The 72,089-nt window shown below is 34.5% G+C and overlaps 2 protein-coding genes across 12 annotated transcripts; both read left to right on the top strand.

Annotated features, from left to right (window-relative positions):
• Positions 1-42,911: 42,911 nt before the first annotated feature.
• On the top strand, positions 42,912-43,798 carry LOC139844352 (uncharacterized). The gene is made up of 2 exons (XM_071834576.1): positions 42,912-43,452; positions 43,497-43,798. Exons 1-2 carry the CDS (start codon positions 42,912-42,914, stop codon positions 43,796-43,798), a joined length of 843 nt encoding a protein of 280 aa, XP_071690677.1.
• Positions 43,799-44,911: 1,113 nt separating this feature from the next.
• On the top strand, positions 44,912-49,315 carry LOC139839362 (protein ADP-ribosyltransferase PARP3-like). 11 transcript variants are annotated; one of them, XR_011777655.1, is made up of 6 exons: positions 44,934-45,242; positions 45,588-45,616; positions 46,534-46,673; positions 46,760-47,557; positions 48,610-48,893; positions 48,963-49,311. XR_011777655.1 is itself a non-coding variant. In XM_071853729.1 (4 exons), exons 3-4 carry the CDS (start codon positions 48,789-48,791, stop codon positions 49,113-49,115), a joined length of 258 nt encoding a protein of 85 aa, XP_071709830.1. In that variant the 5' UTR covers positions 44,967-46,673; positions 46,760-47,557; positions 48,786-48,788; the 3' UTR covers positions 49,116-49,302. The 11 variants fall into 11 exon arrangements, 1 of the variants encoding a protein (XP_071709830.1); XR_011757420.1 differs by having other exon boundaries at positions 44,948-46,673; positions 46,760-46,814; positions 47,121-47,159; positions 47,314-47,557; positions 48,963-49,304; XR_011776442.1 differs by having other exon boundaries at positions 44,912-45,242; positions 45,588-46,673; positions 48,963-49,315.
• Positions 49,316-72,089: the final 22,774 nt, after the last annotated feature.

Here is a 72,089-nt window from a genome sequence, read left to right as displayed (position 1 = left end):
ATATAAATTATATATATATATATATCGTATATATGAGAGAAGAGAGAAATAGAATATGAAAAATGATCAGAATTCGGTTTGCTTTATAGCCAGAGTTGAAATTTGGGGCTCCGCGACTCGCGGCAAAATCCTCTTCAAACTCCGCGAGTCGCTGAGAATGTATTTACAGCTCACACCCTTGGAGTTTCTCTGCCGACGGTTTTATAATATATATATATATATAATATATATATAATTAATATAATTAATTATATATTATATTATATTTATATGCATAGTTAACTTGTAATTTTTAGTCCGTTGCGTCGAGCGTTAAGAGTTGACTCTGGTCCCGGTTCCGGATTTTCGAACGTCCTCGCGTACAATTTAATATCTTGTACTTTGCGTTTTGAATCTTGTACTTTTGTAATTTCGAGACGTTTCTTATCAATAATTGGAACCTTTTTGATTGTCTTTTGTACTTTTGAGCTTTTTGGTCGTTTGCGTCTAAAATTCGTCGAATCTGTCTTTTGTCTTCACCTTTTATTATTTAAACGAATATCACTTGTAAATAGAACAATTGCAACTAAAAGCTTGTCTTTCTTGAGGAATAATGCTATGAAATATATGTTCGTTTTTAGCATTATCAGAGGTAGAGGTTGGATATCTTCTCTAGTTCTGTTAATGGTAGCCTCAAGATGAAAATTCTTGCAAAAAGGGTATAAACGGTGTTGCAAACAGGTTCGCTGGTGAGCGGGTCAAGTACTCCAAGGTTAGGTGGTAGATTCGGTTCATGATATGGAGTACCTTCTTCCCTTCTCCATAGGGTGAGTATGTCGCGAACCCACCCCCATTTTCTCCAGTAATCACGGTAGTTGATTGGTTGGTGTGCTCCTGTCACGCTGTCTTCAAAGTCAGAGGAACTTGTTCGATTCGTAGAGGCCATCTTACGCGATCTCAGGAAAGATTTTTGGTATGAAGAGTTTAGTGACAACAATTGATAGTTGGATGGTATTCTCAATGCATAATATGCATAGATATATATATAGTACCAAGATCCCTTAAATTACGAAGAAATTTACGAAAGATATCAGGCAAAATCTACCGTAATAGATACGCTAAGATATGAATTTGTATATACACTATCTATGCAATAAAGGCAGTAGGACGCGTCTAGACTTAGAATGATAAGTAGGTAATTTTCGACACGAAATGATAAGCAAAACTTTTGACATGCAGACACGGTCGAAGTCCAGACCCACTATTGCATCTAAACAACTATCAGTTAGATACACCAATGCAAGACCTGGTTCGCTAAGACAACCGCTCTGATACCACCTATAATGACCCGTCCTAATCCATCTGGACGAATACATTACATTTGGTTACATCACGAGGTACTTGACCTCTATATGATACATTTTACAAACATTGCATTCGTTTTTAAAAGACAAACTTTCATTATATCGAAAGTTGACAGCATGCATACCATTTCATAATATATCCAACTATATTTGTAACGACCCGGCTTTTTCGACTTGCTTTTGTGCTTTGTGCTTTCACGAAACTGCGTATATGTGCGTACTGAGCTAGTTTATGCTCTGGGATCTTATTTAATGATTAATTACTTTCATTAATATCTTACAACGTGCTATTAAGTGTATAATCACTTAACTTGATCCCCGAATGTTTTTACGACCGTTAGTGTCACTTGACGTTTCGAACAAACTGCGTACTGCGTACACGTTTAACTTTTGTCGTAATCGGAATATTATGACTACAAAATATTAATTATTATTTTATAATAATAACTACTTGGGTTTTTGGATGCTTAATATCGTCAGGTAATTTACTTATACTTACTAGTTAGTCTTGTTGGACTTTCTACCTTGTTGACCTTAGCCCACCCTACACTAGTTAGTGGACTATTTAATTAGCCCAATTATTAATAGCTAGTGACCCATTAATAAGTAAGACAAATGCCCATTAATTAGAGGGAACATGCTAGCATTTTTGTCAAGTATTATCCTTAATGTTGCATGGGATCCTAGCATAAGCACCAACTTTAGACAACCATTAACCAAAAAGTGAAAAAGGTGTCCCCCTTGTCCCTCCATACTCGTACGGTTTTGACACCACCACCACCTCCTCACCATCTATAAATACAAGCCTTATTCCATCCATTTTACACTTGCTCTCATTTGCATTTCACACACACTTACTCTCTTATTTTCTCTCTAGTCTTTCTCACTCTAAAACTTGTAAGTTTTTGATTTTCTTCTTCTTCTCCCCTTCTTAATCACATGTTCATCATCATCATTTAAAGGATCAAGCTTTTTAGCTTTGATCTTGATTACTTCTTATAGATTCAAGCATGAATCCTTCAAGAACATGGAAGATTCAAGCTTTCTAGCTTTGAATCTTCACCTACTTTATAGATCTAAATCTTTTTAACTTTAAATCTTGTTATTTTATTATAAAGATTCAAATTTATGTTTGTAATCTTCATGTAACTTAAAGATCCAAGCTTTATGCTTCAAGATCTTCAAGAACAACCAAGATGCAAACTTTCTAGCTTGAATCTTCATATCTTTTGATGGATCTAAGTTTTCTAACTTATGATCTCATTATTTTGTTATAAATATCAAAACTTGTGTTTATAGTCTTCATGCAACTTAAAGATCCAAGCTTTATGCTTCAAGATCTTCAAGAACACTAAAGGTTCAAGCTTTCTAGCTTTATGACCTTAAAACTTGTGTGAAAAGGATCCAAGCTCTCTAGCTTAGGGTTCCATCACCTCATTTGACTTAGATTATGTTCATACTTGTTTGATTGATGTAAAGTTTGTAGCTTTAGTTGTAAATGTAACTTGTAATTGTGTTAAGACTAAGGATATGATGTAACTTTGGTTCATCATCCATCTAAGACTCTTAATTGAGTTGTGTTCTTACTTGGTCTTAACTTATTGTGTGTTGATGGTGGAATCTTGGTCAAGGTGATGCTAACCCATCAACGAGTTGTACACTTGAAGCTACAAGCATCAAGGATGAGAACCGTGATGAGCATCAAGCACCAAGAACCCCGCCGGAGCACTTATTTACTGTTTTTGGGATCTGATCAGTAACATGGGCTACTGTAAAGTTGATTTTTAGTTAGTTCGGTACGAGTAGATGATTTTCCGTTTAGTCCTCATCTTAATCCGAGTTACGGTTTAGGATTTATGGCCCTCTGAAAGTCACTACGCCCTTGTAACGTTGTGCTGAAATTTCTGACCTCGTACTTAAACCATCGCCACGGTCAAACAAAGATGAGTTAAGTTCTGAAAATTGGTCAGCGGTTAGAGGACTCACATACTGAGCCATAGCCACTGACTACGCATCTTTTTGATTTACGTAGAGGTCGTAGCAGCTGATCCAAGTCAGCCTATTGTTTTGACCTCTATACTTGATTAACTTACTTAGCTTTTATGATGATGAATGATGATGATGATGACACTTAAACTTATTTTATGCACTAATAGAACTTATAAAGACAACCTACTGACCTAGTAACCTTTAATTTAGGTTGACGACCTTTCGGACAGACTTACTACTTGCACACTTTCGTATCGACTTGTATTGCTTATTCACTGTGAGTTATAGCTTCCCTTTTTACTTATACTATTTTTGGGACTGAGAATACATGCGCTTTTTATGTTTCACTTACTTGACACGAGTGCTTAAACTTTACATATGTATGGGTTATACAACGGCATAAAGATTCCCCTTAGCATGGTAACGTTTAACTATTGGTTTTTGAACAGGTAGATGCGAATATTAGATATGGATCCATAGGGTTTGACATCCCCACTCGGGCTAGTCGCGCTAGCATTTAACGGGTGTTTAATACTTCGAGGACATACGCACTCGCCATGTGTACTTTTAGGGGGTGATATTTATAGTTACGTTAAGTCTAGTTACCATGTGCCCACGGTTATATATATATGCTTTTCATACTGTTTTGAATACTGATTTAAACTGCTGGTTGAAGCACTAAAATCTCGTGGTTTACATTACTTTACTGTTTACAAACTATAGCTCAACAACATTCGTGTTGACTTTTTAAGCATGTATTTCTCAGGTGCTTAGACGTTGTTGCTTCTGCTGTTTAGACTTGCTGTCTTGGTGTTAAACTTGCTGTTAAGGACCTGCTGTGCTAGAATTTCCGCTGCATTACTTAGAGATGTCTCAATCATGAAACTTTTCCTTTGCATTCGTAGTTTATGTTATTATCAAATAATGACTTTGTAACGACCTTTGTGTCACGTTATCTTTTGTAAACGCTATCTTTTATGAATGCAAAACTGGTTTTCAAACAGCATGTAGTACTTGACCGTGTAAAGATCCTGTTGTTGACGAATCGTACACGATGGTTTTGTACGGGGCGTCACATTTGGTATCAGAGCATTGGTTGTAGGGAATTAGGTTGCATTAGTGAGTCTAGACCAGTCCGAGTAGGATTCACTAATAGGACTAATCTACAACTTGATTGTTTACTTGTTTCTGCGGAACTTACTGCATGCTACTGTTTAGTTTTACTGCTATATGATCTTACTGCATGCTACTATTTACTTTCACTGCTGTATGAACTTGCTGCATGCTACCATTTCCTTTTACTGCTATGTAAACTTACTGTACGCTATTTCTTATCCTCGCTACTGGATACTACTATCTGCTTTCGATTGCATGTTACTTCTATTTAGTACTATTAATATTGCCATGTTATATACTATTGTAGACGATCTAGGTTGCTGTAGTACCTGATTACGTGTTTGCTTCATGCCTGCTATTCGTTGTACCGACTTGGAAAACTTACCTTTCCTAGTTCAGATGTTTTTCTGAACCCTTTTCCCACACGTCTAACCCTAAGGATTGGTATTATAATCCACCTGTTACTACCGTTCCACCGTTCCGGAGATCGAAACGTTACTTCACGCAATCTAGGAAGAGTACCCCTCGGATTACACACCCGCTAAAGTTGATCCTTGGAGGAGGAGACATGTGAGGGCTTGTCGGAGTAACCGCACCCCGAGCTCACTCTAAATAGCCACGTACGACGTGTGAACATTTGAAGGTTGTTCAGTTCCCGCAAGATGGCTCGTATCTCGTACGCTTTTGTGGCCGTCACTTATCTCTTTCGTTCTTCACCACTACTCGACGATCTAACGACACTTCTGGATTTAGGACCCTAACACTCTTAGGCATTGGGGAAGTCGGGAGGACATCTCCTTTCACAAGGTCAGAGTGCCTTCTACTGATGCCCAGCCATACCCAAAGACTTGGGAGTCGCCTCAAGACATATCGTATTACTACTTTCTACATATACAACTCGACACGAGACCCAGATTGAATTTCTAGAAAGGAACCTAACGACGTTACCTTAACCCGAACATTTTGAAGAAATTTCGGGACATTTAGGCATTGGTGCATGACCTGCGGAACCTACTCACGCACACCGAGAAACCGTGAGATTAATTATGTAGAATTTGTTTTGAGATAGCATAGATAAAGCACCGTTAGGTAAAATCGAGTAGAACTTTAAGTGATCACGTTACATTGACCATATGGAGTGATGTTGGAATGAACGTACGATTTAGTACAATATAATGACGCCAGGCCAGCGTGATTATATTGAAGTGAATCATGCAGAAGTCCCAATGTTACAATATAAGGAATATGAAGTGATTCAAGGAAAAATTTTGGTAGGAACCACTTGAGTATACGCATTATGGTCTGTTAGAGGTAGGGAAAGAATAACAACTAAGCCCAAATACTGTACAAGAAGGGCCTTGATTGCAGAATTGATAACCTGAAAATCTGTTATAGATATAGACACCCTGGACACTTAAGGAAAAAGTTCTCAAATAGGAAAAACCTTGGACTTACTTGCGGTAGAGCAGTCGTTATCTCAGTTATGGAGACTCGCATGGATCCTGATTTTAGGGTACGTTTCGTTACAACGTTTTATTGTCTCGTAATTGTTTAATACTAGAGCGATAGAAACCTTACATCTAAGAACCTTAGTGTTATGACTAATAAGCCATTAACAACCATGATAGTTAAGTATTCTATAGGACAAGCTAATGGTAAGCTGGAAGAGATAGGGGAATAATTTAAGGTAGTACCTTAAAATTAACAGGTGGGTCATTGGAGATGACCTCATACCAACAAAACTTGGAAGTTTTAAAGTAGTAGTTGGAAAGGATTAGTTACCTGCGCACAAGAAGATGTTATTTGAGAAGGTTGATAAAATTTTTCACGGCAGTATAATAAGATTTGGTTGGAATGAACTTTAGGGTTAACCTAATACCCATCGAGTTAGGAAGCTTGATGTAAAAGTTGGAATAGACTTTAGGATTAACATAATACTCATCAAGTTAGGAGGCTTCGATGAAATAGTTGGAACGGATTGACTTTCAAGGATGAAAGTGAAATTTATTTATAGTGAGAAAATTATTCATATACCTCGCGAGAATGGTGAGCCAAAAGCCATCTGGGTTACTTCAACAACCCGAGATCCCACAATGGAAATAGGAAGGGATGATGATGGATTTCATCCCGAAGCTACCGAAAACAATAGGCAGTTATGACACTATCTTGATTATCATTGACCGCCTCACCAAATCTGCTCACTTTCTAACCATGAAAGAAACCGATACAATGGACAATGATACATAAAGGAAATTGTATCCCGTCACTTCAGCAATTCAAATTCTATACTACCCAAGAATCTTATTTGATGCTTATTCTTACGCAACTCTGAATCCTAACTTATTCCGAGAGATTTCTTACTTGATGATAATCATACCATCATCCTTCTTACTTCAATATTAGTCATACCAATTCGAAATTTTCCAAAATCAATGGGTAGTTAATTCTCATCCTCATACTCTCCCTCTCATATCTCACTTATAAGCAACAACTTCATACTTAAGCATTTTTTTGGTCAAAGGACTTATGCCCTACTAATAGTCATCAACCACATTTAAATTCAACAGTTTTCATTACCTCGTAATATTTTTGCTCAAATATCACCCGAGATTTTCAAAAGTCTTTTACTCGATTCTCATCAATCTTTTTTTTTCCAACTTGTAACCACCGAAATATGAAAATTTATTTGCCAAAATTTTTCACACACTATTTTACGGTACGATCCTCTCAAAGTTTTATAAGAGTAAATTTATTTTATTTGCCATTCGTGCAAATTTTTGAAATCATATATGTTATATAAAATAAATTAAATGGTTACTTATTTTTGACAAATACATATGAAATTTTACTTTCACTTTTACAAATCAAACCTTCTATTCAAAAGACATCTTACTTTGAATGGTACGTATTGTACATAACCCTATTTTACTAAGAATTTCGTTTCTTTTCTTACGTTATCACCTTAAACGATTTCTATAAGATTTTCGTTGCTTATTATATAAAATTTTTCGTTGCTTATTCGTATCCAAGTCATCATGAAGACTGACAACCGCCGAAATTGAGAAATTCATGTGTGTGTATGTGATGAAGGCACTTACTACCACGTCATGCAGAGCCTTCGGGCATTCACTAACACTTAAACTATTCAAAGCTATTGCGTTACTCCAAGGATCTTATTTGCCACGCCTGTTGGAACGATGCTCTTTTTTACATAAGTCAAAGTCCTGACTTATTCCAAGAGATTCTCATCTAGCGATATTAACACCATCAGTATTCCGACTTTAATATTAGTCATAACCTGTTTGGCATTTTTTAAAGTCAAGAAGCGATTAACTTCTCGTCCTCATGCTCTATCCTTCATACCTCACTTTTTAGCAACGGCTTCACACGAGAACATTTTTGGTCCAAAGACTTGTGTCCTGATAATTATCAAAACTACATTTAATTCATTAGTTTTCATTACTTAGTGACATGTCACCCGAGGATTCAAAGACTTTTCACTCGATCTTTTTTAACTCGTAACCTTTGAAATACGAAAAACTATGTTTATCAAAATTTTTGCACGTTGTTTATTTGTGCGATCCCCACGAGATTTATGGACAAATGAAAATAATAAAAATTTTCCTGTCACTTATGCGATTTATAAAACCATATATGTATGTATATTTTTAAGTAAATAAATTTACCTTTACTTATTTTGGTTAGTACATACTAAGTTATGCCTTCAAATTATTTAAAAATCGCTCCCTTATTGAGTTGTTTAACTTAAGTCAAATAGTTTTGTGCAAAATGGTACACGTTGTACATACTTCTAAATTTACTAGGAACTTCGTTCCGTTTATATTGTCACATCAAACGTTTAAAGGTTTTTCAAAACTTCCTTGGTTGATTTTATTAAAGGTTTTCGTATTAAACTACACCATGTATGGATCACATTTATTCTCGCCCTCCGTTAGGGATGAAGCTTACTATTAAGATCTTTGTTAAAAAAAAAAAAAATCTTGGGCCACTTTGGATGGCAGATTTATAAAATTTGTTAGGAAGTCTTTGCGCTCGAAAAAAAAAATGTTCCTTTAAGGTTAAACATGGCAAAAATGCGGGACGATAAATCCATCTTCTGAGGTACATTTAGTGGTCACCCTATCTTAGGAAAGGCACTAGGTGGGTTTCTACTCTCAATGTTTCACGGCTAAATCGCGACACCCTCGTAAACATCATCTCTATGAATCAGTATGTTGAGGTACCAGAAATCATTTTTGGAGATTCTTTTCACTTGGAGTAAACCATTCTTTATGATCAAGGGTTCACGTATCTTCTCATCCGCGCATCCTCATAAGTATAAGGATAAATTCGGATCAATCCGCTCGAAGAATTCACTCTCGTTCAAAGATCACACCTTTCGTGCGATTTTCTTTCGGAAATGTAATATTAAATATTTTAAGAATCTATGAATCTTGTTATCCTCTTGGAAGGGGACTGCTTAAAACATCTACGACACTGATGTGGTTACTCTACATATTCCTTCCTTCGTTGGTTACAACTATATGTTGTTCTAGTTAATGTTAACCCTAACTTCAACATGTAACTGAAAGGATAAAGTTACATTATGGGACTCTGCTTTCATTCCATCTAAGGATAAGTTCACCTGCAGTATGGTAAACTGAGTGATATCCTTCATTGTTCGTTCAGACCGTCCTGAAAACACTATAAATGATTATGGCTTGCATTGCATGAAAGTCTGATTAGTCACTTTCAGCTAAAATTTCAATTCATTTAGTCAAATGAAACGTTCTTAAATATAGGGTTCTTCATACCTATGGTCTCCTTCCGAAATTAAGGGATTAGTACAAAATCCGTGGCTAACACTATCCAGACATCAAATCGCATGGTTATGATCACCATGTTTTAAATTCCACATGTCAGCTTTGTATTGCGATATAAGCACTCAATGGTTTAGATGAGTTTGGTAACATTCATGATGCATTCCATGCATCCAGCTTACTGAAGATGCCTGTAAGGCTAAAAACATCATCTTTCCTTTTGTGGATATATTCGGATGACATATTCATGATAGCAAGAAACGAAATCAATTTGTTGATCTCTTAGGACAAGAGACTTAATTAATAGCATATACCTATTCTTACTTTTATACACCCGAGTACCTTTCAAGGTAAATAGCTCACTTTTGAGCCCACGAATCTTTCGGAACTTTGATACACTACTTCTTATTTAAATACGGTACCATTTTAGTTACTCCTCAAATTTCGGGACGAAATTTCCATTAACAGGTGGGTAATGTAACGACCCGGCTTTTTCGACTTGCTTTTGTGCTTTGTGCTTTCACAAAACTGCGTATATGTGCGTACTGAGCTAGTTTATGCTCTGGGATCTTATTTAATGATTAATTACTTTCATTAATATCTTACAACGTGTTATTAAGTGTGTAATCACTTAACTTGATCCCCGAATGTTTTTATGACCGTTAGTGTCACTTGACATTTCGAACAAACTGCGTACTGCGTACACGTTTAACTTTTGTCGTAATCGGAATATTATGACTATGAAATATTAATTATTATTTTATAATAATAATTACTTGGGTTTTTTGATGCTTAATTACGCTTAGTAATTTACTTATGCTTACTAGTTAGTCTTGTTGGACTTTCTACCTTGTTGGACCTTAGCCCACCCTACACTAGTTAGTGAACTATTTAATTAGCCTAATTATTAATAGCTAGTGACCCATTAATAAGTAAGACAAATGCCCATTAATTAGAGGGAACATGCTAGCATTTTTGTCAAGTATTATCCTTAATGTTGCATGGGATCCTAGCATAAGCACCAACTTTAGACAACCATTAACCAAAAAGTGAAAAAGATGTCCCCCTTGTCCCTCCATACCCCTACAGTTTTGACACCACCACCATCTCCTCACCATCTATAAATACAAGCCTTATTTCATCCATTTTACACTTGCTCTCATTTGCATTTCACACACACTTACTCTCTTATTTTCTCTCTAGTCTTTCTCACTCTAAAACTTGTAAGTTTTTGATTTTCTTCTTCTTCTTCCCTTCTTAATCACGTGTTCATCATCATCATTTAAAGGATCAAGCTTTTTAGCTTTGATCTTGATTACTTCTTGTAGATTCAAGCATGAATCCTTCAAGAACATGGAAGATTCAAGCTTTCTAGCTTTGAATCTTCACCTACTTTGTAGATCTAAATCTTTTTAACTTTAAATCTTGTTATTTTATTATAAAGATTCAAATTTGTGTTTGTAATCTTCATGTAACTTAAAGATCCAAGCTTTATGCTTCAAGATCTTCAAGAACAACCAAGATGCAAACTTTCTAGCTTGAATCTTCATATCTTTTGATGGATCTAAGTTTTCTAACTTATAATCTCATTATTTTGTTATAAATATCAAAACTTGTGTTTATGGTCTTCATGTAACTTAAAGATCCAAGCTTTATGCTTCAAGATCTTCAAGAACACTAAAGGTTCAAGCTTTCTAGCTTTGTGATCTTAAAACTTGTGTGAAAGGGATCCAAGCTCTCTAGCTTAGGGTTCCATCACCTCATTTGACTTAGATTATGTTCATACTTGTTTGATTGATGTAAAATTTGTAGCTTTAGTTGTAAATGTAACTTGTAATTGTGTTAAGACTAAGGATATGATGTAACTTTGGTTCATCATCCATCTAAGACTCTTAATTGAGTTGTGTTCTTACTTGGTCTTAACTTATTGTGTGTTGATGGTGGAATCTTGGTCAAGGTGATGCTAACCCATCAACGAGTTGTACACTTGAAGCTACAAGCATCAAGGATGAGAACCGTGATGATCATCAAGCACCAAGAACCCCACCGGAGCACTTGTTTACTGTTTTTCGGGATCTGATCAGTAACCTGGGCTACTTTAAAGTTGATTTTCAGTTAGTTCGGTATGAGTAGATGATTTTCCATTTAGGCCTCATCTTAATCCGAGTTACGGTTTAGGATTTATGGCCCTCCGAAAGTCACTACGCCCTTGTAACGTTGTGCTGAAATTTCTGACCTACTCGCACTTAAACCGTCGCCACTGTCAAACAAAGACGAGTTAGGTTCTGAAAATTGGTCAGCGGTTAGAGGACTCACATACGGAGCCATAGCCACTGACTACGTGTCTTTTCGATTTAAGAAGAGGTCGTAGCAGCTGATCCAAGTCAGCCTATTGTTTTAACCTCTATACTTGATTAACTTACTTAGCTTTTATGATGATGAATGATGATGATGATGACACTTAAACTTATTTTATGAACTAATAGAACTTATAAAGACAACCTACTGACCTAGTAACCTTTGATTTAGGTTGATGACCTTTCGGACCGACTTACTACTTGCACACTTTCGTATCGACTTGTATTGCTTATTCACTGTGAGTTATAGCTTCCCTTTTTACTTATACTATTTTTGGGACTGAGAATACATGCACTTTTTATGTTTCACTTACTTGACACGAGTGCTTAAACTTTACATATGTGTGGGTTATACAACGGCATAAAGATTCCCCTTAGCACTGTAACGTTTAACTATTGGTTTTTGAACCGGTAGACGCGAATATTAGATATGGATCCATAGGGTTTGACAACCCCACTCGGGCTAGTCGCGCTAGCATTTAACGGGTGTTTAATACTTCGAGGACATACGCACTCGCCAGGTGTACTTTTAGGGGGTGATATTTATAGTTACGTTAAGTCTAGTTACCATGTGCCCACGGTTATATATATGCTTTTCATACTGTTTTGAATACTGATTTAAACTGCTGGTTGAAGCACTGAAATCTCGTGGTCTACATTACTTTACTGTTTACAAACTATAGCTCACCAACATTCGTGTTGACTTTTTAAGCATGTATTTCTTAGGTGCTTAGACGTTGTTGCTTCCGCTGTTTAGACTTGCTGTCTTGGTGTTAAACTTGTTGTTAAGGACCTGCTGTGCTAGAATTTCCGCTGCATTACTTAGAGATGTCTCAATCATGAAACTTTTCCTTTGCATTTGTAGTTTATGTTATTATCAAATAATGACTTTGTAACGACCTTTGTGTCACGTTATCTTTTGTAAACGCTATCTTTTATGAATGCAAAACTGGTTTTCAAACAGCATGTAGTACTTGACCGTGTAAAGATCCTGTTGTTGACGAATCGTACACGATGGTTTTGTACGGGGCGTCACAATATTTGACTTAATAATAATCTTGATGAACTCAACGACTCGAATGCAACGACTTTTGAAATATATCATGAATGACTCCAAGTAATATCTCTAAAATGAGCAAATGCACAGCGGAAGATTTCTTTCGTACCTGAGAATAAACATGCTTTAAAGTGTCAACCAAAAGGTTGGTGAGTTCATTAGTTTATCATAATCAATTATTTTCATCATTTTAATAGACCACAAGATTTTCATTTCCATTTCTCATAAATATACGTCCCATGCATAGAGACAAAAATAATCATTCATATGGTGAACACCTGGTAACCGACATTAACAAGATGCATATAAGAATATCCCCTATCATTCCGGGAAATCCTTCAGACATGATAAAAACAACATCGAAGTACTAAAGCATCCGGTACTTTGAATGGGGTTCGTTAGGCCCAATAGATCTATCTTTAGAATTCGCGTCAATTAGTAGATCGGTTTACTAATTCTTAGACTACAAAGCAAAAGGGGCATATTCGGCTTCGATCATTCACCCATATAATGTAGTTTCAATTACTTGTGTCTATTTCGTAAAACATTTATAAAAATTGCGCATGTATTCTCAGCCCAAAAATATAAAGGGTAAAAAGGCAAATGAAACTCACCATACTGTATTTTGTAGTAAAAATACATATGACGTCATTTAACAAGTGTAGGGTTGACCTTTGATTCACGAACCTATATTCAATTATATATCTATTAAAACATATAGTAGAATCACATAATTTCATTTATTAATTATATAATATTTATGTGTTCGTAGTTATATAGGGTTTTATACTAAATTCTATTTAGAACATGTACTTTAGTTATATATATATATATATTATACCTTAAATTATATGTTATGTATATTTATTTTGTATATATATTTAAAATAATTAATTTCATTTTAGTTATATTAATATATCTACATATATTATATGATTAGTATTAGATAAATAGTTTGTTATATGTATGCATTTATATAAAAATGTTAATATGTTTGATATATAGTTATATGAAATATTAATAAAATTATAGTATATGTAATAAGTATATTTTATGTACAAAATCTTTACTTGTTATAATAATATAATAATAATAATAATAATAATAATGATAGTAATAATAGTAATAATAAAAATATTAATTTTTAAAATGATAATCTTAATGATAATTTTACTAAAAATGATTCATTTACTAATAATATAGTTGTAATAATAATAATTTTTAATAATAACAATACTAATAATGATAATAATAATGTTTATTAATAATAATAATACTAATAATAATTATAATTATAACCATACCCACGATAATAATAATAAATGATACTTAGTACATGAATTACTATTAATAATAATAATAATAATAATAATAGTTATATTACTAATAACAATAACAATAACAATAACAATAACAATAATAACAATAATAACAATAATAATAATAATAATAATAATAATAATAATAATAATAATAATAATAATAATAATAATAATAATAATAATAATAATAATAATAATAATAATAATAATAAAAAAAACAACCTTTAAAGCTTTCCTAAAAATATAAAATACCTCAGACAGGACTCGAACCCTTCTCGACCACATCCCTAATCATCTAATCTGTTTTGTGTTTCTGAATTTAATCCCAGGTTAATTCCTTTTAACCTTTAAATCTATCTATCATCTTTTGTAATTGGAAGCCTAGTGCACCAGCCCACAAATCATAATCCAATACTTAACAGGCCCAAAAGAAAATTATGTTTCAGCCTAACAGTAAATTTCGGTCCAAACAAGGCTCGATCCAACTTATATCTAGTTCATCAATTCGATAATTCTGTTTTACGTACCCCGCATCCCACTTCCAATTAAATAATAAATATGTTTATTTTAGTTTTCAATTTCTAAAAGCTCACAACATAATTCATCATCTTTCTTGTATCATAACAGCATCGTGGTACCTTTATTCCCAAACAGAAAATAACAGCTTGGCATCAACTGAAACTATCACTTCTCGTTTCACTTTCCTAACCAAAATAGCGAGTAGAACAGAAACTGAAAGACGAAGAAGTAGCAGCAGGTCTTGATCTTCTAGCAGCCTCTCTATTTGATATCATTCTTCTACGTTTTCGCTCGGTTATGATGTCAGTTTGTAGCTCATCAGCTTCATCGGAAGTTGAGTTGTTGCTAAGAGATGAAGGGTTTGAAGAAAAGTAGCTAGGGCTATTGGTTAAGAAATTGGTCATATGGAGCACAGAAATGGGATCATGGATGCTAAAGTTGGCAGGAGCCAAGTATTTGAATTGTGATACTTGTGGTGTCATTATTGGTTATCAATTCGTTCTTTTCTCTTTTACTAGGTAGATGATGATTAAGGTGAGAAGGTTTGAGAGAAAGGAGTTAGTCTTATAGGGAACTAATGGCTATTAAAGTCATGAGCTAATGACTACATGGTTTTGAGCGTGTAATGGTATGATTGTTATGGGTTGCACTAGTGACCGAAATGGGGTTTCTTTGTGGGTTGGGTTTACTCGCAGCAAAAGGGTAGTAACGATGATGATGGTTGTTCATGTGGTTGTGGTGATGATGCTTCGGTTGATCAAACCAGGATCATAACAAGATAGAGAGGTGGTTGATAGTGATCGGGTTTTGGTGGTAGTTCTTGGAGGTGAATCACGATGATGTTGAAAGGTGAAGGAGGAGAAATGATGGTGAGCCAAGGTGGTGAAGGTTGGTGATCATGGTTAGTGTTGTGGTTGCATTGTGTTTCGACAGAAAAAGATAGAAGATGGTTAGATATATAGATCAATTTAATTCTAATAATTAATAATAATCATTGTAAAGTAATTACATTATTACTAATCATAAAGTGGGCGATTGAAACTTATAACAGAAAGTGGAGAGAATAGTGAAAAGTGGAAAGAAAAATTCGTATTAGTTGTTGGAGTTGGTGGAATTGTGATTTGTGAATGTATTGATTTATTTATATAATTTGAAGATGTCACTATATAATTTGAGTGTGAAAGTGTGGGTGTCTTGTAGTCTAATGAATATCAATATCAATATATATATATATATATATATATATATATATATATATATATATATATATATATATATATATATATAGGTAAAGTAGTAGGAACTATCAAAAGTGGATCAAGTGGTGTTTGCAATTTAATTTAATTGTAGCATGTTTGTTGTGGATTCAGATTTGTGATACAATATTCATACGCAAAATGGTAGTTTCATTATTCAAGTGTTGAAGTAAACAAACATGTGGGTTATACTCTACAATATTTAAATGTTGAATAGGTGAAAAGGCGAGTAATGCCAATTCAATCCATTTCACAGTGAAAGCAAACAATGATCTCAAATCTCTATTAGGCACAATAAACACTTTAATAATTTTCACGGATCAAGTTTACCTGAATGAGAATATAAATATATATAATATAAATATATGAACGTGTGATAATATTAGCCGTCGTCTTTCACGGACTAAATTTCGTACTCCGTTGTTAATTAGTGGCGGATAAAAGTATTCAGAAAAAATACCATATTTTTAAATTAGCTTTATTTATTTATTTTGGTCATTATGGTATAAAATTCGATCCTTAATTTGTTAAATAAAAATTACATCAACTGTCCCTCTCATTTATGGGTAAAATATAAAAAGTGTTCAAACTTAACAAATAGTTCCTAAATACATTTTTAATAAGCCTAAAATTTATAGAACTCATTTTCGTATCACCGTTTATTTTAAAATTACATAAGTCTGAATTAAACTTCTCTAAATGATAATCGAAACGTCTAACGAGTATTACAATCATTTAATATTTATTTTTAATATACTTTATTTATATATAGTTATGCGTTAAATAATAATTATTACAATATCTTATTTTTATTTTATTTTATATAATTAATTTTTAAATACAACAACATATAATGTTTCAAATTATTTTTTAAATTTCCATTTATATATATATATATATATATATATATATATATATATACATATATACATATACACACATAACTATTTACAATTAATTGTTCGTGAATCTTCGAGAATGGTCGAAAGTCAATTGAATATATGAACACTGTTCCAAAATTTTCTAGTCTCAACATTACATACTTTGCTTATCGTATCAAAATCATATAAAGATTAAGTTTAAATTTGGTCGGAAATTTCCGGGTCGTCACAAGTTTTTGCTCGGAGTATTTTGGGAATGATCAGGCGTTGATGGGGGATTTCTATCGAACTCTGAATGATGACTTGCAGAATAGAATTAGTCGGGGTCAAGCGAAGTCATTTGCGGAGTTATTCGCGATGGCTAGGGGTTTCGAATCATATTCGCGATCGAAGAATGGTGAACCTTCAAGTAAGAGAAGGGTTGATTCGTACAGCGCCCCAAGTAAGAAAAATAAGGGTGCAAGTGCGAGTACAGGTAATGTGGGTAAAGGCACGATGGATTCTCGTGCACCTAGATGTGATGACCCTGGAATTTCCGACCAAATTCAAACTTGAATCTTATTTGATTTCCATATGATAAGCAAAGTCTACTTAATCGAATCTCAAAATGTCTTGAACTATTTTCATGATAACATTTGACCTTTGACTACTCCCGTCGATTTACGAAAAATGATTGTAAATAAATATGTATATATATATAATGTATGAATAATAAATATACAATAAAATTATTACATAATATATTATATGATTATTAAATATTGCGAAAGTATAATACATATATATGATACAGGTATAAATATAGTTGTTAATATTATTATTTTTGATATTAATACCAATACTGGTATTATTAATATAATCTATTGATGTGAATTTGACATATATAAATTTTAATAGTATTTTTATTAATAATATTATTATTATCATTAATAAAATAGCCTTATTATAATTAGTATTATTATATTATTAATAATATTATTTTTATAAATTTTATAGATATTATTATCATTATAATTAATAGAAATTAATATTATTATAGTTATGTCATTATAAACTTTTAGTATTAGTATTTACAATATTAAGTGTATTATTAAGAGAATTAATAATTATATACTAATTAATTAAAATTTAAGAACTAGAAATATATATACAGATTAAGACTTATGAAAGAAACAAATTGTTGCAGTACATATAAATAAGAACAGATAGTTAATTACGCAGTAGGATCCAAAAACTCGTTTGATATCTCTATCGATTCTGTCTCTAAATTGTTATATGTCCCAATCCAATCCAGTACAATATGATTCTAGTTAAACAGACGCAAAAAAAATTAGTTTTTGTCACTTTCAAATTATATTTGATTTTCTTTTGATTGATATCTTCGTACATAATTTGTTACACGTCTTAATCGAGGTACAACGCAAACATATCATATTTATTAGCTTAAAATATTAGATTACTATCATAAAATATCACTATCTCTCCTGCAAATTCAAGAATGAAAATAGCAAAACATATAACACAGCTCGATGTCTCTGTTCTTGAACCATTGAATACCTTACTCGACTGTCTTCCTGTTTTCTCTTTTTTCTCTAATCGAACACCATCATCCTAAACTTAAATCGTGAGCCACCGATCATCCATCACAAACCCTACAAGAACACAAAACACACCATCCTCATAAATCTAGTCGATATTTCTATTTGTCGAAGAGACCCACGACTACCACACCCTACAATCACCACCAACGATCAAAACACAACACATCTCTCCTTGCTTTCTCTCCTTGATCATCACTTTACGGCTACAACTTCTTTTTGTTTCTGATATAAAACCATCGCCACCTTAGTGTTCTTTCTACAACCATCAATAATCATCCATCTCTCTCTCTCTTCTAACCGTGTTCAAGGAACCCATCGCTATCATCACCCTATCGTCACCCTACAACCACTACAATCGCCACGCATCACCACCATCACCACAACCGCCACTGTGATAACCCGGAAATTTCCAACCAAATTTAAACTTTAATATTTATATGTTTCCGACACGATAAGCAATATTTGTTAAGTTAAATTTCAAGAATTTTAAACTATGTTCATACATTCATTCAACCTCGACCAAGTTCCAACGATTCACGAACCATTAAACGAATATGATTATATATGTATATGTGTATATATGTTATAACTTGAAACGTAAACAAAATATTAGATTAAATACTTTATATGATTGTATCTGTTTCAAAATGTTTATCAATGGAATTAGAAGATAAGATCAAATGATTGAATTATCAGATATATTGAATTATGATTACAAGTCTCTGTTGAAAGGCCCACGTTGATTTGAGAAATCTTTCTATTTTAACAATATTCGGAAAATGGTAAAGTGATTTATAAATAAGAACAAATTGTCAATCATTGAGAACTAAACAAAGGATAGTGGAAGATTGAATCTCATAAAGACTCGATTGATCTATTTAGTTTCAAACGTACAAAAACATTTTCAGTTTAAAAAGAACTTTATTATTAAAACGTATATAACTTTTATAAATATCTAGAACCACTTTTGACAACTCATTACTTAACTAGTATGATAAAGATAACGATATTTATATTTTATTTTATTAAATATATATAATGATTTAAATTAATATTATATATATTTATACGCGTATTATACGTACGTAGTTTTATACTTTTACTATACTTAAACTTTACCTTTACTTTATTTTTACTTTACTTTAACTTTAATAATTCACTTTAATAATTCATACTTTAATAATTCACTTTAATAATTCATACTTTAATAATTCACTTTAATAATTCATACTTTAATAATTCACTTTAATAATTCATACTTTAATAATTCACTTTAATAATTCATACTTTAATAATTCAAAAATCTATTATAAATAGAATTCAATAGGTTTCATTATTTCATAGAAACTTGAAAATATTTTTCTCTAAACTCTCTCAATCGATTTACATATATATATTTACTCCGTATTATTTCAAGATATTATTAGTATACATAAAATATTACGACGGAGTGCTGTCCGAGTGATTTCGAAATTGTTTTTCGAGTAGGATAGGATTAAGGAAATTATGGGTTATAGCTATGGAGGTGATTGAGTATGGTTCATGGGTATGCTCGTGAGGTCAATATAGTGTTTATCATTTCCGTTGTGTCTACGTACCTTTCCTGCAATATTGAATCTCAATATTGATACGTTCGTGAATCCGAGGCCAACCTTGCACTTGTTCAATGACGTTATATGTATTTTTACTACGAAATATAGTATGGTGAGTTTCATTATTCCCTTTTTACATATATTTTTGGGCTGAGAATACATGCAAATGCTTTATTAACTATTTTACAATATTTATATGTGTGAGTTTCATTTGCCTTTTTACCCTTTATATTTTTGGGCTGAGAACACATGCGTAATTTTTATAAATGATTTACAAAATAGACACAAGTACGTGAAACTACATTCTATGGTTGAATTATCGAAATCGAATATGCCCCTTTTTATTTAGTCTGGTAATCTAAGAATTAGGGAACAGACACCCTAATTGACGCGAATCCTAAAGATAGATCTATTGGGCCTAACAAACCCCATCCAAAGTACCGGATGCTTTAGTACTTCGAAATTTATATCATGTCCGAAGGAGGATCCCGGAATGATAGGGGATATTCTTATATGTATCTAGTTAATGTCGGTTACCAGGTGTTCACCATATGAATGATTATTTTTGTCTCTATGCATGGGACGTATATTTATGAGAACTGGAAATGAAATTCTTGTGGTCTATTAAAATGATGGAAATAAATGATTATGATAAACTAATGAACTCACCAACCTTTTGGTTGACACTTTAAAGCATGTTTATTCTCAGGTGTTAAAGAAATCTTCCGCTGTGCATTTGCTCATTTTAAAGATATTACTTGGAGTCTTTCATAGCATATTTCGAAGAACATTGCATTCGAGTCATTGAGTTCATCAAAGATTATTATTAAATCAATTTATAGTTGGATAGTGGATATTATGAAATGTTATGCATGCCTGTCAATTTTCGATGTAAAGAAAGATTGTCTTTTAAAAACGAATGCAATGTTTGTAAAATGTATCATATAGAGGTCAAATACCTCGCAATGTAATCAACTATTGTGAATCGTTTATAATGTATATGAACGGGTCCTTTCAGTTGGTATCAGAGCGGTGGTCTTAGCGAACCAGGTCTGCATTAGTGTGTCTAACTGATAAGTCGTTAGGATGCATTAGTGAGTCTGGACTTCGACCGTGTCTACATGTCAAAAGTTTTGCTTATCATTTCTAGTCAGAAATCATCTGCTTATCATCCTTAGGAAATTACTTGCTTATCATTATTATTCTAAACACGTCTTGCTACATTAATTGCATGAGTAGTGTATAGACAAAATTCATATCTTAGCGTATCTGTTAAATAATATCTTATCGTATCTGTTACTTTAAACTTTGTCTGACATATTCCGTAAATTCCTCCGTAATCTACGAAATCTTTTTCTCTATATATATAGATATTCTATGTAATTAGAATACCATTCGATAGCCGAAAAATCATTTCATATCGAAAAATCCTTTATTCAATCGTACGAAATGGAATTCGTCATTAGTTCAAGTTCCTCAGATTATGAAATGGAATCCCACTCAAGCTCCGAAAGCAGTGTGACCGGAATGGATCAACCAATCAGTCATCACCTATTCTGGATGAATTGGGGATGGGTTCGTAGCCTCCTAAATCATTGGAGACAAGAAGAAGGTGATCCATTCCATCCACCACATTGTCCTTTTGACGAAGAACCTGAAGCACTTACCGGCGAACCTATCCAAAACACTATTTTCTCTCTCATTTCCAGAGTATCTCGTCACGATTATATACTACATCAAATTCTAGATTTTATTTATCCGCTTGTCCGAACCGACAATCATCCCGGTGTAATAGAAGAAGTCAACGAGCTTCGCGTTCGGGTAGTGGCTTTGGAGAATATGGTGCAAAGGTTACAAACACCAGCAGCAGCACCAGCAGCATAATCAGTATCACCAACATCAACGTCAACAGTACCATTACCACCCCCAACCACAACCACGTCGTAAACCTCAACTCCACAATCTATCCCACGAGTATCAAGGTCATACGTCCTATAAATAACATGGAAGACCAACAACAACAAACGATGAAGTATTAATTCATGACTTTATCGGAGAAATATTTTACGGTGATTATGTAATCTCTAAAATTTTAGAGATTACTTATTCTAGATCTAACCATAAATCAGATGAGTGGACCGAAATACTAAAAGAAATCCTGACCAGAATGGTGCACGATTTACAAGCTAAACTTGCTTTACCAACAGCATCAACAGTACCGTCAGTGTTACCAGCATCGTCAGTACAGTCAACATCCGAATCAACAACACCGATAACATCACAAACTCCGTCAGTTCAAGAATCACTGTGGACGTCATTACGAATCAATAACGTGTATATTGTATCAACGAGTTATGAAGAATTAACTCATTCCATCTGAAGAAATTATATGTATATTATATATATATATATATATATATATATATATATATATATATATATATATATAAATCTTTCCGTGCTAAGCTATTGTGTGTGAATCTTAACTACTCGGTTAATTCATATTACAAATATGCAATAATGTACGTCCTTCGGCCGCAACTTAACCAGCGTTAACTACAATCTTTGTCGCAATTCAACAAATTCCAATTCATAATAAATCAAGTATATATTTGATTTTACACTTTCATCATCGATGTACCCGAAATTTTTCAGATAACATCATTCGTACTTTGCGAAATTCACAAGAATTCCACGAACCGAACATCAAACGAAGTATTGATTCATAATTTCAATGTCATTAAAGAAATACTGCGTAAGAGTTATGTACTTTTTAAAGCCTTTAGGGATTATTCAATTCTAGTTTCAACCGTAAATCAAATGAGTTTAATTTAACATTAACTCATTAAATCTATGTTACATCTGAAGAAAATATACATATATATATATTTTCATAAAGACTGTAATAAAATTCTTTTGTACAAAATATTAATTGTGAATTTTTTTTTAACGGGTAGATAATACCCGAGAGATATATAAATTCACAATTAATATGTTACATTCTTCGAATCTGATTCAGCAAATCATCCATTATACTCCCTACTTTCACAACAATATACATTCTTTTATAGAAATCAAAACAACCATACTCATTCAAAATTTAATTGCATATTCTGATTTTGAAATCTCAAAATTCAACTTGAGATATGACCAAAATCATCACTCTTAGATCCTTACATCTTTCACAAGCTATATTTTGACTTTAAAACTGTGTTAGAACATCAAATGTATGTTAACGATTACAATCTGTGTTCAAACCCTTTGAAAATTTCTGACGACACTTCGAATGATGAGCAATCGAGATGATGATCCAACCACATGTTACCCACAGTTATGTACCCAAAAAACTCTTGAAACCAAAGTAAAAGTTTAAACAACGTATCCGCGTCAGATTCTTTGGCATTTATTAGCAAAAATAACTTTGCGACTCCTATTCAAAGTAGCCAGTTTTGTCACAGCTCCAGCAAGTCAACTTTGACTTTTCAGTCAGACTAACCTTATTATAACCTTGAGATATACACCATCGTTACCAGGGAACCTTTTACATTCCACCACATTATTAGCAGATGTACCAACAACTTCATTACCCTTTGACTTTAGCCTCTCCAAAAAGTCATTATAATTATTCATTGAAACCCCATCATTTACTCATTCACATCTTGTAATGAGAATTGCCATACGAATCATTGGGAATTAGCAATCAGTATTTTGAAATCTCGCAGCATGTCTACGCCAACAGTTATATGTGTATATATAACGTCTATCTTCTGGACTTAATTTGAATGTGAAGTTTCTGAAAAACACTCCGAACTACGAATTGGTTCTCCGAAAATGGAAAAAATGCTGATGAAGCAGCAAAAACTATAAACGACTTTAAACGGTAAAAGCTGGATGATAATGATGAAGTGTGTTGGAAAAGCTTAGAAAAAGAGAAGGTTTGGAACTGGAAAACGGATTAAACAAACCATGAAGGAGGCTATGGACAAATCACAAAGACTAAACCTGCCTTCAAAGAGTCCAAATGATTCAGTGTCTGCTGAAATTATTATCAAATACCTTACTCCTGACTCTAAACCCTTGTGAATAATATTCTTCATCATCCTCTGATCTTAGATATTCTAAAATATCATCATATCTTTCATTATAAATATCCTCCATATTTCTGAAGATATTTTCTTAATTTTTCTTAATTGAAATCATTTACCTCTTCGCGCTATCTGTATTACATCATAAAAGAAACTATTTTAGTTTCTAAATTCTGAAACATTCAAGATTAAAATAGGAATATTTTGAAGTAGTGTTGAGAACTGAAGCATGAATTAGTATAATATAATGACACTTGATCAACGTGATTATATTACAGTAAGTCATGCTGAGTTTCTAAATGGAACATGATGATTCACAGATCATAACATCATCATGTGCCATGTTATACGACTCTTGTATTCTATTTAACCTCTAAAATATCAAGAAAATATTTCTTGATGATTCGGCCTTTTCCAAGGTATCCTAGTAATTTGACAAGTCAAGATCGTGCCATCACAATTTCCTTCCTAGAACATTAACAATGTTCATTCCGAAATTCATATCTATGAATTCTGGACCATTACAAGCGGTGCTTAATCGCAAGAAGAAGAAACGAAAGGACAAAACTCCGAAATAGAAATTGGGGTATAAATTGCAGCAAATAAAAGAGAGCATTAACTGTGAATGATAATGATTATAGAAGACAGAAGCAAAGACTTTGAAATATAAGGGAACATATAAAGCCCAACGATAAACCAGAAATTATAAACCATATATATCGATGCATATAGCAATAAAAAGACACGGGAGAACTAGAAACACTATAAACCCAAGAGTATAGTAGAAGTAAATAGATTCTTCCGGCGGTAGATGAAAAAGAAGAATGACCGATATGAAAGTTAGAAGTATATCGAGAATCAGAACTGGATGGAGCATATTGATGAATACTTTAAAATATGAGTTGAGGGGGAAAGAATAGAAGGTGATGAAACATGACTAGGAACTTAGAAATTAACAGATTTAACTCACACAATGGCGGAATAAGTGAATCAAACCCTCTAGTGAATAGGTTAAGTTTTTTTTGATTAATTTAGTCAAACCACAACTAAATCAAGTGTGATTAGATCACCACCTAGAGCTATTATTCATCACCTGGGTGATTTGGACTGAGAGAGAATCGGAGGAGCTCACTAGATCTGAGTGTGTGTAACAAATGAGAGGCTTAACCTAAAATAAAGAACATAAGACTTTATATACCCCTGCTGTTGACTCACCTATACGATTCATTCATCACACGTACGAGTTGGATTCATCAGCCGTACGGGTGATCACTCACTCGTGTTTTCTCATTTAGGTTGTAATTGTGACTTAGCTCAGCATCAACCGTGTGTATGAGCCTGTCAGCCGTACTAGTGAGGCTTCACTCGTACGTCTGACTAAGTCTAACATAGTCAAACATCTAAATCTCGTTCCTGTAACCACATACAAACACGGATAGTATAATAACGAGCAATCATGGTGGCCTGTAAACTGTTGTACCTGCAATGGACGTGGGTAGATGTCTAGGAACTTGCATAAAATGCATCAACAGAAGGTGTGAGTTGTAAGAAAACGAAGGAGATGAATTTATAAGAAAATCTCCGACAGAACAATTAAAATGGACGATCACATTTAAAGCGGATCCTAATTCCCTTGATTACCGGAGAGTCAAATCTTATTAAGAAGATTTTCTTCAAATCCCTTGAAATCTGGGAATCAATCATATCTATGTCAAATGATAAGATGAATCTACACTTACTCATTTCACTCTTCTATGTTAGCTTCATTCGTACTCTTCATATAAATGGATTGTTTATCCAAATTATTCGCTGATAATAAAACTCTAATTTTCAGCCCGTATGCATCATGAAAACATACTTATTATCATTCACGACCTTTCCACTCAAATTTCGGGACGAAATTTCTTTAACGGGTAGGTACTGTGACAACCCGGAAATTTCCAACCAAATTTAAACTTTAATCTTTATATGTTTCCGACACGATAAGCAATATTTGTTAAGTTAAATTTCAAGAATTTTAAACTATGTTCATACATTCATTCAACCTCGACCAAGTTCCAACGATTCACGAACCATTAAACGAATATGATTATATATGTATATATGTATATATGTTATAACTTGAAACGTAAACAAAATATTAGATTAAATACTTTATATGATTGTATCTGTTTAAAAATGTTTATCAATGGAATTAGAAGATAAGATCAAATGATTGAATTATCAGATATATTGAATTATGATTACAAGTCTCTGTTGAAAGGCCCACGTTGATTTGAGAAATCTTTCTATTTTAACAATATTCGGAAAATGGTAAAGTGATTTATAAATAAGAACAAATTGTCAATCATTGAGAACTAAACAAAGGATAGTGGAAGATTGAATCTCATAAAGACTCGATTGATCTATTTAGTTTCAAACGTACAAAAACATTTTCAGTTTAAAAAGAACTTTATTATTAAAATGTATATAACTTTTATAAATATCTAGAACCACTTTTGACAACTCATTACTTAACTAGTATGATAAAGATAACGATATTTATATTTTATTTTATTAAATATATATAATGATTTAAATTAATATTATATATATTTATACGCGTATTATACGTACGTAGTTTTATACTTTTACTATACTTAAACTTTACCTTTACTTTATTTTTACTTTACTTTAACTTTAATAATTCACTTTAATAATTCATACTTTAATAATTCACTTTAATAATTCATACTTTAATAATTCACTTTAATAATTCATACTTTAATAATTCACTTTAATAATTCATACTTTAATAATTCACTTTAATAATTCAAAAATCTATTATAAATAGAATTCAATAGGTTTCATTATTTCATAGAAACTTGAAAATATTTTTCTCTAAACTCTCTCAATCGATTTACATATATATATTTACTCCGTATTATTTCAAGATATTATTAGTATACATAAAATATTACGACGGAGTGCTGTCCGAGTGATTTCGAAATTGTTTTTCGAGTAGGATAGGATTAAGGAAATTATGGGTTATAGCTATGGAGGTGATTGAGTATGGTTCATGGGTATGCTCGTGAGGTCAATATAGTGTTTATCATTTCCGTTGCGTCTACGTACCTTTCCTGCAATATTGATACGTTCGTGAATCCGAGGCCAACCTTGCACTTGTTCAATGACGTTATATGTATTTTTACTACGAAATATAGTATGGTGAGTTTCATTATTCCCTTTTTACATATATTTTTAGGCTGAGAATACATGCAAATGCTTTATTAACTATTTTACAATATTTATATGTGTGAGTTTCATTTGCCTTTTTACCCTTTATATTTTTGGGCTGAGAACACATGCGCAATTTTTATAAATGATTTACAAAATAGACACAAGTACGTGAAACTACATTCTATGGTTGAATTATCGAAATCGAATATGCCCCTTTTTATTTAGTCTGGTAATCTAAGAATTAGGGAACAGACACCCTAATTGACGCGAATCCTAAAGATAGATCTATTGGGCCTAACAAACCCCACCCAAAGTACTGGATGCTTTAGTACTTCGAAATTTATATCATGTCCGAAGGAGGATCCCGGAATGATAGGGGATATTCTTATATGTATCTAGTTAATGTCGGTTACCAGGTGCTCACCATATGAATGATTATTTTTGTCTTTATGCATGGGACGTATATTTATGAGAACTGGAAATGAAATTCTTGTGGTCTATTAAAATGATGGAAATAAATGATTATGATAAACTAATGAACTCACCAACATTTTGGTTGACACTTTAAAGCATGTTTATTCTCAGGTGTTAAAGAAATCTTCCGCTGTGCATTTGCTCATTTTAAAGATATTACTTGGAGTCTTTCATAGCATATTTCGAAGAACGTTGCATTCGAGTCATTGAGTTCATCAAAGATTATTATTAAATCAATTTATAGTTGGATAGTGGATATTATGAAATGTTATGCATGCCTGTCAATTTTCGATGTAAAGAAAGATTGTCTTTTAAAAACGAATGCAATGTTTGTAAAATGTATCATATAGAGGTCAAATACCTCGCAATGTTTGTAAAGAAAGATATTATTATCATTATAATTAATAGAAATTAATATTATTATAGTTATGTCATTATAAACTTTTAGTATTAGTATTTACAATATTAAGTGTATTATTAAGAGAATTAATAATTATATACTAATTAATTAAAATTTAAGAACTAGAAATATATATACAGATTAAGACTTATGAAAGAAACAAATTGTTGCAGTACATATAAATAAGAACAGATAGTTAATTACGCAGTAGGATCCAAAAACTCATTTGATATCTCTATCGATTCTGTCTCTAAATTGTTATCTGTCCCAATCCAATCCAGTACAATATGATTCTAGTTAAACAGACGCAAACAAAATTAGTTTTGGTCACTTTCAAATTATATTTGATTTTCTTTTGATTGATATCTTCGTACATAATTTGTTACACGTCTTAATCGAGGTACAACGCAAACATATCATATTTATTAGCTTAAAATATTAGATTACTATCATAAAATATCACTATCTCTCCTGCAAATTCAAGAATGAAAATAGAAAAACATATAACACAGCTCGATGTCTCTGTTCTTGAACCATTGAATACCTTACTCGACTGTCTTCCTGTTTTCTCTTCTTTCTCTAATCGAACACCATCATCCTAAACTTAAATCGTGAGCCACCGATCATCCATCACAAACCCTACAAGAACACAAAACACACCATCCTCATAAATCTAGTCGATATTTCTATTTGTCGAAGAGACCCACGACTACCACACCCTACAATCACCACCAACGATCAAAACACAACACATCTCTCCTTGCTTTCTCTCCTTGATCATCACTTTACGGCTACAACTTCTTTTTGTTTCTGATATAAAACCATCGCCACCTTAGTGTTCTTTCTACAACCATCAATAATCATCCATCTCTCTCTCTCTTCTAACCGTGTTCAAGGAACCCATCGCTATCATCACCCTATCGTCACCCTACAACCACTACAATCGCCACGCATCACCAACATCACCACAACCGCCACCACCGTGAGCTTTAACCACCAAACCCACCACCTTTTTAAACGCCACCTCCATCCTACAATCATCACCTTTCTTGTTCTTTTTGGTCTCGGTTTCAAACACCAACTTACAACCCATTCATGTTGCTGCTATTGAACCGTTTCCATTTTTTTTTTTTTTTGATTTCTAACAAGGATATATGAATAAGAAGATAGTTTATTGTTTTAAACTACTAGAGTGCTCTCTTTTCCTAATATGGCCGACACTCACCAACTCTAGCCCCACTCGTTTAAAAAAAGAAGAAAAAGAAGTAACGAATCAGCGAGTTCCCTTTTTGAGCCACATTTTATTTATAGGTCGAGAAGTTCCTATGGGTAGTAATAGGCTAGAAACAGAAAAAAAAAAAAAAAAAGGTGAGGATGAATAATTATGATAATGATATACGCTATATGATGATGATGATAAAGTAATCGAATGATGAAAACAATTGATGATTATGTGGTGCATTTACAGAATGAATCCCACTCACACAAATTATTAGATCGATTCAAATCAAAATAGGAAGTTGGGCTTAGTTTAAATATTATCTCAAAACGGGCTGGAGTATATATTTTTTTTATCGGGCTTGTATGTTTATGTTGGGCCGAGATTGAGTAGTTGGGCTGTGAAAAGACGAGAGGTAATACGAGTTATATATACAATCCGGGAGTTATAAAACAGAAAATGAACTAGCAGTTGGATGGTTTAGGGGTGTTGTGTTATTCGATAGGTCGCGGGTTCGAGACTCCTCCCGGGCACTTTAAGTCTTTTTAATGCTACAAAGGTATAACTTATTGTTATTATTATTTCTATTATTATTATTTTACTAGTTATTATCTACAATTAAGATTACTAGCATTAACACTATTATTATTATTTGAATTATTATTATTGTAACATTATTGTTATTACTAGTATCACCCTTAGTATTATTATTATTATTTTTATTAACATTAATATTATAGTTATTAATAATATTAGTATTAATATAAATATTATAATAAAATTCTCATTTTTTTTTATGATTATAAATGTAAGCACAAAAATTATTATTATTATCACTAATAGTTATAATATTGTTATTAGTATGATTATGATTAGGATTATTATTATTATTATTATGAAAATAATACAAGATAACATTACTCTCATTAATATTTGTAAAAGTACCACTTTTATAACTATCAGTATTATTATTATTATTAAGCAAAAGTATCATTATTAACAATGTCATTATTATTATTAATACTATCATTTTAATAAGGATATTATTATTACTATTAATGGATCATTAATAACATAACTATCGTAAACAGTAAAAAATAATATCTTTACAAGTATTATTATAAATATCATTGTTATTAGCACTAATAGAGTTATTATTAACATAAAAATGATATATATATTTATGTGTTTAATTACAACTATGTATATTAATAAATATACAAATGTTATAGGTTCGTGAATCCGAGGTCAACCCTGAAATTGTTCAATGTCGTTATATGTATTTTTACTACAAAATACAATAAGTGAGTTCCATTACTCCCTTTTTATATATATTTTTAGGACTGAGAATACATGCGCTGCTTTTATAAATGTTTTACGATATAGACACAAGTAATCGAAACTAAATTCTATGGTTGAATGATCGAAACTGAATATGCCCCTTTTTAGTCTGGTAATCTAAGAATTCGGGAACAGACACCCTAATTGACGCGAACTCTAAAGATAGATCTATCGGGCCCAACAAGCCCCATCCAAAGTACCGGATGCTTTAGTACTTCAAAATTTATATCATGTCCGAAGGAGGATCCTGGAATGATGGGGATATTCTTATATGCATATTGTGAATGTCGGTTACCAGGTGTTCAATCCATATGAATGATATTTTTGTCTCTATGTATGGGACGTATGTTTATGAGAAATGAAAATCTTGTGGTCTATTAAAATGATGGAAATGATTATTTATGTTAAACTAATGAACTCACCAACCTTTTGGTTGACACTTTAAAGCATGTTTATTCTCAGGTATGAAAGAAATCTTCCGCTGTGCATTTGCTCACTTTAAAGATATTACTTGGAGTCATTCATGACATATTTCAAAAGACGTTGCATTCGAGTCGTCGAGTTCATCAAGATTATTATTAAGATAATTATAATTAGATATATTATGAAATGGTATGCATATCATCAATTTTCGATGTAGGGAAGTTTGTCTTTTCAAAACGAATGCAATGTTTGTAAAATGTATCATATAGAGGTCAAGTACCTCGCTATGTAACCAACTATTGTGAATCGTTTGTAATCGATGTGGACTTTGTCCGGATGGATTAGGACGGGTCCTTTCAGTTGGTATCAGAGCGGTGGTCTTAGCGAACTAGGTCTTGCATTAGTGTGTTTAACTGATAAGTCGTTAGGATGCATTAGTGAGTCTGGACTTAGACCGTGTCTGCATGTCAAAAGTTTTGCTTATCATTTCGTGTCGAAAATTAATTGCTTATCATCCTTAAAGTCTAGACACATCTTACTGCCTCTATTGCATAGACAGTGTATAGATAAATTCATATCTTAGCGGATCTGTTAGTGTTACCTTTGCCTGACAGTTTCCGTAGATTCCTCCGTAACTTATGGGATATTTAGTATTATATATGCATATGTAAATTATGTATTGCAGGGTACTAATCTACATCCTATAATCTATATCTTATCGAAAATCCTTCATCTGATTGTACGAGATTAATCCTTCAACCAGTTCGAGTCCCTCAGATTTCGATAGCTATTCCAATAGTTATTCCAACATCTATTCCGACATGGATATTTACCTAAGCTCCGAAAGCAGTGTCACCAGAATGAATCAACCCATCATCCATCCCCAATTCATCTGATGGGTTCGTAGCTGAATTAAATAATGGAGACGCGAAGAAGGCGATCCCTTCCACCAACCGAATTCACCTCTCGACAATGAACCTGAAGCATTTACTGGCAAACCTGTTCGAGACATCATTTTCTCTCATTTCCAGAGTATCTCGTCACGATCATATACTATCTCAGATTCTAAACCTTATTCATCTGCTCGTTCCGACCGACAATCATCCTGGAGTAATAAGTCAACGAACTTCGCGCTCGAATAATCAATTCGGAGAATATGGTGCAAAATGTACCAGCTTCAGCAACATCACCGGCACCAACAGTACAATCAATAACAGCACCAGTACCATCAACAATCCATGCTGCAATATCATCATCTGTACTTTGAGTATGATCTTCGTTCTACGTATAGTTCTACCTCATTTATCTTCGTTCGACATGGCAAATATGTAATCTCTAAAGTTTTAGAGATTATTTGTTCTAGTTCCAACCGAAAATCAAATGAGTTTAATATCATATTAACTCATTAAATCCATGAATATATCTGAAGAAAATATATATGTATATATGTTTTCATAAAGATTGTAATTAAAAATTCTCTTGTACAAACTGTTAATGATGAAAATATTTTAACGGGTAGGTAATACCCGAAGAATATTTAAATTTCACATTAATAAGTTACATTGTACGTTCTTCGAAACTGTTTCAACAATCATATACTATCCTACTTACATCCACCGATATACAAATCCGTTCACCACAAAATAACCATATTCATCTAATTATATATTTGGATTTTGACCTATCAGAATCCAACAAGTGGCATAATGAAGAAATAATAGACACAATAAAAATTGATTAGAAACAGATTAATTAACAATATGAAATTCTATTAAGAATCCATGCTAACAAAATCCTAGCTAACTGTTCCTAGCTAACTGTTAATTCCGTATTACCATTTAATTATCGCAATTTATTTATCGCAGTTTATTTATCGCAATTTATATTCTCGCAATTTTATTTATCGTCATTTAATTTCTGTTATTTATTTTTACGCACTTTAAATATCGGGACATGTATACAAGGTTTTGACATATCATATCGACGCACCTATATATATTATTTAGAATAACCATGGACACTCTATATGCAGTAATGATCGAGTTCTCTATACAGGGTTGAGGTTGATTCTACAATAATATATATAGTTTGAGTTGTGATCAAGTCTGAGACATGTACACGGGTCACGATACGTATTAATTAATTCGAATATTATATATTAAACTATATATAAATTATTGGACTGTCAACTGTGGACTATCGATTAAGGACTAATAACATTGGGCAAGTTAAAAAGAATTAAAATATTGATTATAACATATGAAACTAAACAATTCTTCAAGTTTGCCACTTGATTTTCTTAAACCTCATTTGTATCTTGACAATTACGATCTGCGTTCAAACCTTTCATGATTCTTGAAAACACCTCAAATGAGAGTATGAACCAACCGCGCTTCATCTACGAAAGAAAAGATTGATGCATATAGTTATGCACCTGAGAACACTCGGAAACTGAGTAAACGTTTAACGTGTAATTGTGCTAATTCCTTTAGCGCTTTTATTACCGAAAATAACTTTGCAATCCATTTCCAAAATTAGTAAATTTTGTCACAGCTCCAGCAAGTCAACTTCGATTTTCATTCGGATTAATCTTATTATAATCTTGATATATGTGCGTACTCTTTTGTTGTTACCGGGGAACCTTTTATATCCCACCATATTATCAGTAGACGTACCAACAACCTCGTCGTTCCTTGGCTTAAATCTCTCTGACAAATATTTATATTTATTCATTGAAACCCTATCAAATACTCATTCGCATCTTGTAACGAGAACTGCCATAATAATTACCGGGAATCAGCAATCAGTACTTTGAAAACTCACAGCATATCTACATCAACAGTTATATGTATAACATTTATCTTTTAGAATTATGGTCTTTCATTCTGAAATTCTGAACAGCACTCAGTCTACAAATCAATATTCTGAATGTTGAAAAATCTGAATGAAGCAGCAGAAACTGTAGACAACCGTAAACGACCTTAATCGTCGGAAGTTTAATGATAAAGAATAGTATGTTGGAAAAGCCCAGAAAAATTGGAACTGCAAAACGGATTGAGCTAACCACGAAGGAGACCAAGGACAAATACAAGGACCATACCCTATATTCAAAGGATCCAGATGATTCTGTATTCGATGAAATCTTTAGAGAATATCCTACTCCGAAGTCATGTTAAAATCTTGCGAAAAATCTTTCTTCGTCAACCATCGAACTTAGAAATTCCAAAAATATCATCATCAATATCTTCGATATTTCTGAGGATATTTTCATAAATATTCTCGTCCAAAATTATATACCTCTTCTTGCTTTCTGTGTATCATTATATTGGAAACATTCAATAGAAAATTTAGCACCGAAAAGCGGATTATGCGAAACTATGAAGGAAACCGTGGACAAATCACAAATAATAAGTTTGACTTCAAAGAATCCAAATGATTCAATGCCTGCTGAAGCCTTTAGCAAATGTCTTGCTCCTTACTCTAAACCCTTGTGGACGATATTCTTCATCATCCTTCGATCATAGATATTCCAAGATATCATCGTATCTTTCATTATAAATATCCTCCATATTTCTGAAGATATTTTTATAACTATTCTTATTTGAAATCATTAATCTCTTCGTGCTATCAGTGATACATCATATAGAAACTGTTAGTTTCTATATTCTGTAAACTTTCGAGATTAAAATATGAATATTATTGAAGTAATGTTGGGAACTGATGCATGAGTTAGTATAATATAATGACACTTGATCAACGTGATTATATTACAGTAAGTCATGCTGAGTTTCTAAATGGAATATGATGATTCACAGATTATAACATCATCATGTGTCATGTTACATAACTCTTTCATTCTGTTTAACTTTTGAACATATCAAGAAAATATGTTCTTGATATTTCTATTCTCAGTGATTCTGGTAATTTGACAAATCAAATCGTGCGATCACGTTCTTTCTTGCTTAGAACATGGAGTTCATTCGAAACTCCATATTTATGAATTCTGGACCATTACTCGCTTTAATAGAGATCGAAAAGAGAATAAAAAGGCAAAGAGCTCCAAAATATAAGAGAAAATATAAAGCCCAATAACAATACGGAGATTACAAACCGTGGATATTAATACGGATAGCAATATAAAGACACGATATAATTAAGAATAGTATCACCCCAAGGTAATAGTAGAAGTAAACAGATTATTCTGATTGAAGATTGAAAAGAAGGATGACAGAAATGATAATTAGAAAAATATCAAGGATTAAAACTGGATTAAGCATTTTCAGAATCTTTTGGAAGTAGGAATTGAGGAAGAAGGTATAGGAATGGTGAAAATAATGGAACGGAAGAGTTTAATTTATCATAGAAAAATCAGACGTAACAATCGAGACACATCACCGTATTTAATAATATAGATCTCAATTTCCTTATTCGCCGGAGAATCAAATCTTTTAGATTTCGAAAAATTTCTTAAAATCCCTTGAATTCCGGAATTCAACCAAGACAACGTCAAAAGTTAAAACGAAACTTCATTTATTCATTTCACTCTTTTGTGATAGCTTCATTCGTGCTCTTCGAATAATTAAATTATTTTATTTGTATTATTTAATAATGATAAAACTCTAGTTATCAGCTCATATTCATCACGAAAACATATTTATTGTTAGCCATGACGACCTCACTCAAATTTCGGGACGAAATTTCTTTAACGGGTAGGTACTGTGATGACCCGGGAATTTCCGACCAAATTCAAACTTGAATCTTATTTGATTTTGATATGATAAGCAAAGTCTACTTAATCGAATCTCAAAATGTCTTGAACTATTTTCATGATAACATTTGACCTTTGACTACTCCCGTCGATTTACGAAAAATGATTGTAAATAAATATGTATATATATATAATGTATGAATAATAAATATACAATAAAATTATTACATAATATATTATATGATTATTAACTATTGCGAAAGTATAATACATATATATGATACAGGTATAAATATAGTTGTTAATATTATTATTTTTGATATTAATACCAATACTGGTATTATTAATATAATCTATTGATGTGAATTTGACATATATAAATTTTAATAGTATTTTTATTAATAATATTATTATTATCATTAATAAAATAGCCTTATTATAATTAGTATTATTATATTATTAATAATATTATTTTTATAAATTTTATAGATATTATTATCATTATAATTAATAGAAATTAATATTATTATAGTTATGTCATTATAAACTTTTAGTATTAGTATTTACAATATTAAGTGTATTATTAAGAGAATTAATAATTATATACTAATTAATTAAAATTTAAGAACTAGAAATATATATACAGATTAAGACTTATGAAAGAAACAAATTGTTGCAGTACATATAAATAAGAACAGATAGTTAATTACGCAGTAGGATCCAAAAACTCATTTGATATCTCTATCGATTCTGTCTCTAAATTGTTATCTGTCCCAATCCAATCCAGTACAATATGATTCTAGTTAAACAGACGCAAACAAAATTAGTTTTGGTCACTTTCAAATTATATTTGATTTTCTTTTGATTGATATCTTCGTACATAATTTGTTACACGTCTTAATCGAGGTACAACGCAAACATATCATATTTATTAGCTTAAAATATTAGATTACTATCATAAAATATCACTATCTCTCCTGCAAATTCAAGAATGAAAATAGAAAAACATATAACACAGCTCGATGTCTCTGTTCTTGAACCATTGAATACCTTACTCGACTGTCTTCCTGTTTTCTCTTCTTTCTCTAATCGAACACCATCATCCTAAACTTAAATCGTGAGCCACCGATCATCCATCACAAACCCTACAAGAACACGAAACACACCATCCTCATATATCTAGTCGATATTTCTATTTGTCGAAGAGACCCACGACTACCACACCCTACAATCACCACCAACGATCAAAACACAACACATTTCTCCTTGCTTTCTCTCCTTGATCATCACTTTACGGCTACAACTTCTTTTTGTTTCTGATATAAAACCATCGCCACCTTAGTGTTCTTTCTACAACCATCAATAATCATCCATCTCTCTCTCTCTTCTAACCGTGTTCAAGGAACCCATCGCTATCATCACCCTATCGTCACCCTACAACCACTACAATCGCCACGCATCACCACCATCACCACAACAGCCACCACCGTGAGCTTTAACCACCAAACCCACCACCTTTTTAAACGCCACCTCCATCCTACAATCATCACCTTTCTTGTTCTTTTTGGTCTCGGTTTCAAACACCAACTTACAACCCATTCATGTTGCTGCTATTGAACCGTTTCCATTTTTTTTTTTTTTGATGTCTAACAAGGATATATGAATAAGAAGATAGTTTATTGTTTTAAACTACTAGAGTGCTCTCTTTTCCTAATATGGCCGACACTCACCAACTCTAGCCCCACTCGTTTAAAAAAAAGAAGAAAAAGAAGTAACGAATCAGCGAGTTCCCTTTTTGAGCCACGTTTTATTTATAGGTCGAGAAGTTCCTATGGGTAGTAATAGGCTAGAAACAGAAGAGAAAAAAAAAGGTGAGGATGAATAATTATGATAATGATATACGCTATATGATGATGATGATAAAGTAATCGAATGATGAAAACAATTGATGATTATGTGGTGCATTTACAGAATGAATCCCACTCACACAAATTATTAGATCGATTTAAATCAAAACAGGAAGTTGGGCTTAGTTTAAATATTATCTCAAAACGGGCTGGAGTATATATTTTTTTTATCGGGCTTGTATGTTTATGTTGGGCCGAGATTGAGTAGTTGGGCTGTGAAAAGACGAGAGGTAATACGAGTTATATATACAATCCGGGAGTTATAAAACAGAAAATGAACTAGCAGTTGGATGGTTTAGGGGTGTTGTGTTATTCGATAGGTCGCGGGTTCGAGACTCCTCCCGGGCACTTTAAGTCTTTTTAATGCTACAAAGGTATAACTTATTGTTATTATTATTTCTATTATTATTATTTTACTAGTTATTATCTACAATTAAGATTACTAGCATTAACACTATTATTATTATTTGAATTATTATTATTGTAACATTATTGTTATTACTAGTATCACCCTTAGTATTATTATTATTATTATTATTGTTATTAACATTAATATTATAGTTATTAATAATATTATTATTAATATAAATATTATAATAAAATTCTCATTTTTTTTATGATTATAAATGTAAGCACAAAAATTATTATTATTATCACTAATAGTTATAATATTGTTATTAGTATGATTATGATTAGGATTATTATTATTATTATTATTATTATTATTATTATTATGAAAATAATACAAGATAACATTACTCTCATTAATATTTGTAAAAGTACCACTTTTATAACTATCAGTATTATTATTATTAAGCAAAAGTATCATTATTAACAATGTCATTATTATTATTAATACTATCATTTTAATAAGGATATTATTATTACTATTAGTGGATCATTAATAACATAACTATCGTAAACAGTAAAAATTAATATCTTTACAAGTATTATTATAAATATTATTGTTATTAGCACTAATAGAGTTATTATTAACATAAAAATGATATATATATTTATGTGTTCAATTACAACTATGTATATTAATAAATATACAAATGTTATAGGTTCGTGAATCCGAGGTCAACCCTGAAATTGTTCAATGTCGTTATATGTATTTTTACTACAAAATACAATAAGTGAGTTCCATTACTCCCTTTTTATATATATTTTTGGACTGAGAATACATGCGCTGCTTTTATAAATGTTTTACGATATAGACACAAGTAATCGAAACTACATTCTATGGTTGAATGATCGAAACTGAATATGCCCCTTTTTAGTCTGGTAATCTAAGAATTTGGGAACAGACACCCTAATTGACGCGAACTCTGAAGATAGATCTATAGGGCCCAACAAGCCCCATCCAAAGTACCGGATGCTTTAGTACTTCGAAATTTATATCATGTCCGAAGGAGGATCCCGGAATGATGGGGATATTCTTATATGCATATTGTGAATGTCGGTTACCAGGTGTTCAATCCATATGAATGATATTTTTGTCTCTATGTATGGGACGTATGTTTATGAGAAATGAAAATCTTGTGGTCTATTAAAATGATGGAAATGATTATTTATGTTAAACTAATGAACTCACCAACCTTTTGGTTGACACTTTAAAGCATGTTTATTCTCAGGTATGAAAGAAATCTTCCGCTGTGCATTTTCTCACTTTAAAGATATTACTTGGAGTCATTCATGACATATTTCAAAAGACGTTGCATTCGAGTCGTCGAGTTCATCAAGATTATTATTAAGATAATTATAATTAGATATATTATGAAATGGTATGCATATCGTCAATTTTTGATGTAGGGAAGTTTGTCTTTTCAAAACGAATGCAATGTTTGTAAAATGTATCATATAGAGGTCAAGTACCTCGCGATGTAACCAACTATTGTGAATCGTTTGTAATCGATGTGGACTTTGTCCGGATGGATTAGGACGGGTCCTTTCACTAGATGTTTCAATTGTGGTGTTAGGGGCCACAAGTTATGGGAGTGCACAATGCCGAGAAGTGATGACGGGATGTGCTACTATTGTCATAAGGAGGGACATCGCAAGCCGGATTTTCCCAAGTTGGCGGCGGCGAATGCCGCGAGGAGACATTAAGGTACGTTTAGTTTTAATAAATATGTCTCTTGATTATTTATTATGTGCCGATGAGTTCGGGTTTGTTAAATTCCTGGTGTTGTGCATTTTATTGTTATGGGTGACGTTCCTAATGGAATTACCCTACGGTGGCGTTTGGATTGACGGGCGAAGGGCGTAAGACTTGGTGCAACCAAGCAATCCTTAGTATTTGGGAAATGTTTCTACCAAGCCATGGGAATGGACTTTGGTGTTCGGTTGATAAGAGCGTGTTCGCTTTTGTGTTGAGAATGGTGGAACCATGAGGTTCATCGGGTGGATGGGACCCGAGAGATCGAGTGTTTGATCTCGATGTATGATGGTGAAGGAGTCTACATGACGTGATGTTAGGTGCCTCTTTCATACCTACTAGCGTGGTATTCGACTCCGATGGTGTTGCAGTCACATTGAACTTGGGGTACCGGTGAGAAACCCTTAGGTGCTTGAGTGACGGTGTGAAAGTTACAAGTGATAGCAACTCAGTGATTACTAGAGTTATACTTGTACGGTTTGGTAAGTACTTCGGTTGAAGTTGTGAAGGATGATCCGAAATCCTTCGTGTGCTCGAGGATAGAGCAAGGTATTGTGATGTGTATATCATGGGATGCAAGATGGGTGGATCTTGTCCTTCTTTAGCGTGTCGGTTGTATGAGTCTCGATGAGATGGAGACGGGCTTGACGGTTGACTAAGTCAACAATGAGTGGATAGTGGTTTCGCGGGATACTTTTATCTCGATGATGTGGTTATGGAACGGAGTTCTAAGTGGGGGAGTTTGTACTCTCGCACGAAGATGTTCTAATGTGTTGATTTGGGCGATGCTCGTATAGATGCGAGGCTAGCGTTGAGACCTACGTCGGTCGATTGTGGTAAAAGTACGGTTTGGAATAAATTGTACTTACGATTTTAGATTTGAGTACCACCGAGGTGGTAATGTGGCGAATCTCTTTGGGAGATAAATGGACGTGATTGACGAGCAAGGTAAGGTCCCTCGGTTAAGGGATGTGCGTGTCGGATTCTCTTCTAGAGAATTGTTGTTTTGTGCCTATGTGCGATATAGGTGGTTCTTGCTCGATCGTAATGACGTTGCGTGTTATGATGTGAACCACGGAGCCGGTAGCATCATGACAATGCGTATGGTGTGAACCACGGAGCCGGTATCACCATGACACGGGTATGGTTAGCGTATCCCGTTTGGATGCACTATGGTGTGTGCAGTGCGCGATGCTACACCACTCGTTGATTGAGGCCAGAAGAGCGTGTGTGATTGGTGGGTTATGGCCGTTGACTCGATCTGCTAACTTCACCTTGGGATTAGTGTTACGCGGTGTTAAGTACACTAATGGATTTTTGTATTGGGAGTTGTGTTATATCGGCATGGTATAACATTATCGGGAAATGCGAGTACCGATAGGGAATGTCGGGTAGTTCGGATTCACTAAGGCTCAGATTCACATCCTTGTGCAGTTTATCGCGAACCGCGACCATCCTGTCGCGAAACGCGATGGTTATCGCAGAAATGGACTTTTTAACCCATTTTAAATGGCATCTTTTGGGGGTGTTTTGGTAATTTCGCATGGTGGACGGGTTTTATACCCCAAATCAGTTCCAAACCTTATCATATCTTCATTTTTACACACAAACACTCTCATCTTCAAACCCTAGAGAGAGGAGGAGAGTTTAGAGAGAGAAAGCTCCATTTGGAGAAGAAGAAGAGTGTTTTGGGTTAAACCTCAAGTGTTAAAGTTGTTCCACTCGTCAACGGCATCATTTTGGCGGTATTGGTAAGTTCTAACTCCGAGTTTCATTGTTTGATTTGAGATTCAATTTTGGGGTTTTGAGCTTGTTAGTTGTGAAACCCATTTAGATGATGAAATGGGTTAATTGCAGCAAGTTATTGTGGTTGTTGGTGGGTTTTGGGTTAGTTGATGATTTAGCCATGATTAGAGCTTTAAATTGAGTATAATCACTATGATTAGTGATTATGTTGTTGAAAGAACCCGAATGGGTGTTGTTGGAAACTTGAATTTTGAATTGGGTCAAATTAAGAGTTGTAAGTTGATTTTGGTGAAGACACGTGTTTAAAACTCGTGGTTTAGTTAAGTTGACATTGTTGGAACCATTTTCACTAGTGTTAGTGACTATGGAAGCGTTGGAACCATTTTGGGCATTTTGGTTGACTAATTTTGAAATGGGTCAAAATTAGGGTTAAGGTGTCATTTTGGGCAAGATAAGTGTTTAACACTTATGGTTGGGTTTGATTGGTGTATTAGGACCATTCTCATTTGTGTTAGTGATTATTGGTTAGTTTGGGCGCGGTTTGTGCTTGGAAGTGCATTTGGGTCGATATTGCACTAGATGTCAATTTGGGTTGATTTGTAAATCCACCCTAATTGTGTTTGTTTGTTATGTGAATAATGGAATAGGTACATTCCATTGGCGATTGCGGATTATTCGGCTGCATCCATCAAGGCGATAAGGTGAGTGTAAATATATTATATGCGTATGTATGCATAGGATGGGTGCGGGTTGGTAGAGTGATCCTTGCTCGGATTCACTCTAGATGTGATGAGAAAATGGATTCTTGGAGTTTGAGTCCATGATGGTACGTTTGTGCGTTTTGAGTTACCACCCTTGGGTTAGTGAATCTTTGGCGTATATGGATTCAAGTTGGCATGGCGTTCCAACCCCGTTGTTGTTATGGATGTTGAGGAGGTGAATCTCGGGTAGTGTGGATTCATGATGACTCGGGTAGTTCGGTCATCTTATTGATGAGGTGGTGAATTTCGAGTAGTGTGAATTCACTAAGGCTCGGGTAGTTCGGCCAACCTCGGTTGATGAAGCCGTGAAGGGAGTGAATCTCGGGTAGTGCGAATTCACTAAGGTCCGGGTAGTTCGGCCAACCTTCATATGTGTGAGGTTAAGGGGTTAACCTTGGTGCCTTGGTTATTTATTGTATATGCGTATATATACTTATTGCGTGTTGTAGCTAACCTTGTGGATTTGGCTTGGCGGTACGTTAGGTATAGCTTGCTAGGAGTTTAGGAGACTAGTGGCTGCCAATGCCAAGCTGAACCAGTTTGATGCAGCTGAAAGAATCATTAACAAGATGCACGAAAAGGGCATAGTACCCGATATCCTTACAAAAACCACTATGGTTCATATGTATAGTAAATCAGGCAACTTGGCCCTTGCAAAACAGACTTTTGAAAGTTTAAGAAGCCAAGGGTTCCAACCCGACCGCAATGTTTACAACTCAATGATCATGGCTTATGTCAATGCCGGTGATCATAAGTCAGCTGAATCTGAGTTGCGTATCTTAGAGTCAAACCATTCAAAATCATCAGAAGATATATATTTAGCTGTTCTTCAGGCATATGCTCAACAAAGTGACCCTGCTGGTGCTGAAAGAATTGTGAACCGAATGTCTTTTGCGGGTTATCAACCTAGCCGTGAGTCCTTGACATATCTAGTTGAGGCTTATAGTCGAAAAGGCCATCCAGATGATGCAAGAAAACATTTTGATGACATCATCAAAATGGGGTATAAACCTGATCATAAGTGTATTGCAAGAATGATTCAAGCGTATGCTCAAAAGAATTTTTTGGATCAGGGATTGTCTCTTTTATTACAACTTGAAAAAGACGGAATCGAGCATGGTCCCGCCACTTATTCGGTACTTATCGATTGGCTTGGTAAGTTGCAATTGATTGATGATGTAGAGGGATTAATGAAAAAGGTATTTCTCCATCGCTTGATGTTCATATAAGTTTATGTGATATGTATTCGAGAGTTGGTCAAGAAAAGAAAGCCCTTCAAGCACTTGGTGTTATTGAAGCTAATAAAGAGAAATTGAGTTCGAATGAATTTGAAAAAGTTATAAGATCTCTTTGTGCGGGTAAATTTTGGAAAGATGCTGAACGAGTACGTGATTTGATGATAGATCGGGGGTTTACACCGTCTGTAGATCTGAATATGAGCTTACAGGCTTCTCGAATGTTCGACTCCAACAATAAGAAACCATCAAGGAAGTTATTTTAGATGATATAAGTTGATCATTTTGTCATGATTCTTCTACTGCAAACAGTGCGAACATCGTGAACTGAGATTGGTGTGATGTCTCTAGAAAAGTTTGTTGTTATTAGTTATAATCAGAGTTTTATGTTTGAAGTTGTTTACATGATCTTGCATTGCTTGCGCTTTTGCTATATTCAGATAAGACTAATGTTATGTTACACTCCATTCGGTTTTCAACATAAAGTTAATCATGAGAGTTGGTGTTTATTACTGTTTAAAGCGTATTATTTTAATCCTATTTTCGTGACTGTATGTTATAAATAATCCTGAGATAATTATGGTTGTAACAACTGTATTACTGCGTCTTTATGATCTAAGGAGGATATTATAGAAAATTTAGTTGCTTAATGGTTAAGGGAGTGTTTTAACTCTGAATGGTGCAACACTTAATATCTAAACCATTTAGCAATACTTCAGCATTCAGTGTTGAACCATTCAATTAAGAGGTAAACAAACACAGACGTTGCAGATCTCTGGAGGAGAATATTAGATTCAATGTTTTCACACTCCACCACTTGCAATTGGACCTCATATCAGCACGGTAATTGTCTGCCATGGGGTTCCCCCGCAAGGAAATATAGTAGTCTATTTAAGAAGCGCTCGTAATATCAGCTATGATGTGAACTTTTTGTATCTTATTCCCATATATTTGAGCGTAAACTGTGAATACTTGTATGTTTCTTGATGGCTTTTAATGAAATTATTAAGCTTGTGGAGGAGATTTGAACACTCGATGACTTACAATGTTGACTCACATTGTCTAAGCAAGCAAGCATTCATGGATATGAAACTTTTATAAAGGGAACCAGGATGATGTGCATCACTTTTAAGCTTTAGAGATTTAATGCTAAAACAATACGTTTATGTATGTATATTTGTTGAGCTGGCAAAATGGCTGGGGCAGTAGGTTGGGTAATGATCCGAATGGAATGGTTTGTCCTTTCTTGATTTTAATAAAAAGATATTGTTAATGTGTTATTATGTATCTAATCTAATCTAATATCTAATCTAATAACCTATTATACTTCTTAAGCATTTGCCACGTGTGCATCTATCCCATTGCCTATTCCCTATTCTTAAAACTTTTGCTCACAATCTGCCATCTGTCCATCTCTAATTCGCCAAAAATTGAAAGCTGACGGTTTTCTCTTACCCCTAAAATTTTCCTCTTTCAAATCCCTAAATCCATGTTCTTCAATTAGGGCTTTCATAACCTCCTTCACAATTCACAAATCAAGATCCTCTAATTCCTATGCAATTCATATTTAACGCACGGATAATCAAATTGTTTTTACGATCGCCGTCAGCGAGTAATTACAAAAGCGTAATTAACACCGCATCGGTGTTTTTAGGGATGATTCAGATTTTTTTCATCGAATTGATTATAGTTTCTATAAAACGACACCAGGTACGTTTAATTAATTTGATTTCTACATATAAACAAACGTATCGGGGGCGATTGCCGCTGTTTTACGACGGCCGTCGCTGCCGGCGCTATCGTGGCCACCACCCTGGTATTGTTCTTAATCTGGCCATTTGTCCACCTTTATCGGTTTTTCTAAAGTTCAATTTTTCTGTTTAAAATCACACCGCAGTTTGGTCATTAATAATCAAAGCAGGTATCGGTTTTTCTTACAACTTTTTGTTCTTAACTTTTCTTTTTATGAGTTCATGATTGTGAATAACTTGGGTCTGGTTTTGGTTAGATACAATTACTATTTTACTCATATTTTGTTTACTATTTTTGGCGCAGGAACTGATGAAAGTGATTATGTTAGTAATGTATTATTTTACTCATTTTTTGAATATTTTAGTCATTTAAATATGTACCGGAGTTCTTTAATTAAGGTTAATGTATTTCAGATAAATTGTTCAGATAAATTATTGTTTTAGGTTTAGAGTGAGTTACATATTGAATAATGTGAAATAAGCTTAATTTATATATAGGACACTAAGACACGCTGAGTTGTGATTAAACACTGTTACTTGAGATTTATATGATGTTGGATGGAGTGAAATCATGGATACATTTAGTGATTTAATACTTATTATTGGTAGTTTATGTTCTTGCTCTGCAGTTTTTTTCTTCTTTTTATTTACATCTTTGTTATAGATGGTATTGTACAACTCCATTGATCTTCACACTTTCAGAAGTGTAGCAACACGGTTATGTGTTCTGTGTATTTATATATTATAACTCGATAGATTAGAGTATTTAATTATTTTTTGTCTCTATAAATGAATATGTTTGAATAAATGGATGAGCTTGATGTGAAGCCTACTCAACATACATTCATTCTGGTTGAATTAACAGGCTTGAATGGCCTGGGCCTATTTTGGTCCTTTTCTACGATATTAAATTTAAAGCGTTAGATGATGGTATATATGTTGGTAAGTTACTATCAAACTATCCTACGGGACTTTAATAGTAAACATAAATGTTCACGTTATAATTCGATTATCATCTTTTTTTAGATGTTAAGATGTTATAGGTCGGGTAAATGATTTTAGTGAACTTAAGAAGGTTGATAAACTTGGAGAATTCATATCTATCTTGTATGCAAATCCATATTAAACTCAAACTTCCGATCCAATCGTTATTGTTTGATTGTATTGAATACCGCTTTAAACGAAATATTAGGAGTTTGTGAATTTAGGGTTTATGTTAACTTTTTTTTTTTTGTGATTTGATAATATAGGATTGATAGAGGGTGATTCGGAATGTTGTTGATGTTACTGTTAGAGCAATGATTCTTGAATAAATGACTTCTGATCTTGACATGGATGAAATGCCCGATGTATAATTATAAAATCATGCATATACAAATATATGGTTGCTGTGAGTATATTGATGATTAGATCGTTTGCCATATATTTATCGTTTTGTAGACAATGTAGATGTTAACTGAGTTTATCGTTTTGTAGAGAATGTAGATGCAAAATCACAGTTAAGGTATGTAGTTTGGGCAACTGAGAAAAGGTATGCACCAACGATTTTGCTAATCTAATAAGCTGCTCAGTGTTTGCAAACAATTTCCTCTGGTAATCTAATAATAAGCTACCAAAAGTAAACACTTGGGAATATCAAATGGGTAAACACTTCAGGATGGCACAATTTTTCTAGGATTTGGTTCTTTAACTATTTTTGACTGAACATTAAAATTATATATGGGAAACATTTAATTATGTGGTAGTTACATCTAAGGGACATTGTAGTTTGTTTTGTTTCTCTAATAAGATCAGTATTTGACATAACATGTTTCTTCCTTCTTCATTTGATTCGTAGAGAAAACCCTTCTACATTTGCTTTAAACGGGTTCATTTGGTGAGTGGTAGAATTTTTGGTGTATTTTTGTTGCATTATAAATCATTGTGTACTTAGTATTATAAATCATTGCTTGTCATGGTTATAATTATAGTTGCAATAGTTATATGCCTTTGTTAAGTTACTTAGTATTTTTGTTTCTAATACTTCCCAGACTCATAAGACTGGAGGGACCGTATACAACAAGCTCGGGCAAAGTTTGGAATATAATGTTGGAAAACGATCACTACGTCGTTCGTGTCGCTGATAACCAGGTGACCTTTTCGTGGTATTTGTTCTATTTTGGTGCTTGTGTGTGGTGTTTTTTCTGCTTCGGTGATTGTTTTTGGCTACGTAAATTCGAAGTCAGTATGATAAGTGGGTAGCCACAAAAGCTTGTCCAGTGACAAAATTAACAGGTATGTCATGATCTATTTTTTTTTTAATTTTTGATGTTTTTTTAGGTAAGTTACAATGGAGTAATTTATTAAATATATCAATTTCCGACGTGTTAAAATTATAATTGCGTAATATGTGTGTGTTCTATAGAAATCGGGTCAAAGAAATTGATCAAACCAGTAGAATGGGTAAATTAATTACTGATGTTATTTCAATTTGGGTCACTTTTGCTGTTGCTATTTGGTTATGGTATTTGTTCTATTTGGTTATGGTGTTGTTGTATTATTGTGCTAATCTATCAAGAGTTAATGAATTTGGGTCATTTTTGCCTTTATTATTTGGGTCTAAGTCAGATTTATGATTTATAAAGGTGATAGGGTTGATCTGGAATTTTGTTGCAAGATGGATCAATGATACTTTTTTAGTAATGTTAAGGTTTATGTTGGTAAAAGTAGAAAGATAATTACATGGGTTCCTTTTATTAAGGTGATATTTGATATTGGTTTTGGCTTAATATGGTATTGTTGGGATGAACTTATGAATTTTGATCTTGCTGGAACTGGGAATCTCATAATGATGATAACTATCGAAATTGGTCAAGAATTATAATTTGAGCTATTTATTTTATTAAAAGAAAGGTGAATATATGGAATATTTGGGCACAAAGTTATAAAAACACTATATGTTTATTGAACATGGGCTTGGTAATGAAAGTAATATGGTTCTTTTGGAATTTATATGATTTTCTAAGATGGTTGAAGTTTATTTTCATTATGTATTTGTATATAAGTTTCAGCAGTCCTATAGATTTTCCGTAAGTACTTAAACCAATGTCTTGCTAAGAACTTGCATGTAATCTAATGTGTTGTCATAACAGTTCTTTTAACTATTTAATTCGTTGGTGGTTATCACTTTTACATGCTTACAAAAACATGTAAATTAGACTTCTTGCACTAATTTGAAAAGATCCATGTGTTTATAGAGTATTTGGCTTTTTTTAACGACAAATACAAACTTGCTAAAGTATACATTATTATACCAATACTGAAACACTTTTTTTTCTTTTTAAAAGTAGGTGGGTTGGATTGCTGATTTTCAGGTTGCTGATTTGTCAAGTGGTGGTCTTATTTGTAATGTGTTCTATTTGGATTGGTCAAATCTTAGCTGAACGGGTTATCGATAAGTTTTTTTCAGACATCCCTTACTCCATATCTAAAATAAATTTTTTCAAACCTTATCTAAAATAAGGATATGGAATGGAGTGTGAACAAGGAGTTGACCGGAAACGAATTCGAGGCTTGGGAACGAGAGAAGAAAATCCAAAAGAAACCTCAAAAGTTCTTCCCGATCGACATGGTGAGTTGTTATTGTTATCCGTTTCAGCATGGAGGAATTGAGGTCGTTAACGTGTATTTTTTTGTGTAGGATGATGGGTTCGATGTGAGATATGATGGCCTCAGTCTTAGGCAACTCGATGCAGCTGCAGCTCATTGTAAGCTTGATCCTATGGTGAAACGTGTCATGAAAACTTTGTTTACTCAAGAGAATTTGGTATGCTTTGATGGAGTTGTGATTTGATGCATGCACTTGATAACGTATTATTATACCGACTTTTTAAGCCACCGTGCAACGCACGGGCTATTAAAGCTAGTTTGATATATTAATGTAATACAACGGTTAAACGGATAAAGTTTTTATGTCCAGATTATTCGGAAAAATGAAATAATTTATTTGGATGTACGAAGATCAAACTCGATATGCTGTACCCAACCACGGGCTATCTTAGGATTGTTATTTGTTATGATATATAATAGTAGATAGTAAAGTAATACTAATATTAATATTAATATTAATATTAATATGAGTAAAGCCATACATAGAATGCATATAGAGAAAACTAGTGTACGAACCCTCGCTTCGCGCCGGGGGTTCGGTTTTCAATGTATTTTATTGCGTTTAGTTTGTAAAATTATTTCGTGGCTAACGATGATGTCGTTGAAGCGCAACTCGAGTCGAACTAAAAGGTATAACCCGTGAAAGATTTAAATGTTATTTTAAATTAATAATATATGTGCATCTCCGCGTTTTGCTATGGAATTGTAGACTTTTAAAAATTTAACGCAAAATCAACGTGTACAAAACGTACCCCAAATAATTAGCGTTTTTTAAAAAGCGTCCGTTTTGCGTATAGCTAGTGACATTGTGTTCCTAAAATTATTTCGAGTTTAACGATGATGTCGGAAAAATTTGACTCGTTGCGAGCGAGAAGATATGGCCCGTTGAATATTTGGGTGGAGTTTAGTTAAGATTTTTTATGAAAATAGTAATTTGACACTTTATCCCCTGTATGAGGGGCCGATTTGATTTTTCGGAGAAAGTGTTGGAGGTTTTGTTGTACAAATGAAATTTAGTTAAGTTAAAAAAATAAAAAAAATAAAAAGGCGAAAATGCCCTTTAGCACTATTCATGACCCCTCTCTCTTTTAGATATAGGTATAATTAATACATGACATCCAAAATCAAAATGGAAAGCATTGGACATGAGTATATATTTTGTAGAATACTTGCATACAGCTTTATTCAAAGATTTTTTAAATTTTTATGTATCATAAAAAAATAAAACTATATAGTGCTAAGTTAGATGTAAATGTAGTGGAGTATTATTTTTATTTTATGTAGACATTTGAAATACAACTAGTGAAATGACCCGTGGAATCACGAGTTTGTTTAAACGAAACAATTTAATAATATGTTTTAGGTATTAAATGAATGTAAATGTTAAAGTCATTTAGTTTAATGACCCGTGGAACCACGGATTCTAACTAAGAAACTTGTCGTTTCAAAAGAAGAAAGTTTTAAGGCTCGTCATGAAATGTCCCGTTCTTATTGATTAAAAACGTTCCATATTAATTGATTTCGTTGCGAGGTTTTGACCTCTATATGAGACGTTTTTCAAAGACTGCATTCATTTTAAAACAAACCATAACCTTTATTTCATCAATAAAGGTTTAAAAAGCTTTACGTAGATTATCAAATAATGATAATCTAAAATATCCTGTTTACACACGACCATTACATAATGGTTTACAATACAAATATGTTACAACAAAATAAGTTTCTTGAATGCAGTTTTTACACAATATCATACAAGCATGGACTCCAAATCTCGTCCTTATTTAAGTATGCGACAGCGGAAGCTCTTAATAATCACCTGAGAATAAACATGCTTAAAACGTCAACAAAAATGTTGGTGAGTTATAGGTTTAACCTATATATATCAAATCATAATAATAGACCACAAGATTTCATATTTCAATACACATCCCATACATAGAGATAAAAGTCATTCATATGGTGAACACCTGGTAACCGACATTAACAAGATGCATATATAAGAATATCCCCATCATTCCGGGACACCCTTCGGATATGATATAAATTTCGAAGTACTAAAGCATCCGGTACTTTGGATGGGGTTTGTTAGGCCCAATAGATCTATCTTTAGGATTCGCGTCAATTAGGGTGTCTGTTCCCTAATTCTTAGATTACCAGACTTAATAAAAAGGGGCATATTCGATTTCGATAATTCAACCATAGAATGTAGTTTCACGTACTTGTGTCTATTTTGTAAATCATTTATAAAACCTGCATGTATTCTCATCCCAAAAATATTAGATTTTAAAAGTGGGACTATAACTCACTTTCACAGATTTTTACTTCGTCGGGAAGTAAGACTTGGCCACTGGTTGATTCACGAACCTATAACAATATATACATATATATCAAAGTATGTTCAAAATATATTTACAACACTTTTAATATATTTTGATGTTTTAAGTTTATTAAGTCAGCTGTCCTCGTTAGTAACCTACAACTAGTTGTCCACAGTTAGATGTACAGAAATAAATCGATAAATATTATCTTGAATCAATCCACGACCCAGTGTATACGTATCTCAGTATTGATCACAACTCAAACTATATATATTTTGGAATCAACCTCAACCCTGTATAGCTAACTCCAACATTCACATATAGAGTGTCTATGGTTGTTCCGAAATATATATATATATGTGTCGACATGATAGGTCGAAACATTGTATACGTGTCTATGGTATCTCAAGATTACATAATATACAATACAAGTTGATTAAGTTATGGTTGGAATAGATTTGTTATCAATTTTCACGTAGCTAAAATGAGAAAAATTATCCAATCTTGTTTTACCCATAACTTCTTCATTTTAAATCCGTTTTGAGTGAATAAAATTGCTATGGTTTCATATTGAACTCTATTTTATGAATCTAAACATAAAAGTATAAGTTTATAGTCGGAAAAATAAGTTACAAGTCGTTTTTGTAAAGGTAGTCATTTCAGTCGAAAGAACGACGTCTAGATGACCATTTTAGAAAACATACTTCCACTTTGAGTTTAACCATAATTTTTGGATATAGTTTCATGTTCATAATAAAAATCATTTTCTCAGAATAACAAATTTTAAATCAAAGTTTATCATAGTTTTTAATTAATTAACCCAAAACAGCCCGCGGTGTTACTACGACGGCGTAAATCCGGTTTTACGGTGTTTTTCGTGTTTCCAGGTTTTAAATCATTAAGTTAGCATATCATATAGATATAGAACATGTGTTTAGTTGATTTTAAAAGTCAAGTTAGAAGGATTAACTTTTGTTTGTGAACAAGTTTAGAATTAACTAAACTATGTTCTAGTGATTACAAGTTTAAACCTTCGAATAAGATAGCTTTATATGTATGAATTGAATGATGTTATGAACATCATTACTACCTTAAGTTCCTTGGATAAACCTACTGGAAAAAAGAAAAATGGATCTAGCTTCAACGGATCCTTGGATGGCTCGAAGTTCTTGAAGCAGAATCATGATACGAAAACAAGTTCAAGTAAGATCATCACTTGAAATAAGATTGTTATAGTTATAGAAATTGAACCAAAGTTTGAATATGATTATTACCTTGTATTAGAATGATAACCTACTGTAAGAAACAAAGATTTCTTGAGGTTGGATGATCACCTTACAAGATTGGAAGTGAGCTAGCAAACTTGAAAGTATTCTTGATTTTATGAAACTAGAACTTTTGGAATTTATGAAGAACACTTAGAACTTGAAGATAGAACTTGAGAGAGATCAATTAGATGAAGAAAATTGAAGAATGAAAGTGTTTGTAGGTGTTTTTGGTCGTTGGTGTATGGATTAGATATAAAGGATATGTAATTTTGTTTTCATGTAAATAAGTCATGAATGATTACTCATATTTTTGTAATTTTATGAGATATTTCATGCTAGTTGCCAAATGATGGTTCCCACATGTGTTAGGTGACTCACATGGGTTGCTAAGAGCTTATCATTGGAGTGTATATACCAATAGTACATACATCTAAAAGCTGTGTATTGTACGAGTACGAATACGGGTGCATACGAGTAGAATTGTTGATGAAACTGAACGAGGATGTAATTGTAAGCATTTTTGTTAAGTAGAAGTATTTTGATAAGTGAATTGAAGTCTTTCAAAAGTGTATAAATACATATTAAAACACTACATGTATATACATTTTAACTGAGTCGTTAAGTCATCGTTAGTCGTTACATGTAAGTGTTGTTTTGAAACCTTTAGGTTAACGATCTTGTTAAATGTTGTTAACCCAATGTTTATAATATCAAATGAGATTTTAAATTATTATATTATCATGATATTATCATGTATGAATATCTCTTAATATGATATATATACATTAAATGTCTTTACAACGATAATCGTTACATATATGTCTCGTTTAAAAATCATTAAGTTAGTAGTCCTGTTTTTACATATGTAGTTCATTGTTAATATACTTAATGATATGTTTACTTATCATAGTATCATGTTAACTATATATATATCCATATATATGTCATCATATAGTTTTTACAAGTTTTAACGTTCGTGAATCACCGGTCAACTTGGGTGGTCAATTGTCTATATGAAACATATTTCAATTAATCAAGTCTTAACAAGTTTGATTGCTTAACATGTTGGAAACATTTAATCATGTAAATATCAATCTCAATTAATATATATAAACATGGAAAAGTTCGGGTCACTACAGTACCTACCCGTTAAATAAATTTCGTCCCGAAATTTTAAGCTGTTGAAGGTGTTGACGAATCTTCTGGAAATAGATGCGGGTATTTCTTCTTCATCTGATCTTCACACTCCTAGGTGAACTCGGGTCCTCTACGAGCATTCCATCGAACCTTAACAATTGGTATCTTGTTTTGCTTAAGTCTTTTAACCTCACGATCCATTATTTCGACGGGTTCTTCGATGAATTGAAGTTTTTCGTTGATTTGGATTTCATCTAACGGAATAGTGAGATCTTCTTTAGCAAAATATTTCTTCAAATTCGAGACGTGGAAAGTGTTATGTACAGCCGCGAGTTGTTGAGGTAACTCAAGTCGGTAAGCTACTGGTCTGACACGATCAATAATCTTGAATGGTCCAATATACCTTGGATTTAATTTCCCTCGTTTACCAAATCGAACAACGCCTTTCCAAGGTGCAACTTTAAGCATGACCATCTCTCCAATTTCAAATTCTATATCTTTTCTTTTAATGTCAGCGTAGCTCTTTTGTCGACTTTGGGCGGTTTTCAACCGTTGTTGAATTTGGATGATCTTCTCGGTAGTTTCTTGTATAATTTCTGAACCCGTAATCTGTCTATCCCCCACTTCACTCCAACAAATCGGAGACCTGCACTTTCTACCATAAAGTGCTTCAAACGGCGCCATCTCAATGCTTGAATGGTAGCTGTTGTTGTAGGAAAATTCTGCTAACGGTAGATGTCGATCCCAACTGTTTCAGAAATCAATAACACATGCTCGTAGCATGTATTCAAGCGTTTGTATCGTCCTTTCGCTCTGCCCATCAGTTTGTGGATGATAGGCAGTACTCATGTCTAGACGAGTTCCTAATGCTTGCTGTAATGTCTGCCAGAATCTTGAAATAAATCTGCCATCCCTATCAGAGATAATAGAGATTGGTATTCCATGTCTGGAGACGACTTCCTTCAAATACAGTCGTGCTAACTTCTCCATCTTGTCATCTTCTCTTATTGGCAGGAAGTGTGCTGATTTGGTGAGACGATCAACTATTACCCAAATAGTATCAAAACCACTTGCAGTCCTTGGCAATTTAGTGATGAAATCCATGGTAATGTTTTCCCATTTCCATTCCGGGATTTCGGGTTGTTGAAGTAGACCTGATGGTTTCTGATGCTCAGCTTTGACCTTAGAACACGTCAAACATTCTCCTATGTATTTAGCAACATCGGCTTTCATACCCGGCCACCAAAAATGTTTCTTGAGATCCTTGTACATCTTCCCCGTTCCAGGATGTATTGAGTATCTGGTTTTATGAGTTTCTCTAAGTACCATTTCTCTCATATCTCCAAATTTTGGTACCCAAATCCTTTCAGCCCTATACCGGGTTCCTTCTTCCCGAATATTAAGATGCTTCTCCGATCCTTTGGGTATTTCATCCTTTAAATTTCCCTCTTTTAAAACTCCTTGTTGTGCCTCCTTTATTTGAGTAGTAATGTTATTATGAATCATTATATTCATAGATTTTACTCTAATGGGTTCTCTGTCCTTCCTGCTCAAGGCATCGGCTACCACATTTGCCTTCTCCGGGTGGTAACGAATCTCAAAGTCGTAATCATTCAATAATTCAATCCACCTACGCTGCCTCATATTCAGTTGTTTCTGATTAAATATGTGTTGAAGACTTTTGTGGTCGGTATATATAATACTTTTGACCCCATATAAGTAGTGCCTCCAAGTCTTTAATGCAAAAACAACCGCGCCTAATTCCAAATCATGCGTCGTATAATTTTGTTCGTGAATCTTCAATTGTCTAGACGCATAAGCAATCACCTTCGTTCGTTGCATTAATACACAACCGAGACCTTGCTTTGATGCGTCACAATAAATCACAAAATCATCATTCCCTTCAGGCAATGACAATATAGGTGCCGTAGTTAGCTTTTTCTTCAATAACTGAAACGCTTTCTCTTGTTCATCATTCCATTCAAATTTCTTCCCTTTATGCGTTAATGCAGTCAAGGGTTTTGCTATTCTGGAAAAGTCTTGGATGAACCTTCTGTAGTAACCAGCTAGTCCTAAAAACTGGCGTATGTGTTTCGGAGTTTTCGGGGTTTCCCACTTTTCAACAGTTTCTATCTTTGCCGGATCCACCTTAATACCTTCTTTGTTCACTATGTGACCGAGGAATTGAACTTCTTCCAACCAAAATGCACACTTTGAAAACTTAGCGTACAATTCTTCCTTCCTCAATACTTCTAACACATTTCTCAAATGTTCACCGTGTTCTTGGTCATTCTTTGAGTAAATAAGTATGTCATCAATGAAAACAATGGCAAACTTGTCAAGGTATGGTCCACACACTCGGTTCATAAGGTCCATGAACACAGCTGGTGTATTAGTTAAACCAAACGGCATGACCATAAACTCGTAATGACCGTAACGTGTTCTGAAAGCAGTCTTTGGAATATCATCTTCTTTCACCCGCATTTGATGATATCCAGAACGTAAATCGATCTTCGAATAAACCGACGAGCCTTGTAGTTGATCAAATAAGTCGTCAATTCTTGGCAGTGGATAACGGTTTTTGATGGTAAGTTTGTTCAACTCTCTGTAGTCAATACACAACCTAAATGTACCATCCTTCTTCTTGACAAACAAAACAGGAGCTCCCCATGATGATGTGCTTGGTCGAATGAAACCACGCTCTAAAAGTTCTTGTAATTGGCTTTGCAGTTCTTTCATCTCACTGGGTGCGAGTCTGTAAGGAGCACGAGCTATTGGTGCAGCTCCTGGTACAAGATCTATTTGAAATTCAACGGATCGATGTGGGGGTAATCCCGGTAATTCTTTCGGAAATACATCGGGAAATTCTTTTGCAATGGGAACATCATTGATGCTCTTTTCTTCAGTTTGTACTTTCTCGACGTGTGCTAGAACAGCATAGAGACCTTTTCTTATTAGTTTTTGTGCCTTCAAATTACTAATAAGATGTAGCTTCGTGTTGCCCTTTTCTCCGTACACCATTAAGGGTTTTCCTTTTTCTCGTATAATGCGAATTGCATTTTTGTAACAAACGATCTCTGCTTTCACTTCTTTCAACCAGTCCATACCGATTATCACATCAAAACTCCCTAACTCTACTGGTATCAAATCAATCTTAAATGTTTCGCTAACCAGTTTAATTTCTCGATTCCGACATATATTATCTGCTGAAATTAATTTACCATTTGCTAATTCGAGTAAAAATTTACTATCCAAAGGCGTCAATGGACAACTTAATTTAGCACAAAAATCTCTACTCATATAGCTTCTATCCGCACCCGAATCAAATAAAACGTAAGCAGATTTATTTTCAATAAGAAACGTACCCGTAACAAGCTCCGGGTCTTCCTGTGCCTCTGCCGCATTAATATTGAAAACTCTTCCGCGGCCTTGTCCATTCGTGTTCTCCTGGTTCGGGCAATTTCTAATAATGTGGCCCGGTTTTCCACATTTATAACAAACTACATTGGCATAACTTGCTCCGACACTACTTGCTCCGCCATTACTCGTTCCGACACCATTTGTTCCTTTCGTTCTATTAACCCCTGGTCCGTAGACCTCACACTTCGCCGCGCTATGACCATTTCTTTTACACTTGTTGCAAAATTTGGTGCAGAACCCCGAGTGATACTTTTCACACCTTTGGCATAGCTGCTTCTGATTGTTGTGGTTGTTGCGGTTATTATTGTTGTTGGGATGATTGTTGTAGTTGCTGTTGTTGTTGTTGTTGTTGTTGTTGTTGTGCCGTTTGTTGTAGTTGCGATTGATGTTGCGATTGTTGGGATAATTATTGCGATTATTGTTGTAATTGCTGTTGTTGTTGTATTGGTGATTCTTATCACCGTTTTCCTCCCACTTTCTTTTGACTTGCTTCACATTGGCCTCTTCAGCAGTCTGTTCTTTAATTCTTTCTTCAATCTGGTTCACTAGTTTGTGAGCCATTCTACATGCCTGTTGTATGGAGGCGGGCTCGTATGAACTTATATCTTCTTGGATTCTTTCCGGTAATCCTTTCACAAACGCGTCGATCTTCTCTTCCTCATCTTCGAATGCTCCCGGACACAATAGGCACAATTCTGTGAATCGTCTTTCGTACGTGGTAATATCAAATCCTTGGGTTCGTAACCCTCTAAGTTATGTCTTGAGCTTATTGACCTCGGTTCTGGGACGGTACTTCTCGTTCATCAAGTGCTTGAATGCTGACCACGGTAGTGCGTACGCATCGTCTTGTCCCACTTGCTCTAGATAGGTATTCCACCATGTTAACGCAGAACCTGTGAAGGTATGCGTAGCGTACTTCACTTTGTCCTCTTCAGTACACTTACTTATGGCAAACACCGATTCGACCTTCTCGGTCCACCGTTTCAATCCGATCGGTCCTTCAGTTCCATCAAATTCCAAAGGTTTGCAGGCAGTGAATTCTTTGTAGGTGCATCCTACACGATTTCCTATACTGCTAGATCCAAGGTTATTGTTGGTATGTAGCGCAGCCTGTACTGCGGCTATGTTTGAAGCTAGAAAAGTACGGAATTCCTCTTCATTCATATTCACGGTGTGTCGAGTAGTCGGTGCCATTTCCTTCAAAATAGTCAAATGGAACAAGTTAATCATACAGAATATTAAGAGTAGTTAATAGTATTTCGTAGCATAATATGAACTCATTTATAAAAGCTTTTTCTTCATATTAGCGTTTTATAAGTTTAAATTCGGGTAGTACCTACCCGTTAAGTTCATACTTAGTAGCTAATATACAATTCAATTACTACAATTCTATATGAAAAACTGATTATAATAATATTTTGCGTTCAAACTTTTACACAATATTTTACAAACTTACAATACCGCTTATTTTACATATAGCATGAAATATAGCACACAATAAATTTGATACAAGATGGTTGTGAAGATAATTCTAGCTAGTACACAAGTCGTTCAGCAAAGGCAATAAAGACACGTAATTCATACGTCCAGAAACAAGTCATGCATTCTGGTTTTACTAGGATTACTTCCCATCCTTGGTCTTGTGGAACATAACCGTTATGGCCATTGATAAGACAGCGTGTTGTAACGTCGTCAAAGGGACGAGGGTTACGTAATGTCCAACAGTCCCGTAACAATCTAAAAACCTCATTTCTTACCCCAATTACTGACTCCGTCACTTGTGGGAACGTTTTGTTTAATAGTTGTAGCCCGATGTTCTTGTTCTCACTTTGGTGAGAAGCGAACATTACTAATCCGTAAGCATAACATGCTTCTTTATGTTGCATGTTAGCCGCTTTTTCTAAATCACGAAGTCCAATATTCTGATATATTGAGTCAAAATAATTTCTTAACCCATTGCGTAAAATAGCATTTGGGTTCCCCGCAATATATGCGTCAAAGTAAACACATCGTAACTTATGAATTTCCCAATGTGATATCCCCCATCTTTCGAACGAAAGCCTTTTATAAACCAAGGCATTCTTGGAACGTTCTTCGAATGTCTTACAAACTGATCTCGCCTTAAATAGTTGTGCCGAAGAATTCTGACCGACTCTAGACAAGATTTCATCAATCATGTCTCCGGGTAGGTCTCTTAAAATATTGGGTTGTCTATCCATTTTGTGTTTTTATACTGTAAAATAGACAAGAGTTAGATTCATAAAAAAAATACTTATTAATACAAGCAATTTTTACATATATCATAAAGCATAAGCACACTATATTACTTATATTACACCACACGAATACAACTATCTTATTCCGACTCGCTTGTTTCTTCTTCTTCGGTTTTGGTTCGTTTTGCCAAGTTTCTAGGGATATATGATGTTCCCCTAATACGAGCCGTCGTTATCCACATTGGTTTAGAAAAACCTGGTGGTTTAGAGGTTCCCGGGTTATTGTTACAACTTAAGGACTTCGGGGGTTGACGATACATATAAAGTTCATCGAGGTTGGAATTAGATTTCTCTATTTTTATGCCCTTTCCCTTATTATTTTCTTTTGCCTTTTTAAATTCAGTTGGGGTAATTTCTATAACATCATCAGAATTCTCGTCGGAATCCGATTCATCGGAGAATTGGTAATCCTCCTAATATTTTGCTTCCTTGGCGGAAACACCATTGACCATAATTAACCTTGGTCGGTTGGTTGAGGATTTTCTTTTACTTAACCATTTTATTATTTCCCCCACCGGTTCTATTTCTTCATCCGGTTCCGATTCTTCTTCCGATTCTGATTCTTCTTCCGGTTCCGACTCTTCTTCCGATTCCTCTTCGGGAACTTGTGAATCAGTCCACGAATCATTCCAATTTACATTTGACTCTTCATTATTATTAGGTGAGTCAATGGGACTTGTTCTAGAGGTAGACATCTATCACATAATATCAAACGCGTTAAGAGATTAATATATCACATAATATTCACATGTTAAAAATATATAGTTTCCAACAAAATTTGTTAAGCAATCATTTTTCAACTAAACACGGTCGAAGTCCAGACTCACTAATGCATCCTAACAAACTCGATAAGACACACTAATGCGAAATTCTGGTTCTCTAAGACCAACGCTCGGATACCAACTGAAATGTCCCGTTCTTATTGATTAAAAATGTTCCATATTAATTGATTTCGTTGCGAGGTTTTGACCTCTATATGAGACGTTTTTCAAAGACTGCATTCATTTTAAAACAAACCATAACCTTTATTTCATCAATAAAGGTTTAAAAAGCTTTACGTAGATTATCAAATAATGATAATCTAAAATATCCTGTTTACACACGACCATTACATAATGGTTTACAATACAAATATGTTACAACAAAATAAGTTTCTTGAATGCAGTTTTTACACAATATCATACAAGCATGGACTCCAAATCTCGTCCTTATTTAAGTATGCGATAGCGGAAGCTCTTAATAATCACCTGAGAATAAACATGCTTAAAACGTCAACAAAAATGTTGGTGAGTTATAGGTTTAACCTATATATATCAAATCATAATAATAGACCACAAGATTTCATATTTCAATACACATCCCATACATAGAGATAAAAGTCATTCATATGGTGAACACCTGGTAACCGACATTAACAAGATGCATATATAAGAATATCCCCATCATTCCGGGACACCCTTCGGATATGATATAAATTTCGAAGTACTAAAGCATCCGGTACTTTGGATGGGGTTTGTTAGGCCCAATAGATCTATCTTTAGGATTCGCGTCAATTAGGGTGTCTGTTCCCTAATTCTTAGATTACCAGACTTAATAAAAAGGGGCATATTCGATTTCGATAATTCAACCATAGAATGTAGTTTCACGTACTTGTGTCTATTTTGTAAATCATTTATAAAACCTGCATGTATTCTCATCCCAAAAATATTAGATTTTAAAAGTGGGACTATAACTCACTTTCACATATTTTTACTTCGTCGGGAAGTAAGACTTGGCCACTGGTTGATTCACGAACCTATAACAATATATACATATATATCAAAGTATGTTCAAAATATATTTACAACACTTTTAATATATTTTGATGTTTTAAGTTTATTAAGTCAGCTGTCCTCGTTAGTAACCTACAACTAGTTGTCCACAGTTAGATGTACAGAAATAAATCGATAAATATTATCTTGAATCAATCCACGACCCAGTGTATACGTATCTCAGTATTGATCACAACTCAAACTATATATATTTTGGAATCAACCTCAACCCTGTATAGCTAACTCCAACATTCACATATAGAGTGTCTATGGTTGTTCCGAAATATATATAGATGTGTCGACATGATAGGTCGAAACATTGTATACGTGTCTATGGTATCTCAAGATTATATAATATATAATACAAGTTGATTAAGTTATGGTTGGAATAGATTTGTTATCAATTTTCACGTAGCTAAAATGAGAAAAATTATCCAATCTTGTTTTACCCATAACTTCTTCATTTTAAATCCGTTTTGAGTGAATCAAATTGCTATGGTTTCATATTGAACTCTATTTTATGAATCTAAACATAAAAGTATAGGTTTATAGTTGGAAAAATAAGTTACAAGTCGTTTTTGTAAAGGTAGTCATTTCAGTCGAAAGAACGACGTCTAGATGACCATTTTAGAAAACATACTTCCACTTTGAGTTTAACCATAATTTTTGGATATAGTTTCATGTTCATAATAAAAATCATTTTCTCAGAATAACAAATTTTAAATCAAAGTTTATCATAGTTTTTAATTAATTAACCCAAAACAGCCCGCGGTGTTACTACGACGGCGTAAATCCGATTTTACGGTGTTTTTCGTGTTTCCAGGTTTTAAATCATTAAGTTAGCATATCATATAGATATAGAACATGTGTTTAGTTGATTTTAAAAGTCAAGTTAGAAGGATTAACTTTTGTTTGTGAACAAGTTTAGAATTAACTAAACTATGTTCTAGTGATTACAAGTTTAAACCTTCGAATAAGATAGGTTTATATGTATGAATTGAATGATGTTATTAACATCATTACTACCTTAAGTTCCTTGGATAAACCTACTGGAAAAGAGAAAAATGGATCTAGCTTCAACGGATCCTTGGATGGCTCGAAGTTCTTGAAGCAGAATCATGACACGAAAACAAGTTCAAGTAAGATCATCACTTGAAATAAGATTGTTATAGTTATAGAAATTGAACCAAAGTTTGAATATGATTATTACCTTGTATTAGAATGATAACCTACTGTAAGAAACAAAGATTTCTTGAGGTTGGATGATCACCTTACAAGATTGGAAGTGAGCTAGCAAACTTGAAAGTATTCTTGATTTTATGAAACTAGAACTTTTGGAATTTATGAAGAACACTTAGAACTTGAAGATAGAACTTGAGAGAGATCAATTAGATGAAGAAAATTGAAGAATGAAAGTGTTTGTAGGTGTTTTTGGTCGTTGGTGTATGGATTAGATATAAAGGATATGTAATTTTGTTTTCATGTAAATAAGTCATGAATGATTACTCATATTTTTGTAATTTTATGAGATATTTCATGCTAGTTGCCAAATGATGGTTCCCACATGTGTTAGGTGACTCACATGGGCTGCTAATAGCTGATCATTGGAGTGTATATATGATGTGTGAAATCTAGTATATAAATTTATCACTGGAAATATGCCTGGTTTAAAGATTACTACACACTAACGGGCAGTGTACCCGATCGTGCAATAGTATAAAAATGGTAATTCCAAGATCGTTCCAAGGACAGTATTAACGTGAGAATTAAGTTTGTAAATAAAAGTAAACTAAGTTAAACTATGAAAATCGAAAGTACGAGATAGTTTGTTTTGCGGCTATTTAACGATTAGCCAAATCAAGATAGCTTTGAAAATAAAAGACAATATTTTTGGTTTTTAAGTTTAAATAAAGGAAATGCAGACTCGACAGAAAAATAAAGATATTTGAATTCAATGGATAAAAGAATGTTCGCCTAGATATCCTATTCGCAGTGTTGGATGATTTGTTATTAAGCACTAGTTCTATTAATCAATGCACGCAATTACAGAGTCGGTTTACCCAGAGTTCTCTTTTAGCAAACATGTCAAACTAGGATTAATTGGCTTAGGGTTCCCTTTTACCAAATACCATCTTTCGTTTGTGACTTAGTAACTAGCTAATTATAAGATTAAGATTCAATTGGTTACGCGTTCGCTCCACACAATTCACCCCTGTTTTATTTAATTACCATACCCGGTTTACCCCCTTGGTCCAGTAAGCACCCAATCGGTTAAGACAAATCAATTGGAAATTAGATCACTAAATTGAAACAGGGTTCCCTTTGTTCAAACAAGATTCACTAATCAACCTAGTATCAATAATTAACACCCACAAGAATGGTTCTTAATCAAAACTCATAATTAATCATGCATCAATTAATAAAACCTCAAAGTAACATCCAAACACTTGCAAATATTCAATCTAGACAAACATTAAGAGTTTAGCCTACAATCATGGCTGAAATCAAAATAACAATCAAAGACATAGAGTAATTCATTGTTGATAACAAAAGAATAAAACTAATTAAAGATTGAAATCTGAATGATACACGAATCGAGACTTGTTCCCGGAATGATTAATACCTTAGAATGACCTTGAAGATCTCCAAAAATCACCTAAGTTCGTCAAAAAGTGGCTGGAATTCGTCAGGATACGATTATCAATAATTAGGGTTAAATTCGGGCTTAAATACTTGCCAAAATAGCTGAACCGACAGATCCGCCGCGCCGCGACCTTATTTGTCGCGCCGCGGAGAAACAAAGGAATTTCGGGCATTGTTAACTGGCTTTCTGATCTGGAAATTAGCTTTGTGTCGCGCCGCGGAGGGCTTTGTCGCGCCGCGGCATATAGCTGAAACAGAAAACTTCGACTTTTTGCACACTTTCTTCACTTGAATCATCTAATAACCCAAAATACCTGATAATTACTGAACATATTCATCCTCGGTGCGCCATTATCAATAACATACTAACAAAATGCCTCATAAACATCGTAAATCACCACTTTTCAATAATTGCCTCTTCAAACTCACTTCTTCTCAAAATTACCAAGATAACCGCCAAATCGTATCCAAATGGACCAAAATGTAACCGATATCGCCAATGAAAATGTGTATAAAGTACGCGATATCAAACCACCCCACACTAGAGTTTTGCTTGTCCTCAAGCAATTAAACTCTAAAATTATCTTCTACAATACGATAACGTCTTCAATATGAATGTAGAACCAATGAATCAAGAAACCAACAAGCATCTAGCGTGGGCACGATTTGGCAAAAGTAACAACTATGGTTCCCACTTGCATTCCCCCAAAGTAACTTCTCAAACAACAATCAATATGAATCATTATACTAACCAAAAGTAATCTCGATAACGTACCATAATGATGAATCAGAGAACCTCGAATCATAAGTCTTCAATAGCATCGGGAATCAAGTGGGAACCTAGCACCAAGGAATAAGCAATCGAACACATGTGCCAAGAGAACGTACGGGCTACCCCGCAACTGGTCAAGCCAAGCCTCCCACAGTACCTAACATCGCGAGATGTCGGTAGAAAATAATGTGCTTAGGAGGATACACATTACGTCCGGATATCATCGACGGTTATGAGGTAACCATCTAATCTGTTATGTCAACCATAAAGATTGAGGTTCATCAGGCTTAAAAGCTGATATCTTACCTTTCCGGAGGTTATCCACTGGGAATCTGATCAATCACTGACATTTTGTGTATCATGGTGCGCTTCCCATTTGGCTAGCAAATCTCCCTCATTGAGATAAGCTTCGACTACCAGTTTCCCTGTTTGATGTTGAGGCCTGGTAGATTTCCAGTCGATTTTAGCAATGACTTTTCAAGGTTTTTCGTCACCCTACAACTGGTCTGGACTACGACTTCTGAAATAAATCAGCAAGTGTGTCGTTCGGGAGACTTGACTCCCTTTAGGATGGAGTGGATACATCCTGTATGGTCATAAAAGGTGGTCGAGCGCATACATTGTCCTTGTTAGGAGAAACAATGAAGACCGCCCTATAAAGTTTTCGATCTAGCGTATGGCCCGGCTTCGACCACACGATCCAATCACCGTTCATACGGTTGACACCCGTTTTTGTACAAGTGACCTACGTATGAACTGAATGTTCATGTAGGATTTCACATTCAAAATAATGAACGTGTTTTGAAAGTTCAAGACTTTCTCCTCTAACAGTACCTCATCGTGAAATGATGGGTAATGAAATGGCACGCTTAAGAGGTATACGAACCAAGTAGGACGATCGGAAGACTTTACTTCCTTATGAGTGGATCTGAATCACTCGGAAGTGCCAATCTGTTTCAATTGACACCGGTTTTGAAAAATCCCGAAAACCTTCGGGTTCCATAGCTTTTGGCTATGGGTTGTGTTGTCTAAGCAAACACAAGCACGTAGCTATTGCTCCTGAAAAGGACAGCACTGGTGAAGCTCAAGGCTCCTCTTCCCACAGTATCACATCATTAAATGATGCAATAATAAAATGATATAGTTTCGGAAGTATGCTATACCAAGTAACCAAAAGTTTTTGATCTGGCACGTGATTCGGTCACAATCACGCTATGCAATCACCGCTCTCTCACGGTTTACACCCGTTTTGGTACAGGTGACCTACTATTGAGTTCTTCGAACTCGTAGGATTTCATGTTCAATGGTAATGAACATGTGGAACAACTTTGGCTTCTTTAAACATCATGAAATAAAAATACCAAGCCATACTTAAACAAGGGTTTTGGTCGAATTTTTAACTACATTTTATATTTATTTTTTTTTCTTTTTTTTAAACTAACTAATTTTTTATTTTTTTTTATTTTCCCCTAAATTTTTCAATTTTTTTTACGACCAAAACCCCGTGAAACGTCATTTAAATATCAAAACCAAAATAATGATGATTCTATTAATAACCAACCCGAGAAATTTTACATCCCCCACCCCACACTTGAGATCAAGTAATGTCCCCATCACTTGAGATCAAAAATGGATTAAAATCAAAAGGGTAAGAAAAATAAAAACTTATCGAGCTTAACCACAGATCGTGGAATGACAGTGACAGATGGCGCTGAACTGACTGCCAGCATAAGAACATCGTCCATTCCCGATTCTCACACCAATATCATCACTCAAGTAGTTTTGCTGAACTTAATGCCAGACTTGAAAAACCGTTTCACCAACACACCTAACAAAAAGAAAAACACACCAAATACATAAATGGGCAAGGTGGTACCACCCGGTACAGAAACGCCTTGCCCCAAATAGGTCTCAAAGTACATCATACGAAAAATAAAAATATCAAGTACAACCAAATCGAAAAGAAAATAGTCTTAAACCAATACAACAAGATCAACGGGCACGCAGGCCCTCATCACTGAAACCCGTCATACGGCCAGCTGCCGTACGGGTACTGCTGCTCATATCTGCGCTGGGCATCCTGAAATCTCTCACTCTCATCATAAATCGGGGCCTGAACTCGAGGCCTAACCTCACTCCGATAGTAGACTGGTTGCTGAGCGATGGTACCAAAATAATTCTCTGGATCGTGGTAATAGAGGCGATCGTTGTGGCGCTGCCAGTCATGACCATAGGCAATCCACTGCTGATCATGGTTTATTTCATCCAACCTTTCCTCCTGCCTAACATTACTCGCCTCAACTCGTTGTTGGCTCGCCCACATTCTGTTATCATGTTCCCGCTGATCACTACGGAAATCACGAAACCCACTCGACATACCAACCTGTATATTACCCACCGATGAAACCAAACCATCCCAAATTTCTTGGGAAATTCCCCATTGCTGCTCACCCCCAGCTTGCACATTTGGAGCAACCTGCTCCGGCTCATTCATACCCTGATTAGCACCCCCAACCTCGGGTGCTTGTGGCTCAAAAAACGGCACCACAACATCTCGACTCTCATTCCACATAACGAAATTGGCATTAAAATAAAACCTTAGATTAAAAGGTTTCATAATCTGCAGCTGATCAGTCAATCTGGTGCATCTACTAAAATCAATATCGAACCATTTTGCAATTCGTGTAACAAAATGGCCACCAAGAATTGGCCGTGTGGATCGAACCTCTCGTGAATGATTTGACAAATATGTGCCAATAAGATTGCACAAATCCACATGTGCACCTCGTGTATACCTAAACAAAATCCATAGCTCGGTGGAATTAACTTTATCATTCCCATTCCGTCGGGCACAAAAAGTACTTGATAAAAGCTTTTGAAACAACCGTAAGTCTTTTCGTTGAATATCAGAGCCCTTGGATTCATTTGACACAAAAGGCACCAAACCCGATATTTCCTCCCAAAAATCACGCTCAAGATAGCCTTCCTGATTACCAATAAACTCTGTCTCCTGTAAATACCGTTTCAAAAGATTATCGGTCCACCCTTCAAACAAATTCAACGCTCGCGCTAAATCAAATCGACTCATCGCTCTTCTCTCGCCCCCCAATCGAAAAGTTAAGAACCCTTTATCTTCCCCATTTCGTCTAGTACGAAAGCTAAGCGAGGAGAAAAATTCAACAATTAATTCCCTATAAAGATGCTCTCGTAGGGACATAGCGCGTTCCCATGCATCTATTTCGAACCCACAATAAGACAACGACAATATGGAAGCAATTTCCTCTTTAACCTCATCAGATGCTCTGTCTAACTCATCCCAGCTGAAGAACCAAGTAGCTTGGATGTTTCGAACCGAAATAAATGCATAGTATTGAGAAAATTCTTCCTGAACTGTTTCCAACCACGCTTCCGGGTCGGTTCGTCGTTCTTCCTCCATACGGGCCTGAGCCGTGGAGGATGATGGTGCACTAGCTCTGCTTCTCTGCACAAATTAAACAAAAACAAATCCAAACACAAACATTGAAGAGTTAGCGTTAAGCGAAATCAACATGTTCCACATACTTGCATCAATTGTCATCAAACTCGTTTCAACTTCAATTATACATTTAAACAATAGCAAGTATCCAAAACATATGTTTGTGTTTCATGTATCACATTCAAACTAATTCCAAAACTCTTATAGCATAAATGTGTTTCTTTAAACAACTAACTTTAAACTCCATATAACAAACTTCATCATATCAACCATCCAATTACATCAAGATTAAACAACTCCACATTCAAATAGTCATCTCATTAATCACAAAAACTCGACAAACTTAACCAATTCCAAATTCTCACATGAAACCCGCCCAAATTACCCCACACTATCTTAAAACATACCATCATTAACAATCAACACCCTTTCAAACAAAATCCCCAAATATTTAATCATGAAATTCGAATTTAATCACTACCATAATTTCAAGAATCAATATCATGCATAATCAACACAATAAATCATGAAGAAACACAATAATATCAAATTCATCAACAATTAATTCATATTAAAGCATAAAAGATTCAATTAAACATAACCCCTTAAATTTTCAAACATGAACCCTAAAATTAACAAGATTAATCAAGATTAATGAAAGAAAAAGCAAGAGATTAATTAAAATCGGACCTTAACCGGCATGATGTAGCAATTAAGTGAAGAAATTAAGAAGTGATTTGGGTAATTGAATTTAGGGTTTGAAAAGCCTTAGGTGTTCTTGAGATAAGTGTGTGATAATATGTGGTGTAAAACTGATGCATATACCCTAAAAAGGGTCAAATTCGCGACGGGTCATGTAATTATTCGGGTTGGCCCATTTAACTTTAAACAAAACAGGGGGTTCAGTATCTGCGCGCCTGAAATGTCGCGCCGCGATGTTAACTGCCGCGCCGCGGCAGTACACTACCCCTGATGGTTAATTCTTTTGAGAAACGTGAATCCCCAAACCAATGATACCTCGCGCCGCGACCAAAATTGCCGCGACGCGGTAATACACATATTTAAATATCTTCTTTAAGTCCCTTTCTGTTTCCAACCTACGCACTTCTCCGCGCCGCGAAGGCCGTTGCCGCGACGCGGCAATACAAAGGGAACAGCCTCTTCGTTTTTTTACAATTCAGCATCCTTTTTAAAAAAAACAATAACCAAAAACTACTACAAATCCAACTAGTAATCAATCAAAATCATTCATTTAGCAATTTGGACTCAACAAACCCGTGATCGCACCTAATTATACACACTATACAACAAAGTGAACCTTATTTAATGAGTCGTTCACGCGACTCGTCCCCAACTTCAAGTGGCGTTGGGACCGGGTTCAACGTGAACCTCGTCATCAATCACTAACGGACCATCAACATACTTCTTCACACGATGTCCGTTAACCTTAAAGGTGATACCATTCGCATTTTTCAACTCGACCGTACCGTATGGGTACACCTTAACGACCTCAAATGGTCCCGTCCACCGGGACTTAAGTTTTCCCGGTAAAAGCTTCAATCTAGAGTTAAACAAAAGCACTCGATCGCCTTCGTTAAACTCTTTTGGACCCTTTAACTTCCTATCATGCCATTGCTTGGTCTTTTCTTTATAAATCAATGAATTCTCGTACGCATCAAGGCGTAATTCACCAAGCTCATTCAATTGCCCCGCCCTTAGGCGTCCGGCTTCCTTCAAATCTAAATTGCACTTTTGAAGTGCCCACATAGCTTTATGCTCAATCTCCAACGGGAGATGGCACGCTTTCCCATAAACCAACCGATAAGGAGTGGTACCAAGTGGCGTTTTGAAGGCGGTTCTAAACGCCCACAAAGCTTCATCGAGCTTATTTGCCCACTCCTTCGGATTCGAACCCACAGTTTTCTCAAGAATACTTTTAAGAGCTCGATTGGTATTCTCAACTTGTCCGCTCGTTTGGGGATGGTATGAAGTAGAAACTTTATGGACAACTCCATATCGCTTCAATACCTTCTCCATTTGAGCGTTACAAAAATGAGTACCCCTATCACTAATTAAAGCCTTAGGAGTTCCAAATCGAGAGAATAAACGCTTAAGGAACGAAATCACAACTCGTGCATCATTTGTGGGTAAAGCTTGCGCTTCAGCCCATTTAGACACGTAGTCAATGGCAACGAGTATGTAACTATAATTCTGAGATTTCGGAAATGGCCCCATAAAGTCAATTCCCCAAACGTCAAATACTTCGCAAACTTGGATGCTTTGTTGAGGCATCTCATCACGTTTGGTGACTTTACCGGCCCTTTGGCACGAATCACATGACTTACAAACCAGGTGGGCATCTTTGAAGATTGTCGGCCAATAAAAGCCGGCATCATAAACTTTACGCCCCGTAATTTGGGGTCCAAAATGCCCACCGGTAGGCCCACTATGGCACTCGGTTAGAATTCGCATACACTCATCACCGGAAACACACCGGCGGATAACTCCATCTGGACAACAACGAAAAAGATAGGGATCCTCCCAGAAATAGTATTTAAGGTCACTGAAGAATTTCTTCCTCTTTTGATGTGACCACCCTTTCTCCAAGAATCTCCCAACTAGATAATTAGCTATGTCCACGTACCACGGCTCATCAACCTTATCCACCTTCATGAGATATTCGCCGGGAAAATCATCATGAATGGTCGTCTCATCGAGAACCTCACGGGAGGGGTTCTCAAGACGTGAAAGGTGATCGGCCGCCAAGTTTTCAGCACCCTTTTTATCCCGGATCTCCACATCAAATTCTTGCAAAAGCAAGATCCATCTAAGAAGTCGTGGTTTTGCATCCGGTTTAGCAAAAAGGTACTTTAGAGCAGAATGGTCCGTAAAGACAATAGTCTTAGATAAGACTAAGTAGGACCGGAACTTATCAAACGAAAAGACCACCGCAAGGAGCTCTTTTTCAGTGGTAGTATAATTTAATTGCGCTCCTTGCAAGGTCTTGCTTGCATAGTAGATGGGTCGGAAATGCTTCTCGACCCTTTGACCCAAAACTGAGCCAACAGCGAAATCAGATGCATCGCACATAAGCTCGAACGGAAGGGACCAATTCGGAGCAATTATGATTGGCGCATTGATGAGTTTCTCCTTCAAAAGCTCGAATGCCTTTTGACACTCGTCGGAGAAGTTCCACGGGGTGTCCTTTTCAAGGAGTTTGTTCATCGGGTTGGCAATCTTAGAAAAATCTTTAATGAATCGCCGGTAAAAACCGGCGTGCCCGAGGAAACTCCTAACACCCTTAACATCGGTAGGAGGTGGAAGGTTCTTAATAGCGGTAACCTTTGCGGGATCCACCTCTATACCGTTTTTAGAAATCTTGTGCCCGAGAACGATGCCCCCTTGAACCATGAAATGGCACTTCTCCCAGTTGAGCACAAGATTAGATTTTTCGCACCTGACTAACATCCGTTCTAAATTAAGAAGGCATGAATCGAAAGTGTCACCGAAGACCGAGAAGTCATCCATGAACACCTCCATGCAATCTTCGATCATGTCATGGAATATGGCCATCATGCACCTTTGAAAAGTGGCCGGAGCATTGCAAAGGCCAAAGGGCATGCGTCGATAAGAAAACGTGCCATACGGGCACGTGAAAGTAGTCTTCTCTTGGTCCTCGGGCGAGATAGGAATTTGAAAATACCCCGAGAAACCATCGAGAAAGCAATAGAAACTGTTTCCCGCCAACCTCTCTAGCATTTGATCCATGAAAGGTAGCGGGAAGTGGTCTTTACGTGTGGCGTCGTTCAACTTACGGTAGTCGATACAAACACGCCACCCCGTGACAGTCCGCGTGGAAATTAACTCATTTTTATCATTGGTGGTAACAGTCATACCACCTTTCTTAGGTACACAGTGTACCGGGCTAATCCACGGGCTATCAGAAATCGGGTAAATCAGACCTGCATCAAGGAGCTTTATTATCTCTTTCTTCACGACATCTTGCATGTGCGGGTTCAACCTCCTTTGGCGTTGCAC

The sequence above is a fragment of the Rutidosis leptorrhynchoides genome, chromosome 1 (assembly GCF_046630445.1).
Source record: "Rutidosis leptorrhynchoides isolate AG116_Rl617_1_P2 chromosome 1, CSIRO_AGI_Rlap_v1, whole genome shotgun sequence".
Classification (NCBI taxonomy): domain Eukaryota; kingdom Viridiplantae; phylum Streptophyta; class Magnoliopsida; order Asterales; family Asteraceae; genus Rutidosis; species Rutidosis leptorrhynchoides.
This window is presented reverse-complemented; position numbering and strand designations above follow the sequence as displayed.

Bases quoted from the DNA above. Each gene is read 5' to 3' on its own strand.
- LOC139844352 (XM_071834576.1), top strand. From the start codon at position 42,912: ATGGTTCATATGTATAGTAAATCAGGCAACTTGGCCCTTGCAAAACAG. The intron at 43,453-43,496 runs GTAAGTTGCAAT...TTAATGAAAAAG, and splicing joins GGTACTTATCGATTGGCTTG to GTATTTCTCCATCGCTTGAT.
- LOC139839362 (XM_071853729.1), top strand. From the start codon at position 48,789: ATGGAATGGAGTGTGAACAAGGAGTTGACCGGAAACGAATTCGAGGCT. The intron at 48,894-48,962 runs GTGAGTTGTTAT...TTTTTTGTGTAG, and splicing joins AGTTCTTCCCGATCGACATG to GATGATGGGTTCGATGTGAG.